At 43.4% G+C, this 72,089-nt stretch overlaps 1 long non-coding RNA gene across 1 annotated transcript; it reads left to right on the top strand.

Moving 5' to 3' along the window:
- Window positions 1–51,086: 51,086 nt before the first annotated feature.
- On the top strand, window positions 51,087–62,144 carry LOC129629974 (uncharacterized). Its single transcript, XR_008703441.1, has 3 exons — window positions 51,087–51,332; window positions 55,589–55,739; window positions 60,854–62,144. It is a non-coding gene; the product is annotated as an uncharacterized LOC129629974 (long non-coding RNA).
- The last annotated feature ends 9,945 nt before the right edge of the window (window positions 62,145–72,089 follow it).

The following is a 72,089-nucleotide window of genomic DNA, read 5'->3' as shown; positions in this document are numbered from 1 at the left end:
ATACAATGCAAGGAATACAGCCAATATTTTACAATAATTATAAATGGAATATAACTTAAAAAAATTTGAATCACCCTGTTGTACACCTGAAACTTCTGTGATAACTGTTATACTTCAATCAAAAATATAAAAGAGGAGAATTGGAGTACCTAAAGGGAGATAGTTAGAACTGGACATGGAACAACAGACTGGTTCCAAATAGGAAAAGGAGTACGTCAAGGCTGTATATTGTGACCCTGCTTATTTAACTTCTATACAGAGTACATCATGAGAAATGCTGGACTGGAAGAAGCACAAGCTGGAATCAAGATTGCTGGGAGAAATATCAATAACCTCAGATATGCAGATGACACCACCCTTATGGCAGGAAGTGAAGAGGAACTCAAAAGCCTCTTGATGAAAGTGAAAGTGGAGAGTGAAAAAGTTGGCTTAAAGCTCAACATTCAGAAAATGAAGATCATGGCATCTGGTCCCATCACTTCATGGCAAATAGATGGGGAAACAGTGGAAACAGTGTCAGACTTTATTTTTCTGGGCTCCAAAGTCACTGCAGATGGTGACTGCAGCCATGAAATTAAAAGAGGCTTACTCCTTGGAAGGAAAGTTATGACCAACCTAGGTAGCATATTCAAAAGCAGAGACATTACTTTGCCAACAAAGGTCCATCTAGTCAAGGCTATGGTTTTTCCTGTGGTCATGTATGGATGTGAGAATTGGACTGTGAAGAAGGCTGAGAACCGAAGAATTGATGCTTTTGAACTGTGGTGTTGGAGAAGACTCTTGAGAGTCCCTTGGACTGCAAGGAGATCCAACCAGTCCATTCTGAAGATCAGCCCTGGGATTTCTTTGGAGGGAATGATGATCTGAAACTCCAGTACTTTGGCCACCTCATGCGAAGAGTTGACTCATTGGAAAAGACTCTGATGCTGGGAGGGATTGGGGGCAGGAGGAGAAGGGGATGACAGAGGATGAGATGGCTGGATGGCATCACTGAGTCGATGGACATCAGTCTGAGTGAACTCCGGGAGCTGGCGATGGACAGGGAGGCCTGGTGTGCTGCGATTCATGGGGTCGCAAAGAGTCAGACAGGACTGCGTGACTGATCCGATCTGATCTGATCTGAAAGGGAGATGAATCAAGAAATTTTCACTGTCAGCAAATTTCAGCATGTAGGAAACTTTTAGTTTTACTTGAGCTGTATTTTTGTGACCTTCATGGGTCAGTAGTTGAGACTTTAAGGCTCACAGCTTATAGACATAGATGTCCACTTGTATTAATTTATTGAACATCTTATAACTGAAATAAAGCAAAACTTTTTCTCCACTGCCTTCTGACAAATGGATTTTAGTCCTATTGATGACCAGGTCACACATCATAGATTCTTATTGAATTGACCAGGAGTGGGGTCCAGGCGTAAGAGAGTTCTTCAAGTTCCATAGATAATTCTAACATATACTCAGGGCTGAAAGCACTTACAAAGGATGGAAGATGTCTTTTTATTCCCCTTTCAAGGAAAACGCTCACACTGTAGATTTCTCTCCTAGAAATACACATTTTCCATATGTCAGAGGATAGAGAAAGCTTGGATTTCAAAAGTCTGAAGGCTAGGTAGCTGAATTTTCCTGAGAAGAGATAGTTCTAGGTGCGCTATTGATGTGGAGGGGAGCAGGTAGCCCAACTAGAGGGTTACTAAGCCAACTGACCCAGTTTGGAGGAGGATAAAAAGGTATGATTTAGGGGAGCAGCTGTTCTGGGTTAGCCAGGACTGAGGGGTTCCCAGGAAGTGAGACCTTCTGTGCTAAAATAGAGTCCTCACAAACTAGGATGTTTGGTTAGGGTTGTGTATCTTGTTACTCAAGGACATCATCCTGAAAAGCTGGAGGCAACTGGGGACCTCACCAGGCTGGGTGGATACAATATGTCTGGCCCCAGCTTGGCATAAAGGGAGGAAGCTGATACCTCTGAGTGGATGTAGGTTGGGGACACCTGGAAACAGCAGCCATGATGGTCTGAGGGTCAGAGAATTTCCTTTTATTCTGGATTGAGCAAGCTCCAGGAATCTAGTTTGGTCTTCTGATATTGATAAACAAGGAAGTCCTTCTCTGCTTAAAAGTCTTTAAATGCTGGAAATGACACAGATACCAGCCCAGAGACACTTTGAAAGGACACAGTTAATAGTTATCCCAGGTGGCACAGTGGTAAGGAATTCACCTGCCAATGCAAGTGATGCAAGAGACTCAGGTTCGATCCCTGAGTTGGGAAGATCCCCTGGGGTAGGAAATGGCAATCCATTCCAGTATTCTTGCCTGGACAATTTCATAGACAGAGAAGCCTGGCAGGACTACAGTCCATGAGATTGCAAAGAGTTGGCCATGATTGAACGCACACACACATACACAAGTTATTCTAAAGGAGGGAGCCGAATTGGGTGGACTGGTTGCTGTGCTGTCTGGATTTCCAAAACCATGAATGTGGAAATCTATGACTCCAGGTGAAAGCAGTCAAACCAAGTGATGGGAAATGATCATCACACATGTTCTTTTCATGTGGCTGAAACTTGGGGGAAAAATGAATTCTGTGTGGTTTCATTGCATCATGCCATTGATGTGTCTTGGAAGCCCTTGTTTCACTTTTGTTTCAAAAGGAATTTCAGCAATTAACTTCCATTTAAAAATAACACGACAAGGACATTTGTAATAGCAGATTTACCAGGAATGATTAAATTGTTGAAATCATTTTCTTCTTGTAGTTGGGATCTGAGTTATTACCTATTTATATGCAAATATCAGATTCCCAAGCCTATTTCTTGAAATGTTGAAATAGTATTTATTTCCTAAAAGTTTACATGACCAGAGTCCTGATAGGATAGTGAAACCATTCTGATATCAGGTTAAGAAAATGCATTCCTGACTCCAAACAGATGTAAAGCCAACATTGCTCATTTATGTATTCAAATATGAGAAATTATTCTATTTTTTCTCAAGAGTATAACCACCTATTGATTTTTAAAATTGGAGTTGAATTTTAAAAAGACGCATTCACCTCTTGGTAGCATAGATGATAGGCGACACACCAACTTTGTCTTTTAATTATGCAAACTTCTCTCTGTATACAATAGTGACTTTGGGGTGAGCGTCCTTTCTCAGCTCTTTTGTCTTTCCGTGGTAATCCTCCAGTCTGATTGCTTCCATTTTAACTGTATTTTAAGTCCTTACTGGGGGAGCAGCTTATAATGAAAATGATGGCTAATTGCTGGTTGCTAATTAGTGGCTGCCTAATGAAAAATTACAAAACAATTTGGTCCCTGCAGGGAGATGAGTGACCAGAGAACAATTGCTCTTTAGGGACAGTGTGTTTTTGTTTAACTTTCTTCCTGCAGACAAGAGCTCCAAAGATTATAGCCTATTTAGAATGTGGCGGAGTATAAACAAAAGAGAAAACAAGGCGGTGGGTTGTTCTAGTCATTCACATTCATGAAAGGCCAGGAAAATCAAAGAGCAGTCTGAGACTTCTGTTTGTGTGTGTATGTATGTGCTCGATTGTGTTGGAGTTTGCAAGTCCATGGACTACAGCCGACCAGGCTCCTCTGTCCATGGGATTCTCCAGGCAAGAATACTCAAGCGGGTTGCCATTTTCTACTCCAGGGGAATCTTCCCTACCCAGGGATTGAACTTGCATCTCTTGCATCTCCTGCATTGGCGGGTGGAGTTTTCACCACTGTGCCACACCTGGGAAGCCCAGACTTCTGTTTAGGACCAACCCAAATTCAACACAGCCAGTCAACAGCATCCAGAAATTCTTTGGAAGGAGCGCCTCCGTGGATGCCCCAGGATGCTGTCCACAACTCAAGACTCGGCGGAAAGAGCACATTGAAAGGCAATCTTTCACCCTGTTGGTTTTCAAGTCTGTTAGTAACACTGCGAAAACATCTGCTCTGTTCTCCTTCATCTTCTCTTCCCACCCAGCTCCAGCCCTCATTAGCCAGGGCCCTTTTTACCAGATGATAAATGAGAAGAGAATTCATTTGAAATAAATGAACATGATCAGGACATGTGTGGTTAGTGACTTACCTGCAAATGCCATGTCTGTGTGTGCGAGGAATTCATTATAGCACTCCTTTTAATTTAGTGTGCTCAAGGCAAGGGTTCACCCCTTATATACACAAGCAGGAGATGCCAGCTGAAAACAACAGCGCATCTGAGATCAACAGGGTACAGGATTCCCCAGAGGTTGCTGCCTTCTTTGAACTTGTTTATAGATGCTTCTGTAGAGGAATAGCCCATAAGATGCTTGCTATTATGCTGTTATTTTAATGATTCATTGATGACGATATTACAGGTTAATTGTTAGCAATATCAGAATCACCTAGAAGGGACTTCCCTGATGGTCCAGTGGTTAAGACTTCACCTTCCAACTCAGGAGGTATGGGTTTGAGCCCTGGTTGGGGAGCTAAGATCCTACATACCTCAGGGCCAAAAAACCAAAACATAAACCAGAAGCAATATTATAACAGATTCAATAATGACTTTAAATATGGTCTGCATAAAAAAATCTTTTTAAAAAAGTGAAAAAAGAATCAACTGGAAGTCTTGTAAAAGCAAAGATTCCAGAGTTTCTGATGTGGTGGGTCTAGGACCTGAGAATTTGTACTTTAGACAAGATGCTGCTGGCCCAAAGACCATTGCTGTATGTTATGAAAGGCATTTCTGGAAATGGAATAACTTCATTGGAAGATATGGGAAGTTGATGTTAAAATTTTTTTCCCTGTTGCTGTCATCACCATCCTGATATAAGAGGGATCTTCGCATACCCAGTGAATATATCTGTTTGTGTGTGATATAAGCAAAGGGAGAGAAGGATCAACAAACCTGCTGTTTGTCATAGGAACTCAAATTTAGAAATGGCAGCGACAATGGAGGAAAAGGTACTGAAGGCAACAGAAGGGAAGAGACTAAGAGGCACTGATTATGGAACTCACACTCACCCCTTTGATAGATGATTGGAAAAATCAATAGGCAGAATGTTTAGCACATCAGCCCAGCCTTTGGGGTCACATTGTCTCAGGATCCTGACTCCATGACTTGGCTGATCTTGTTTGTGAACTTGGTTCAGGTCCTTAAAAAATGTAAGGCTTTTTGAGTTATGGTTTCCTCAGGGTTTATGGGCTTCGCTGGTGGCAGCTCCGTGGTAAAGAATCCACCAGCAATGCAGGAGCCGCAGGAGACAGGGATTTGATCCTTGGATCGGGAAAATCCCTTGGAGGAGGGAATGGCAACCCACTCCAATAGTCTTGCCTGGAGAATCCCATGGACAGAGCAGCCTGGTGGGCTACAGTCTATAGGATTGCAAAGAGTCAGACAGGATTCAAGTGACTCAACCCACATGTAGGTACACAGGGTTTATGCCCAGGGTGGGATTGCTGGGTTATAGAGAGAAGTTACGGAGAGAAGTCAATTCTGACACCATGTTGGAAGTGTTTTTTTGACTTGCTTTCCACTGCTTTTGTTATAATCAAGCATAATTGCTTGACTCAGAGAATCCTGCCGCTCTGCCTGTTAAACTAAAATGCTTCTGTTCAGAACTGTGTCCACCTGTAGATTGCCGAAAGGAAGAAACGAACACCACCCCCACCCCCACCCCTGCTGCCTGAGGCTTGCCATTCTAGGAGATATGTGGAAAATTAATAGCCTTTTAACTTTGTTTCCTTACCTCCCCCCATCTATGATCTATAAAAGAACCTGGTATCCAAACCCAGACAAAATGGTGATTTGGAGACAGTCTGCAAACTTCTGGATGAGCCATTTTTTCAAAGAAAAACACCTCATCCCTCTTGAATTGGCCTATCCTGTGGTGAGCTGAGTGAGCTTAGACTCGGTAACAATATGGTAGTTCTATTTTTAGTTTTTGAAAGGATATTCATACCGTTCTCCATAGTGGTTGTATCAAGTTACATTCCCATCAGCCAGCAGTGTTCTTTGCAGTACTATTTACAATAGCCAGGACGTAGAAGCAACCTAAATGGTCATTAACAGAGGAATGAATAAAGATGTGGTACATATACACAAGGAAATATTACTCAGCCATAAAAAGGAATGAAATTGGGCCATCTGTAAAGATTTGGATGGACCTAGAGTCTATCACACAGAGTGAAGTAAGTCAGAAAGAGAAGACAAATATCGTATAATAATGCCTATGTGTAAAATCTAGAAACATGGTACAGTTGAACCCATTTGCACAGCAGGAAGAGCTGCAGATGTAGAGAATGAACATGTGGACGCAGAGGGGGAAGGGGGGTGGGATGAATTGGGAGATTAGGATTGATATATACACTGTGTGATATATATACCATGTGTAAAATAGATAGCTAGTGGGAACCTGCTGTATAGCACAGGGAGCTCAGCTCAGTGCTGTCTGATGACATAGAGGGGTGGGATGGGGTGGGTGGCAGGGAGGTTCCAGAGAGAGGGGATATATGTATGCATATGGCTGATTTATTTCATTGTACAGAAGAAACTCACACAACATTGTAAAGCAATTATACTCTCAAAAACTGTAAACCTTAGTTCATGCTCTATAAAATGGATATAATACTACCTGTATTGCAGAGGTATTATAGAAATTGAATGGACCATGTGGCTTAGCTTATAGTAAGAGCTCAATAAATATTAGAGCTCAATAAATAAATGCTCAATAAATAATCATCTTCATCATCATCATCTTCAAACTATTAGGAGGAAATATAGGGGCTTCCCTGGTGGCTCAGATGGTAAAGAATCTGCCTGCAATGCAGGAGACCTGGGTTCGATCCCTGGGTTAGGAAGATCCCCTGCAGAAGGGAAAGACTACCCACTCCAATATTTTTGCCTGGAGAATTCCCATTGACAGAGGAGCCTGGCAGGCTACAGTCCATGGGATCCCAAAGAGTTGGACATGACAGAAAGACTAACACTTTCACTTTCATAGGTGAATTTAGGTATAAGCTTGTGAGTTAGGAAGTCTTTCTAATATTTGTGAGGGAAAACATTGCTATTAAGAAGCAGAAGTCTATTCTAGGGTGGAAAGAAGGTTATTTTTAAAATAAGGTTTTACTTAGTTGAGCAATAAGCTATTTATTTACTTATTTAACAATTCTTTATTAATCCAACATCATGCTAATGAGCGAATATGTATCAAAAGAGATGTGTTTCCTGGAAAAAAAAAGAAATGAGGTTGTTTGAGCAGATAAAACTTGGCCCACACAGAGGGTTGGATTTTCTAGAGATAAAGTACACAGGAGATGGGATTTTAGGCTTGGCATTGAAGAGAAGTCTCAACATTTGATGGCAAAGTACAGGACGGTAAACCTATAAGTAAGACTGATATTTTATGACCTGAAAATTAGGTTATGAAATCCAGGAGAGAAAAATCAGAAGAGTAAAAAATAAATCTATGACTAACCTAAACAGCATATTAAAAAGCAAAGACATCACTTTGCTGACAAAGGTCCATCCAGTTAAATCTATGGTTTTTCCAGTAGTCATGTATGGATGTGAGAGTTGGATTATAAAGAAAGCTGAGGGCCAAAGAATTGATGCTTTTGAACTGTGGTGCTGGAGAAAACTCTTGAGAGTCCTTTGGACTACAAGGAGATCCAAGCAGTCCATCCTAAAGGAAATCAGTCCTGAATATTCATTGGAAGGACTGATGCTGAAGCTAAAGCTTCAATACTTTGGCCACCTGATGTGAAGAACTGACTCTTCGTAAAAGACCCTGTTGCTGGGAAAGATTGAAGGCAGGAGGAAAAGGGGAGGACAAAGGATGAGATGGTTGGATGCATCACGGACTTGATGGACATGAGTTTGAGCAAGCTCTGGGAGCTGGTGAAGGTCAGGGAAGCCTGGTGTGCTTCAGTCCATGGGGCTGCAAAGAGTCAGACATGACTGAGCGACTGAACTGAACTGACTGGAAAAATAAATCACCACCTCATTCATTATTCAAGGCTCCCAATGCATGACCTTCAATATTCTTCTCATCACTACATACTTCCAATTTACCTGGATTAAAAATAATTGTTCATCAAAATATTCTGACTTTTGCACCTTGTTTTGTTCCAACTCTTCCTCATATCTTGAACATCCTTCCTTATCCCTCAATTCACTCATCTGTAAAATGGAGATAAAAATAAAGTTGGTGAATAAAGTATTTAGATGCCTGGTCTGCAGTAAATGTGGTATAAGTGCTTGCTGCTATTTTTATTATTACTACATTTTCCATTATTTATCTCTAATGTCAACTTCCTCATAAAGCTGGCAGCCTCAGATGTGGGATCATTTCCTCCCTTGATATAAAGGGGAGTATTGACCAGAAGGTCAATCTAATCAGACTGAAGCTGAGGAAGTGTATTGTTGTGTAGAATGAGCCTATAAAGGGGGTTTGGTGGTTATTTTTGTAGAAGTATAGCTCTATAGAAGATATTTTGAGTTTTCTTTTAAAATAAGAAGTGTTGCATCAGGGAATGAGGGGCTGGGGGCAGGAAACTATGTATCATTCAGGAAAATATTGGGAGAATCTGTGGCAGAAAGCAGGGGGGCTAAGATTTGTATGTTATCTTAACCACAGAGCAGAGAGTCTGCACTGAGACAGACGCTGAAGCATCACAAAGGGTTGCCCTAGCAACAGGCATCTCCTGTTCTCACAGTAAGGATACTATAATGAGAAAAAAAATATTTTCAGAAGAAGTGACAGCAAATGGTGAGCCAGAGCAACACGTGGTCTGTCAGCTCCTCTTTAGGGACAGTTTGAGAGGGAATTTCAGAGAAGTTTTCAGAGATGATGAAAATGAAAGAGTCTGATGAACAATGAAATTGCTTGATGGCATCCCTGGGCTGCCACACACTCATCAATTTTCTAGAACACTGAGGGTGACCCCACACTGCTCCCCATATCCTGCCTGCATTCATATGGGTAGATGCTTTTAGCTCCAAGCAATGACATTTGCAGAGGGCATTTGAATTACGAAAGCCCAACCCTCTCTTGGTGGGCAAAAACCTAATGGAAAAGGTTTTCATTATTCCACTGATTGCCTAATTGTTTAATTCTTTGGTTTCCTAATGGAGCCAGTATAGAATTTTATTGCCTGCACTTCTGTATTAGATAATAAAGAGAGAGGAGCATTTGATGAACACATTAGGTTAAGTTAAAACAGATTGATTTCTCCATATATATTAGCTTTTGTTAATGAAAGACAGAATGCCTACCCTCAACAGGTGATGGCTGGTCCGCAGCTCAGTTGCAGGAACTCAGAATATGCTTGTATGGATTCGGCCACTGATCAGTAAACTGTAGTCTGAAGGCCCAATCCAATCTTCCACCTATATCTGTATGACCCAGAACCTAAGAGTGAATTTTTCTTTACATTGTGAATTTAAATCAAAAGAAGATAGTATTTTATGATGTTTGAAAGTAATATGACACTGACATTTCAGTGTTTATAAATAAAGTTTTATTGAGACACAGCCAGGCTCCATCATTTATGGATGGTCTATGGCTATTTTGTGCTGTTAATCCTCTGTAACACTACACTGCTCACACAGAAGTGTTGGAACTGTGCATGTGACTGCTTGACTAAGTTGCCCCTTGAGGCCAGTTTTATCCAAGTATCTCCCAGAGAGGAGAAAGTGATAAAACTAAGGGCACATGGGTGCAGACTGTTGAAATGATGGATGGATGGATGGATGGAAGGATGGATAACTGGATGCATGGATGGATAAATATTTAGATGAGAGAAGGAATGAAAAACAAAAACTCATGGTACATGCTACAAAGAATTTTCCTATTTAAATTTCAGTCCTAAGTAGGTTGACATTTAGCAAAAGACAAGGGACCTGATAATGTTTAAGTGACAAAGTTTTAGCAGGAGCACAAACTGATGAGTAATATCAGTGGTACTCTTAAATGTCAAATGGATCATTTAATGCAATCCAGCCACTGGACCCTTTCAATCCAATGGTGATTGGTGGTCACTCCCTTGTCTGGTTCCAGACAACCGAGGAAGACTTGAAAGATTGTTACCTACAAAACATCCAGCTAGCTGACTGAATAGCAGTTAAGAAAGGACCAAAATACCTCTAAAATAAAATAAAGGAAATGCTAACAGCCCTTTTGACTGGCAGCAATTGGCTCCTGTCATTTTTCTTCCTGAGCTAATGGGAAGGGGATCTAACTTTGTACCATCTTCTTGACTGCTCTTGCCCTTATCCACCTGGACAGGTATTAAAGCTCTGGCCATGCCGAATTTCTAAAGGCCAGGATGTACGTTTGACTTAATGGTGTGACACCAACCAGAAGAAACAAGACCATAAAAACAGACATTGCTCTCCTAACTCATGTCTGCAACAGCCGGAAGGAAGAAATGGGTTGGAAAAGAGGAGAGACCAACTAGGATTATATGGACCCCCAACTCAGCCTTTCTCATCTTTTTTTTTTTTTAAAAAACTTTTTATTTTATATTGGGGTATAGCTGATTAACAAACAATGCTGTGTTGTTTCAGGTGGACAGCAAAGGGACTCAGCCATACGTATACATGCATCCGTTCTTCCCCAACTCCCCTCCCTTCAACACTACCACATAACACTGAGTGGAGTCCCACGTGCCATACAGGAGTTTCTTGTTGGTTATCCATTTTAAATAGAGCACTGTGTACATGTCCATCCCAAACTCCCTAGCTATCCCTTCCCCACTCCTTCCCAACCAGAAGTTCATTCTCTATGTCTGTGAGTCTGTTTCTGTTTTCTAAGTTTATTTGTATCATTTCTTTTTAGATTCCACATCTAAGGGATGTCATACAATATTTCTCCTTCTCTGTCTGACTTACTTCACTCAGTATGCCAGTCTCAAGGTCCATCCATGATGCTGTAAATGGCATTCTTTTATTCTTTTTAATGCAGTGTTGCCCCTCTTGATGAGATTGTGGGCAACAAACCAGGCATGTGCGTGAATAATAATAGTGGTAATAATAATAATGATAATAGACACAAAATTGGCATTTTCTAGATGCCTAATTTTGTCACAGAGGTTGATTCCCATTTGCTAATTATGTAATCCTCACAATGGCTCAACTTGGTAGAAAATACTGTGATTGTCCTCATTTTACAGATGGAGAAACTCAAATCCCAGTAGGCTAAGCAACCTGCCCAAGGTGGCCTGGCTAATTGGCACTCAGAATCACCTCCCTAGATTACCTGCTGAGGCAGCTCTTGCCTTAGAGCCAGAGAAGCAGACCTCTGTCTACAGGGCAACATCTAACTGCCAACATGATTGTCCTCTCTGTCTAATCCATGTGTCCACATGAAAAGGTGGTATAGGTTCCTGTCAGCCTTCCTAGATGATGCTAGTAGTAAAGAACCTGCCTGCCAGTGCAGGAGATGTATGAGACGTTGGTTTGATCCCTGGAGGAGGGCATTGCAACCCACTCCAGTGTTCTTGCCTGGAGAATCCCATGCACAGAGGAGCCTGGTGGGCTACAGTCCATAGGGTAGCAAAGAGTTGGACACGACTGAAACGACTTGGCATGCACAGGTTCCTATTAAACATACTCGACTATTTGTATTGCTTCACTTCACTTTCTTTGGAAATACCATTAACATTACAGTCATTTTGAAAAGACAGTAGGAGGTGACATAAGCCCATGAGGAAAAAGCAAAGTAAAAGTGTGGCAATAGCAAAATTTGAAAGCTGAAAAACTGATAGGCAAGAGGTATTACCCACCAGGGTTCTTGGACACAATAGAAATTGATGAAGTGTCAGATGAGAAATTCGGGCAAGGCTTTACCAGGACTCGGGCTGCAGATCAAGAGAGTGAGAACAAGTAACAGGTTCCCTTGCTTGCTCCCAGAAGCAGGGAAGGGTGTGGCGGGGAATAGTTTCTTAAATGGTTTAAGGGTAGTGACATCATGGTGAGTTGGGCCAGAGGAGTGGCTTAGGTGGTCTGCCCACTCCTTTGGTGATGCTGTGTGCAGGGGGCATGCCCAGGGTCATGCTTTTGCTCCTGGAGCCTCAGAAGTGGAGGCTGGGTTTTGACCTTTTTGTATCTTGTTGTTAATTTGCCCCAAATGTGCGTGCAATGCAGTTAGTTTTAGTCTCTTATAGTTAGGACAGAGGAACCTGGTGGGTGACATTCCATGGGGTCACAAAGAGTCAGACACCACTTAATGACTGAGCACACACACTTTGTATCTGTCGCTCTAAGATAACATTCGTTCAGGGTTTCAGGTCCCAGCCAGAGGCAGCTGAAACTGAACTCAACAGTGGGGCAATCCAGAAGAAATGAAGTTTATCCAGCAGAGTCCCCCAAAGTCTCAGGTTTTCGGGCAATTAAAAATGGAGACATGTGTGCATCTGAAAACAGGAGAATTCCATTAGAGTCTCTAGAATCTTAAGATAATATTCCCTCCCCTCCCCAGCAACTAGGAAGCTGCCTCTCCCACCCATGAGAAAGAGGCTTGGAATCACTTTATGGAAAGAGGAAACTAATGGTAAATTTAAACCGCAGGCCATCTTATGCAGGGAAACTTGGAGTCAAAATAGGAAGTAGAGAAAAGTCAACTTCCCCTCCAGTGAGGACACCCCAGTGCCTTCCTGGAGCTCAGATCCAGAAAGCAGGCAGTCAGGCTCCCCGCCTCTCTCCTTGCCTCCCTCCAGGCTAGGTGTGTCTCCAGGGAGACTGACAAGCCTTAACCAACAAACTGAAAATTACAAATACTGACCTTGATCCTGAAATGAGCCAGCCCAGTCTGGAAAGCCACCCAATTGGCAAGTTCTGACCACAGACCCAGAGCTTCTGGGTGGCTATTCCATTCCCCATCTTTTTAAGATGAACAGGCATCAGTGAACCCACGTACTGAAATGAAGCCTCCAACAGGAAAGACAGATGGGAAGGAAACAATACAACAAAGAAGGGACAACCTGGAGTCAGTGAGAGCAGGCAGGGGCAAGGATAGTCAGGAAAACCTTTCATGTTGTAGTAAGAGGACGCTGAGCAGAGGGCAGAGATGGGAGGCGTGGCAAGCTCTCATTCAGGTGTCAACCCTCACCTGGAGGACAGACGGGAGGGAAGGTGGACTGGAAGCAGGTGGACGAGTGGGAGGCCACCACCGAGATCTGGGGACGTGGTGACACCACTCTACACCCCAGCACATGGTGGAGAAGAAAGGATGGTTTCACATTTCTGGGTGTGGTAATTCACTAGGTGAGGGATGCTCGAGGAGAAAGAATTTCTGAGCAGGAGTCACATCAGGTCTGGCCGAGTCCAGCATCTCTGAGTCTGTGCCGCCAAGTCCAGAAAAACAGGGATGACCCAACTACTTGGAGGGAAGTGTGTGAACTGGATGGGATTTTGTGGCAGCTCTTCTTATATGACCAGACAACTATGCACAAGGGAGGGTTTAGGATTGACAATAATAAACCAGTGGGGGGACTTCTCTGGTGGTACAGTGGCTAAGATTCCATGCTCCCAATGCAGGGGGCTGAGTTTGACCCTTGGTCAGGCAACTAGATCCCACATACTACAACTAAGACCTGGCACACGCAAATAAATAAATAAATGTTAAAAAAAAATAAGACACTGAGAACATGACAGATGAATTAACGCAATGTCTCAGTCCACAAGAAACAAAAAGCACATTTTAGTTAGCTTTATTTTTTCTCATTTGACTAATTTTATCCAGTCACACCATGATTTTGACAGGATTCATTCACTTAATCAGCAGGTTTTCTATTATTACAACTGCTGGTTTCTCTGCTTGACACAAAGGTACCAAACTGAATCAGAAATGACTCTCGACCTTAAGAAGTCCTTGACCCCTTGGGTGCTAGTCAGAGAAGGGGGATAAGGGAGACTGTTTTTTTCATTGCCCCATTTCGTACAGTGAGGGCGGAAGGTGGGATTTGGAGTGTTAGCGGCCATGTTTATAGACCCTGGTAGAATGATGTGTGGAGTAAGGATGTGGAACAGAGAGGTTTCTTGGAAAGGCCAATAAACAGTTGGGGCACATCCCCAGTCCTTGCTTCATACATCCCCCAGTCTCAGCCCCACCCAGTCCCCTTTTGACATATGGTATCATGAACCTATAAACTCCCTCTTTGGTCTGAGACTTTTCTATTGGGTTTCTGACACTTGCAACCAAAGAAGTTGGACTATTACATATAATTTCCTGGAAGGGGTTACTTAAACTGTGCCTTAAGAATACACTATTTACAATAGCCAGGGTATGGAAGCAACCTAAATGGCCATTGACAGATGAATGGATAAGGAAAATGTGATATATATATACACAATGGAATAGTACTCAGCCATAAAAAGGGATGAAATTGGATCATCTGTAGAGATATGGATGGACCTAGAGTTTGTCATACGGAGTGAAGTAAGTCAGAAAGAAAGAAACAAATACTGTATACTAACACATATATATGGAATCTAGAAAAATGGTACAGATGAAGCTATAACTGTTGCAGGTATACCTAAACCTATACCTAAACTAAACCTATTGCAGGGCAGGAATAGAGATGCAGATGTAGAGAATCGACACGTGGGCCTGGGTGGAGGTGATGGGGAGAGTGGGATGAACTGGGAGACTAGGATTGACATGTATACACTGCCATGTGTAAAACAGATAGCTAGTGAGAACCTGCTACACAGCATAGGAAGCTCAGCTCGTTGCTCTGTGATGACCTCGGCAGGTAAGGTGGGGAGGGAGGGAAGTTCAAGAGGGAGGGGATACATGTGTGCATGTAGCTGATTCGCTTTGTTGTAAAACATTGTGAAGCAACTATACCCTCCTCCAAAAAGAATGATAAGAAAGTTGCTAGTAAAAGAATGGAAGTGTCATTTCAGATGGAAGGAAGAATATGGACAAAGAGCCCAGTACACTGGTGGAAAGGAATGTAAGGGTGGTTTTGGTGGAGATAACATGAATGTCAGGGGTGCAGAACCCATATAGGAAAGAGACTCTGACTTCAGAGTCTTGGCTGCTGGATGAAGAACCCTGTGTCTTGTCATCTCCAGGCTCCATGTGGACAAACATTCACCATTGTATCCTCTAGAAAGTTCCATGAGAAGGTTCATGCTTATCTCTATGGAAGGGATGTGAAACAGGAGCAGAGAAAGACACTATTTCTCTGGTCCCGTGGCTGAAACTCAAGGGTGAACGACCTGAACATGACATTTTTAATCCTGAACGTATCCACTAAGTGGGTCTCAGGAAGTTAAAATGTACAACGAGAGAGAAAATGATCATTTTGCTAATGATCATAAGTCAGTCAGACACAACCTTTCATCTTTCCAGCTATTTTTGAGGAAAATGCGCTTAGTTGTAGTTAAAGAGGAAGAAGTTCCAAAAAAGGAAAAAGAAACAGGCACTGCCTGCCACACACATGCCTATGTGCACGCGCGCGCACACACACACACACACACACACACACGAACAGTACTGGCTCTGGAAGCCTTAGGAATCACACTGTTTTCTCAAAGACAAACAAAGGGTATCATGATCTAAGGACATCTCTGCCAAAAATACTGATCGTTCTGTGAGATTAAATCTCATTAAGCACAGCGAGCTTGATTTGAATGTGCCTCCTGCCTTCTTTCCTGGCAAAGAAAAAGACCAGGGCACGGGCAGGAGAAGAATATTAGTGTCAATGAAACAGTTGATTCCACTGCTCTCTGCTGGCGTCAAGAAAGGGAGCCGTCTAAGGGCAATTACCTCCCTTGGTTGGACAGAGAAGGAATGAGGACGACTGGTCATGGAGAGGACTTCAGAGGCATGTGTTTCCTGCTTTCTTGCCAAAACACTCTTTTCAGCCCAATGAGCTGTATTTTCAGCAGAAGGGTGGGTTGGCATGGCTTATATCTGTTCTCCATGCCTGCTTGGCCCATTAACCCTTCCTCTGCCACATCCTTCCCACCCAGCTTTCCCAAAAGGAGGGTCAGGGATTATAACTCTTACTGAAAGATGTGGACTCTGGCTCCTTGCTGCCCAAAAGCCAATATACAGATCAGGTTGGCAGAAAGGAAAGTTTGCTTTATCTCAGATGCCAGTAACTGGGGGCAGGGCTGGAAGTCTGTCTAAGGTCTGTTTCCCCCACCACTGACAAACAGGAGCTGAGAGATTTTACCAGCTGAGAGAGTGGGCTACATGAAGAAACAGCACAATCAACTCTGACTGTCATCTTCAGATGGGTCGTCTTGGTGGTTTCATAGGTAATCTTCAGTTTCAGGGTTGTTTCCATTTCTTTGTGGCCAGTTCTTAGAAGTGGCAGCTTGTATCATGGCTACAGTCTGGTCATCATGTAGTTAACTTCTCCCACCTGATGGGAGTTTCAGTATGGACAAGACAGTTCACAGGAGATGGTTCAGAATATTATCTACAGCCCTTGAGGAGGAACTAAATGTCCTTGACTGAGTACATAAGCATGATTTGGTCTCCTTTTTGGCTGTTTTCGTTTCTGCGTGTTCTCATTTCTCTGATTAAACTTATTTTTTGATTAAAGCTTTTCCCCAGACAAAAGGCAGGCAGAAGACACATGGGGAAGGACCCCAGGGTCCTGTTCACAAGGTCTCCTCTTCACAAGGAGAAAGAAAATGTGTGTCCCACCCAAAGAGCACAGCTGCTACTCAGTGGGCATAAGGTCTCAATGTTGCACAGCCCTGATTTTCCAAAGTAGAGATCCTGAAATTGAAGCCAGTACATTTGGAGAACAGAGCCAGGAGTTCACGAGAAAGAGAGATTCCAATTCTTATTTGATCAAGCAGCACCTAAACCAGTACTCAGAATGTTCCAGTTAATGACCCAGGTGATAGCTCTATTCTTTTCTTTTTGATTAAGCTGGTTTGAGTTGGGTTTCTGTCTCTAGCAAAATGAAAGGGACCTCAGTATTTCAAGAGGCCAAGTGTTAGGCAAATTGAAGATTGAGACATCCCTGGACTGGAGTCAACCAAGGACAGGAAGTCTTCATGGAAGAGGGGGCTTTTGGCCTGGGCTGGATCAAAGAGGAGGGACATCCAAGGGCAGTGAACAGTAAGAGTTAAAGCAGGGGGGTTGGGAAAGGCTACTTAGCAGAATGTCTATACACCTTGTTTTGCCCTGGGTGATGGTTTCCCTGGTAGCTCAGATGGTAAAGAATCTGCCTGCAGTTCAGGATATGTGGGCTTGATCCCTGGGTCAGGAAGATCCCTTGGAGAAGGGAATGGCAACCACTCCAGTATTCTTGCCTGGAGAATTCCATAGACAGAGGAAACTGGAGGACCATAGTCCATGGGGTCACAAAGAGTCAGACACAACTGAGTGACTAACACTTTCACTTTGCCCTGGGCAGTCCTGATGCAGGCCTGCTCTCCTAAGATGGTATTACTAGCACTCCCGCCCATAACTTAGAGTACCTGAAAGGACCCAGTCCTGACGCTCTGATTCCCAACTGTCCCACAGTTGGGAATATAGAGTTTGGCTTTCTCCGTGCTGTGATCCTCAGCTCCATCCAGGAAATCCTGAGTTAGAGGGAGAGAAAGAGAGATGGAGAAAGAGAGATGGAGAAAGAGAGAGAGGTCTTTAAAGTGGTCCAGGGATGAGCTCATTTTGGAACAAGAAGAGAGAAATTTGCCTTCCTGAAAATGGTGGTGCTGGGAGGGCAGGCTGTTGATGGAGAGGATGACTCAGTTGTGAGCTGCATGCTTGTCAGCAGACTGCCTCTTTGAGCTAATTATTGTCTACCAATAAATGACAAGCTTAAAACAATGAAAATAAACTCAGTTCAAGGACACACGTCAAAAATGGAGCAATTAACATTCTGAAAGGTCCATTAGTGCAGGGATCTTAGGAGAAATCTTTTCTTGTAAACTGCTAATCATATTCGGCATTTCAGAGCTAAGGTTATGAGTCATGTGCTGCCTAATAGCTAACATTACTTATTGAGTGCAGTGTGTCCCAAGAGACCAGGGTCGGAGCTTAAAAGGGTGTCTGGTTTTGCAAAGTGTATGCTTTCTCAAGCTGCTTGTGTGTGTGTGTGTGTGTGTGTGAGAGAGAGAGAGAGAGAGAGAAAACCATTATTTGACTCTGGGTGTGAATCATCATTTTGTGCAAATGTGGTTTCCTTCCTAAAGAACTGTCATACTGTGCAGGATAAATGTGTAAGAATCATTTTTAATCCAATGATAAATATTATTATATTGTAGTCCAGTGTGTATTGAAAACATCCAGGAACTTCTAAGGATTGGGAAGTGTTTCTGAGAATTCAGAAATATTTGCAAGTAATGTCACTCCTGTGTAATTGAAATGAATTATTTTTTCCTTCCTTGGATTCCAATCCCCTGATTCTCAAAATAGCTCCCTGATTTCCTATGGGCCAGACCACTCTCATGACACAGCGGCTCCAAATGCCCTCCAGGGTGGGAATAAAACCCTGGAAGAGTCAATCCGTGTAGTCCATCAAATTGGCAACTGTGATTGGCTCAAGGTGGTCATGTGACCCAGTAGAGTCCCAGTTGCTCTGGGACCAGTTGCCAAGGGATGAAAGACACATGGGTAGGAAAGCTATCCGTACACCCACAGACCCTACAGGAGCCCATTGCTGAATGGGAATTTCAACTTGCCTTTGGCATTTGCTGGTTTCCCAAGTGGCTCAGTGGTAAAGAATCCACCTGCCAATATATGTGACCCGGGTTCAATCCCTGGGTGGGGAAGATCCCTTGGAGGAGGAAATGGCAACCCACTTCAGTATTCTTGCTGGGATAACCTCATGGACAGAGGAGCCTGACGTGCTACAGTCCATGGGGTCACAAAGAGTGGGACACGACTGAGTGACTGAGTGTGCAACTTTGGCATTTGCCACTGCTGCTGCTGCTAAGTCACTTCAGTCGTGTCCCACTCTGTGCAACCCCATAGACGGCAGCCCACCAGGCTCCCCTGTCCCTGGGATTCTCCAGGCAAGAACACTGCAGTGGGTTGCCATTTCCTTCTCCAATGCAGGAAAGTGAAAAGTAAAAGTGAAGTCGCTCAGTCGTGTCCAACTCTTAGCGACCCCATGGACTGCAGCCTACCAGGCTCCTCCATCCATGGAATTTTCCAGGCAAGAGTACTGGAGTGGGGTGCCATTGCCTTCTCCAGGCATTTGCCACAACCCAACCATAAAGTGCTTAGCCTGCCTCAGGCTCATCTGATTTGCGTCAGAAGCCAGTTCCTGACGTAATAGGCAATGAAGGTTCAAATACTGATAATGTGCAGCCTTGTTTTCCCATGAAGGCTTAATTAATTGGGCCAACATTTCCAGCATCGATTTTTCCCGTTTAGTTTCAGTTCGTGAATTAGCAGTTCCTTTCCAGGCACAACTTAGAAGGCCCTGTCTTGAGCAATCACATTATAGAATCAAGCAGTTCGCTCCAGCCCTTTCTGGTCTGAGGTGATGTCCCCAAGGTGTTCCTGTCAGACTGATGGCCATTAAATCTGGAAGAGAGAGGAAGTGCAATCTTTCTGGGAAAAGCTTCAGGTTGAGTGCTCTCTGAGACTGGAGACCAGCCTAGGGGCTGGAAGCATGGATTCGATCCCTGGGTCAGGAAGATACACTGGAGTAGAACATGGCAACCCACTGCAGTATTCTTGCCTGGAAAATTCCATGGACAGAGGAACCTGAGGGGCCACACATATTCCCCCAGCTGCCCGAGGCAGCTGGCATCCCTTACAATGACCTTGAATGGGACCTCCCATCCAAGGAGATCCTGAGGCTATTTCTCCCTGAGGGCAAGGCAAAGAGCTCCTCCCACCTTGCATCAGCCAAACCAGAGAACGATTGGCCCTTCCTTGGACAACCTGAGACAGGAAATGCCTTCTGCCCATGGGAAGTCCACATCTTGGAGAGATTTCATGAACTGACTGGAAAAATCAGAGACACCAAAAAATGAGTCCTTCAAAATTGAGGGGGTTTTTTTGCCAACAAAGGTCCGTCTAGTCCAGGCTATGGTTTTTTCCAGTGGTCGTGTATGGATGTGAGAGTTGGACTGTGAAGAAAGCTGAACACTGAAAAATTGATGCTTTTGAACTGTGGTGTTGGAGAAGACTCTTGAGAGTTCCTTGGACTGCAAGGAGATCCAACCAGTCCATTCTGAAAGAGATGAGCCCTGGGATTTCTTTGGAGGGAATGATGCTAAAGCTGAAACTCCAGTACTTTGGCCACCTCATGGGAAGAGTTGACTCATTGGAAAAGACTCTGACGCTGGGAGGGATTGGGGGCAGGAGGAGAAGGGGACGACAGAGGATGAGATGGCTGGATGGCATCACTGACTCGATGGATGTGAGTCTGAGTGAACTCCAGGAGTTGGTGATGGACAGGGAGGCCTGGCGTGCTGCAATTCATGGGGTCACAAATAGTCGGACACAACTGAGCGACTGAACTGAACTGATCTGATACCACTGTGGGTCCTCCTCTCTGGGCAGTAGTAACTCAGAATAGGGGGAAGGAGAAAATGGGGAGAGCTATAATGTATCTAAATTGTAGAATGTTCAGTTCCAGGTACCAACTCAGTGGATATTCCATTTCCTAGACCTAAATCATGGGTCATCTCTTAGTGAACTCTGACGTCAATTTAAGAGACTTCATCTATCATTTTTCAGACACACAGAATAAAATTTTTAAAAATCAGAATATATTCTTGGAACAAAGGTACATATTCTTTTAAATAAAATTTTCCTTTAAATGATATATTTCATTGTTGTTCAGTTACTCAGTCATGTCCAATTCTTTGCCACCCCATGGACTGCAGCATGCCAGGCTTCCCTGGCCTTCACCACCTCCTGGAGCTTGCTCAGACTCCCATCCATTGAGTCCATGATGCCATCCAACCTTCTCACCTCATCTTCTGTCATTCCCTTCTCCTCCTGCCCTCAGTCTTGACCAGAACCAGGGTCTTTTCCAAGATAATGATACATTAAATTATAAATATATAAATGTATATATGTCTTTGTCGGGGTGAGGTATGGTGATCCCTAGTGTGGCATGCATTTTGATAAAGAAATTGGAATTAACACAAGACTGATCGGTTTTTCCTAACATTGGTCTTCCTTCAGGACCTAGATGGTCTCATATTTCCAACACACTCCCTTTCCCCTCCAGCTCAGATTGTCTCCTCCCATCTCTGAATATTCTGAATCTGTCAGTCTAAGGCCCAGTTGTCTATGTCCCTGTCTGGATCTTTATTACTCAGCACCAAAAGCCTTCCATCAATCGTTCAATCAACAAGTATTTCATCTCCCACTTGACTGTTCCTCCTTCTAGCAGCTCCTCTTAGCACCGGATAGCAGGGGCCCAAGCAGAAGTAACCTTAAGCCAGGCTGCGAGGTCAGTGAGAGGATCAGAATACACACTCGTGGCACAGACATGATTTACCTAGGGGACATGAAAGAGGACGAGTCATTGCCACAGAAAAATCTGCTCCCTTCCATTTTGCTTGAAACACATGGAGGATTCCATTTTTTAATTTTCTCACTTGGATAGGGACACTGACACATGAAGTATTTCATGCTTCTCTTAGTTCTCCTGTAAGGAAATGACAGCCCAAGTGAAATGATTAATGGCACAGATGCTCAGCTTCTATGGCAGGGAACAACAGGGAGAGAAAGGGGCTGCAAAAAGGCAGAGAACACACGACAATTCGTACTCAGCGGGCATGTAGGAACAGTGTGCCAGCCATCAGCTTTCCCAAGGAAAACCCCAAACATCTCATATGTGCCCCGAGGGAACCCACCCCTGCAGCAGACATGCATGATGGTAACTGATGGATGGGACCCGACTTACTCAGAGACAGCCCTGGGCTGAAGACAACCTTCAGATTTTTTGCCTGGGATCAAGTGTCCTGTTACAGGAACATAAGTGTGTGCACACACTCATGTTTTGCTATAAGCTCTCTTGCTTCTTAAAGAAAACCAGACAAATGAAGCAGACTTCTATTGCCCAGGGACTATGGACGCTTGTTAGCATCTATTTATCTAGAACATATAATTATCTGCATATTTATGCTCATCAAGGACACTGCTTATGGTATGCTGTCAGGTGTGGTTTCCCAATCTCCTTCTTCCCCACATAAGTAAGCTCCTTTTATGGTTAAAAGAACAGTGACTTCTCCCTCTTGCCCAGCTCTATTTTAAGCCAGTTCTGTAGGTACTTCAGCTCCCTTATCTGGCGACATAGGCTTGGAGCCCACCCGCCACCCTGCCTGCAGTGACGGACACTGGTAAATCCAGCCACTTAACATCCAAGTTTCTCAGGCTTTGTCATTGTCACAGGCTTCTCAAAAACCAGTCCGTCATCCCTCTGGGGTGGAAATGTGTCCACTTAACATGGTGTGCTGTGCTTGGCTCTCCAGTCCCTCCTCTGGTGCCCAGTGGGTGAGAGTGTCACAGAGAACATACTTGACACTGTTGGATCTATTCCTTTAGCTCTGACCCTTGTGCTGTTTCCTGGATGAGTCAGGGCTCCGCATCTTTTGTGAAAGAATCTTACCTAGAGCCTGAAATATACAGTAGAGCCCCTTTGCTAGGCTCTGATCATTAAAGATATAACACTTTTCCATTCATAGAGAGAGAAAAAGTTGCAGAACATAAAATAAAAATTATCTTGTTGGAGGTTTATAGGAACATGGTGACCAGACCAACTGTGGACAGCTGCAAGAACAAAGGATTCCTGCACCCAAAAGTTTGCAACAACCAGCCATACCACCTCCCCTTTTAGTACAAAAGAAGCTGGAATGGTTCTTTGGGACACCATTCCACTATCTTATTGGTTCACTGACTTTCCAAGTAAAGTCACTATTCCTCACCCTGGCACCTCATCTCTTGATTTATTGGCCTGTCATGTGGAGAGCGGTATGAACTTGGATTTGATAACAGAGGCATCCTTCTTCCCAGAGGTTGCCTTTCTTTCTCACCCCTGGTGGCCTCTGTCATGACACACCTGGCCCTGGAGTATAACATAAGTCAGAGGTGAGACACTATTTTGGACAAAATTACAGAGAAAAGAACTATCATTTTGGTGAGGGTGATCTAAGCTCATCGGGGCTTTCTCTTGGAAAAAAAATCGGAGTGCCCAAGTTCCCTTCATGTAGCAGCTAGCAGGAACACTTACGTGGGAGGCTGGCTGGGGTCATAACTGTGAAATATGGCCCAAGAGAAGGGAAGTTATGAAACTGATCAGATGCTGAAACCATATGCTGATGCTTTTCTCTATTAGAACAGCTCCTGGACATACATTACCCAAGAAACAATGATGCAATTTGTTCCATCTTTCTTACTCTTACCTGTTTTTGGGGATCCCAAGCTTAATCAAGCTTGGGAACTGAGGTGTGAAAATGACTTCAGGGCCAAAGCTGGTGACTTGAGGATCAATATCCCGTCTGGTTATGGTTCATTTGTCACTTAGTTTGCTGGTGTCTTCTCTTACTAATTCGATGGGCATTATTTTGGTTTTTTTTTAGAAAGTGTAATTTCTTCATAATCTATTGCTGGTATCGTATTAAGAAACCCGATTTTATTTCTATTAGAAAAAGAGAGACGTGTGGGATGCTAGTTCCCTAACCAGGGATCAAACCCATGTCCCTTGCAGTTGAAGTGTGGAGTCTTAACCACTGGGCCACCAGAGAAGTCCCCCAAATCACATACATGCTTTGGGAAAAAATAAAACCTAAAAAAACACACCAGAAAATAGACTACTTAACGATTGTGTGTGTGTGACCTAAGTTGCTTCAGTCGAGTCTGGTGTCTGACTCTTAGTGACCTTATAGACTGTAGCCCACCAGGCTCCTCGGTCCATGGGGAGTCTCCAGGCAAGAACTGGAGTGGGTTACCATGCCTTCCTCCAGAGGATCTTCCTGACCCAGGTGTCGAATGCATGTCTCTTACGTCTCCTGCATTGACAGGCAGGTTCTTTACCACTAGCACCACCTGGAAAGCCCAAAGCTGGCAGAGACGTATTTTAATTAGACACACTTCATCCACTTTCTTCACAGGTGGAGGCATATATACTCATACCCACACACATACACACACACATCAGCTACAGTCAATTTGACTTTTAATATTCAGCTAATTAACGAAACTTTTTATTCCATATCTATAAGCAAGTTCATTATCTTCACTCTGAATTTGCATGCTTGCTAAAGGAATTAAATTTCATCTTGTTTGCTCACTCCGTGATGCCTTTGGGGTGCCTTATCTGAGCCAGGTTCTATTCCAGGCCCTGAGGTCTTCACAGCAGGCAGATGAGCCTCTGACTCATGGGTCTTTCACAGCAGAGGAGATTTGCCGGGGATTTCCAACTCTGTGTCCAACTAGATTCTAGTCTGTCTTCTAACTCTACTCCTGCTTCCTGCTCCACTGCTGGTCTCAGGGGACCCAGCCACTCTCACCTGACTTCTGCACCAATTATGATGTTATTGCTGCCAGTTCTAAATTCACCCTTTTTGCTTGGATTGTGTGATGGTTAATGTTGTGTTTCAACTTGACTGTGCTAAGGGACGCCCAGAGAGCTGGTAAAGCATTATTTCTGGCATGTCTGTCTGGCAGGGTGTTTCTGACAGCGATTCAGCATCTGATTCAGGAGACTAAGAGCGTCGCTGTCAGAAACGTCACGGTACATTGTCAGCTGCAGCTTCTCAATCTACTTCCTCCCCAGATACGTGGGCTCCTTTTATGGTTAAAAGCACAGTGATTTCCCCCTCTTGCCCAGCTCTATTTTAAGCAAGTTCTAAAGGTACTTCAGAACTTACCAGCTCCCTTACCAGGTAACATAGGCTTGGATCCCATCCACCACCCTCCCTGCAGTGTTGGATCCTGGTAAATCTAGCCATTTATATCCAAACTTCTCAGGCTTTGTAATTGCCACAGGATTCTCAAAAACCAGTCCATCTACTTCCCTTTGAGGGTGAAGGCACCTCCCAGAGGAAGGTGAAGTTTAGGGATAGAAAAATGATGTGTTGAAAAGTGGTGTGATAGAAAAATGGTCATCCTACATGATGTGTTATCCCAGGTTCTCCAATTGCTTCTCTGACACCCAACAGGTGGGGTTGGAAGAGAGATCTGAGTAGTTATCATCCACTCCTCCAAAGGCCCAAAGAGAACAAAAATCAAAGGAAGGCCAAGTTTTCTTTTCTAGACCTGGGATGTCCACCTTCTCCTACTCTTGGTCATTGGAGCTCCTGGTTCTCAGGCCTTTAGACTTGGATTGAATTAGGCCACCAGCCTTCCTGGTTCTCCAGCTTGCAGATGACAGACTGTGGGACTTCTTAGCCTCTGGAAACAAGGTCCATGCATGCTAAGTGGCTTCCATCCCACCAGACTCCTCTGTCCATAGGATTCTCCAGACAAGAACACTGGAGTGGATTGCCATGTCCTTCTGCAGTGAATCTTCCTGACCCAAGGATCAAATCTGTGTCTCTTATGTTTCCTGCATTGGCAGATGGGGTCTTTACCACTAGCGCCACCTGGAAACCAGATGAGCCACCTCCTACACTAAATCCCCTCCTGTATACTTCTATCCAGATATCCAACTGGTTCTCTGGAGAACCTTGTGTAGCACAGTCTGCAAAAATGGATCTGAGCCCTTCATTTTTTCTCCCTTTACCCACTGACACTGAAGCTTTGTCAGTAGAGGGTGCTGGAGAGACAGTACAGAAGACAGTTATACTGCTCCTAGTTCCAGAATTAGAGAAAGGCACAGCAAGGTTAGTTCATGGATCACAAAACAGTCACACAATGTAACAACAACAAACAACTGGAAGGTGGGAGTGGAGCTGGGAGGATGATTCAAGTTAGGGCTCTCAGGGTCAGAAGGGCTTCTGAGAAGCTTTTAGGAGCAATAATGTGGGGACATAGAGCAATTGCAATTGACCTTTACTGTTGCCTTCTGCAAAATGAAAATGAACATTCTCAAGTTGTCTAAATTCAATGTAATTAGCTCTCAGGGTGATGGGTTACAAGATTAAATCTCTAAAAATATTGCCTCCTGGATCATCCAGAAACTGCCCAATGTTACTGTTCAATATTCCACTGTCTAACTGGGCAGCGCTCTTACGGGCTTTGGGTCACATAAGAAAAGGGGGAGGAGGATTTTGTTCAGTCTTTTTTGTCCTGGTTGAATTCACTAGAGCTAGCAGCAGCAGATTTGTGAGATCAGAGTCAGTGGTTTAATAATCCTAAGTTCTTGAATAAAATCAGCTCCCTTTGGCAAACTTGGGTGTGTGTTCTGTTGCCAAGTTGTATCTGACTCTTTGTGACCCCATGGACTGCAGCATGCCAGGTGTCCCTGTCCCTCACCATCTCCCAGAGTTTGCCCAAGTTCATGTCCATTGAATTGGTGATGCCATTCCAACCATTTCATCCTCTGTTGCCCTCTTCTCCTTCTACCTTCAATCCTTCCCAGCATCAGGGTCTTTTCAAGTGAGTCAACTCTTTGCATCAGGTGGCCAAAGTATTGGAGCTTCAGCTTCAGCATCAGTCCTTCCAATGAATACTCAGGGTTGATTTCCTTTAGGATTGACTGGTTGGATCTCCTTGCAGTTCCAAGGGACTCTCAAGAGTCTTCTCCAGCACCAGAGTTCAAAAGCATCAATTCCCTGGCTCTCTGCTTTCTTTATGGTCCAACTCCCACATCTGTACATGACTACTGGAAAGACCATAGCCTTAACTATATGGACCTTTGTCAGCAAAGTGATGTCTTTGCTTTTTAATACACTGTCTAGGTTTGTCATCGCTTTCCTGCCAAGAAGCAATCATCTTCTAATTTCATGGCTGCAGTCACCATCTGCAAGGATTTTAGAGCCCAAGAAACAGGTTATCTGTCACTTCTTCCACCTTAGTTTATACCATTAAAGTCAACTCACCTGTTTGTTTTCCAAACATTGTCTAGTGAATATAATTTTCAATAACAGCATTCAGTCTCATGAATAAAAATCAAATCTTTTTAATCATTGAATAAATCTGTCAATATTACAAGAACATCATTTGCTTTTTTTCTAGAAATAGACTCAAATTTATGATGACATGGTAGAGAATAAGAAAATAAATCTGATTTAAATGTTAAGATTCATGTATGGATGTGAGAGTTGGACTATGAAAAAAGCTAAGCACCAAAGAATTGATGCTTTTGAACTGTGGTGTTGGAGAAGACTCTTTAGAGTCCCTTGGACTGCAAGGAAATCCAACTAGTCCATCCTAAAGGAGATCAGTCCTGGATGTTCATTGGAAGGACTGATGTTAAAGCTGAAACTCCAATACTTTGGCCACCTTATGCGAAGAGCTGACTCATTTGAAAAGACCCTGATGCTGGGAAAGATTGATGGCAGGAGGAGAAGGGGATGACAGAGGATGAGATGGTTGGATGACATTGCCGACTCAATGGACATGAGTTTGGGTAGGCTCCGGGAGTTGGTGTTGGACAGGGAGGCCTGGCGTGCTGTGGTTCTTGGGGTCACAGAGAGTCGGACACGACTGAGCTACTGAACTGTCTCACTGACTAAAATGTTAAGATAAAAGTGGAATGTAAATGCTGGCTAGATTTCCTTTTATTTATCTTTTTTTTTTTTTTTTGGCTAAGCCATACAGCATGTGAGATCTTAATTCCCCAACCAGGAATCAAACCTGTGCCCCCTACATTGGGAGCTCAGCATTCCAATCACTGGACCACCAGGGAAGCCCCTCCTTTTATTTATCTAACCATCATGTTAATAGCTTCTTACTATGTCTCTCAAAGTTGTTAGAAAATTCTGTGGTTTTGTCTTTCCTTTTAATCAGGTCTGAATTTAGAAATTTATAGCTGACATGTAATTATTGTTGTTTATGTTTTATTGCTGATCAACCTCTAATCAAAATTTTCACTTTCCACTTCATTAAAATTGTGACATGTTTCCTAGCTTTTCCCAAAAGCATCTCATCTAATAATTACCATATAGGGACTTCCCTGTGGTCCGGTGGCTAAGATTCCAGGCTCCTGGTGCAGGGTGCCTGGGTTCTATCCCTGGTCAGGGAACTAGATCCCACATGCCACAACCAAGAGTTTGTATGCCACAACTAAAGATCCCATGTGCTGCAACTGAGACCTGGCACAGCCAATAAATAAAAATAATAAATACTAAAAAATGACTGTATGTCCCAGCAACCCATGTTATAAAGTGAAAGCCAGTATTTGCCTCCCACCTCTGATATGAGCTGGATAGTGGATTTCAAGACAGCAGCCATGTTGTTAGTTCCCAGTGGCCAAGAGTGTAAACCCAAAACCTCAAAGACAGCAACCCCATATCTTAGGATGATTTACTTTGCATAAATAATAAGACATGGGATACCCAGACAATTACAGGTAGCATTTGGGTGACTTCCTGTCTGTATTTAGTTTATATTTATTGCTGCTGCAAGGTATGTCTCAAACAGTAATAGAAATTCTTGCAAGTCCATGATCAAGCTAGCTTTCCCAAGATTTCATTTAATGATCTCCTATGGCCTGTTCTACTCTAATTGGAAAATATACATATTTTTCTGCATGCATGAGCAATGCCTTGGGATTTCATCAAGTTGGGTTTTCCCCCATCTGTATTTTCTACTGAAATAATAGTTTTGTCTACATTAATCTGACAACCTGGGTGTGAATTCACTCTAAATTTATATTTTTGTTGCTTTTGTTGCTTGATTTACCCTGTCTCTAAGTATAATATAGGAATTCATGCTAATGTTGCTTATTTTATAGTGTGCTTTGATTTTTAGTCACCAATATTCTATGAGCTATCATACTGGCATTTGTCTTCATAATGATACATATAAGGAATAGATTCAATTTACTAGCATATCTGTGGTATTTCTTCTTCTGCACTCCACTATTATTCACTGATGTGATGTATATTTTTTGACTATATGATTTTATAATTTTTCAACACTGGTTGTCTATTATTTCAACTCTAGAACTGTTTCCTCATTTATAATGTACGCATATTATATTTACATGAGCAACATTATTTATTTTTCCTATAAAACAATTTTTAAATCATTTCCCATCCATGGATGATGTAAAGTATTTGGATTTTCCCCCATAAATATTTGTCTAAAAGAAATAGGATTGTGTTTTATACTCAGTTATGTCTTATAGGCTAGAAAATAAACACTTTTGCAAGGCACACTAAATGAATAACAGGGAACTAGCACTTACTAAGCACAGAATTTTTGCAAACTATTTAGTTAATTTTAAATAAGATTGCAACATAAAATATGTAGGGCATCTAGTTAAATTTGAATTTCATAAAAACAATTTTGTGTTCTGTTTATTTGTTTTAGGATAAGTATATCTCAAATAGTACAGGGGATATACTTATGCTAAAATAATTTGTAGGTTATCCAAAATTCAAAAAAGGAACCAAGTGCCCTCTATTTTCTTTGCTAAATCTAGGGACTCTGTCCTCAAACAACCCTGTCTGGAACCAACTTATACTTATTTTTTCCCTTTCCTCCCCGTCTATATTTCTTTCCTCCTACTAAAGAAGAGATTTCTTTGGGGAGTATGGGAAACTTGAAATAGCTTCCAAAATAGAGATTTGGAAGCTTAAAATTTTAAATGAAGTTATTCATAGCTTGTCCCTTATGTCTGAAAACATAGCAAAATAAAGACTATCCTCACTTTTTAGCACATCGAGTTATGGATTTTAAATTAGAATAATAGAACACTCATGCCCGAAGCAACCTTGATAGTTGCCTTGTGAACAGTTTTGCTTCATAGATGTAAGGCACATGCCCCAGATGCCTCTAACAACAGGCTACCTCCAGTTAGGGGGATATGTCTAACAGAACTGATTTTTGCCAAAATATGTATGTGACACACCAACAAAGGAGAAAGTTGAGGCCATACCAGGTGTGGGGTTGTAGGAAGGAAGGGGAAGAGGGGGCAGGATGAAGTGGGGAAGTTGGGTTGAAGAACATCTTGTATTTTCTTGGCAGCTCCTGGACCCTTGTGGAAGGTTTCCCAGTCTCTCCACCCATTCCTTCACTTTTCTTGGGACCACCACCAACAATATCAGTAGAACACAAGGTTTCTGTTTTGCACAGTAAGGAAACCATCAGCTCAGTTCAGTCACTCAGTCGTGTCCAACTGTTTGCAACCCATGGACTGCAGCACACCAGGCCTCCCTGTCCATCACTAACTTCTGGAATTTGCTCAAGGTCATGTACATCAAGTCAGTGATGCCACCCAACCATCTCATCCTCTGTCCTCCCCTTCTCCTCCTGCCTTCAATCTTTCCCATCTGGGTTTTTTCCAGTGAGTCAGTTTTCCACCTCAGGTGGCCAAAGTATTGGAGCTTCAGCTTCAACATCAGTCCTTCCAATGAATATTCAGCACTGATTTCCTTCAGGATTGACTGGTTGAATCTCCTTGTAGTCCAAGGGACTCTTAACAGTCTTCTCCAACACCACAGTTCAAAAGCATCAATTCTTTGGCACTAAGCTTTCTTTATAGTACAACTCTCACATCCATACATGACTCCTGGAAAAACCATCTTTTGACTAGATGGAACTTTGTTGGCAAATTAATGTCTCTGTTTTTTTAATATGCTGTCTACATTAGTCATAGCTTTTCTTCCAATGAGCAAGCGTCTTAATTTCATAGCTGCAGTCACCATCTGCAGTGATTTTGGAGCCCAAGAAAATAAAGTCTGTCATTGTTTCCATTGTTTTCCCATCTATTTGCCATGAAGTGATGAAACTGGATGCCATGATCTTAGTTTTCTGAATGTTGAGTTTTAAGTCAACTTTTTCACTCTTCTCTTTAACGTTCATCAAGAGGTTCTTCAGTTCCTCTTTGCTTTCTGCCATAAGGGTGGTGTCATCTGCATAACTCAGGTTATTGATATTTCTCCCAGCAATCTTGATTCCAGGTTGTGCTTCATCCAGCCTGGCATTTTGCATGATGTACTCTGCATATAAGTTAAATAAGCAGGGTGACAATATACAACCTTGACGGACTTCTTTCCAATTTGGAACCAGTTCATTGCTCCGTGTCTGGTTCTAACTGTTGCTTCTTGACCTGCATACAGATCTCTCAGGAGGCAGGTAAGGTGGTCTGGTATTCCCATCTCTTGAGGAATTTTCCATAGTTTACTGTGATCCACATAGTCAAAGTCCTGAGCGTAGCCAATGAAACAGAGTAGATGTTTTTCTGGAATTCACTTGCTTTTTCTATGATCCAACAGATGTTGGCAATTTAATCTCTGGTTCCTCTGCCTTTTCTAAATCCAGCTTAAACAATAAACAAAATGTAAAGATAATCTATGGACTAGGACAAGATATTTTCAAATGATGTTACAGACAAGTGGTTAATTTTCAAGATATACAAAAAACAGCTTAAACAATTTCAATATAAAAAACCCAAACAACCCAATCAAAAAATGGCAGAAGACCTAGATAGACATTTCTCCAAAAAAAAACATACAGAAAGCCTACAGGCCCATGAAAAGATGCTCAGTATTGTTACTTAGAGAAATGCAGATCAAAAGTAAAATGAGGTTATCACCCCAAACCAATCACAATGACCATCATTAAAATGTTTACAAATAATAAATGCTGGAGAGAGTGTTGAGAAAAGGGAACCCTCTTACATTGTTGGTGGGAATGTAAGTTGGTACAGCCACTATGGAGAACAGTATGGAGGTTCCTTAAAAGGCTAACTAAAATACAGTTTTCATATTATCCCTCAGTCCCACTACTGGGCATATATCTGGATAAAACTCTAATTCAAAAAGACATATGCACCCCAATATTCATAGCAGTACTACCTACAATAACTAAGACATGGAAGCCACCTAAGTGTCCATCGGCAAATGAATGAGTAAAGAAGATGTGGTGTATATACACAATACAATATTATTCAGCCACAAAGATAAAAGAATGCCATTTGCAGCAACATTAATGGACCTAGAGATTATCATACTAAGCGAAGTAAGGCAAAGACAACTATCATATGATATCACTTATATGTGGAATCTTTAGAATGATATATTAATACATGAATTTATTTAGATAACATGAATGGTCTCCCAGACATAGAAAGGAAACGTGGTTACCAAAGAGGGTAGCAGGCTAGGGTGCTGCATGCGTGCTCAGTTGCTTCATTTGTGTCTGACTCTTTGTGACTCTATGGACTGTAGCCTGCCAGGCTCCTCTGTCCATGGGATTCTCCAGGCAAGAATACTGGAATGGTTTGCCACACCCTTCTCCAGGGAATCTTCCCAGCCTAGGAATGGAACCCACATCTCTTATGTCTCATGCATTGGCAGGCAGGTTCTTTACCACTAGCGCCACCTGGGAAACCCAGTGGGGTGGGGTGAGGGAGATAAATTAGGAGTTTGGGATTGACATAGACACACGGTGCTGTGCTGTGCTGTGCTTAGTTACTCAGTCATGTCTGATTCTTCACGACCCTATGGGCTGTAGCCCTCCAGGCTCCTCTGTCCATGGGATTCTCCAGGTAAGAATACTGGAGTGGGTTGCCATGCCCTCCTCCAGGGGATCTTCCCAACCCAGGGATTGAACCTAGGCTTCTGCATTGCAGGTGGATTCTTTACCCCCTGAGCTACCTGGGAAGGCCCATATACACACTGCTGCTGCTGCTGCTAAGTCACTTCAGTCGTGTTTGACTCTGTGCGACCCCAGAGACAGCAGACCACCAGGCTTCCCCGTTGCTGGGATTCTCCAGGCAAGAACACTGGAGTGGGTTGCCATTTCCTTCTCCAATGCATGGAAATGAAAAGTGAAAGTGAAGCTGCTCAGTCATGTCCAACTTCTCGACCTCATGGACTGCAGCCTACCAGGCTCCTCCATCAATGGGATTTCCCAGACAAGAGTAGTGGAGTGGGTTGCCATTGCCTTCTCCACATATAGACACTACTATATATAAAATAAACAAGCAACAAGGACCTATTGTGTTATATAGTATATATGTGTATATACAGTATATATCTGAATGACTTTGCTGTATACCTGAAACTAACACAACATTGTAAAGTAACTGCACTTCAATTTTAAAAATGGTAATAAAAATAATAATAATAAAGTCCAGAGCAAAGGAAAAAAAAAGTGTTTGGCAAAATTTACCTGTTTTTTGTTTTTTTGGGGGGCGGGGGAGGGTAGGGGACGAGATCCCTGGGGACAGGCCTTTTTTTTGTTTTTTTTCCTTTTTAGCTAAGCTAGGTCTTTGTTTAGGCCTGCAGACTTCTCAGAGTTGTGGCATGCAGGCTTATTTGCCCTGTGGCATGTGGGATCTCAGTTTCCAGATCAGGGATTGAACCTGAATTCCTTCTGCACTGGAAGGTGGATTCTTACAATTGGACCACCAGGGGAGTCCCCTCAAGCTTCATTTTAATATCTGTGTTCCTTTTGAAGAGAAGTTAAAAGGCATTTCAAGTCACAGACACCTCCTTCAGTCACTGGGGTATGATTCTGGTAAATCGTATTCCTCTTTTAAAAATTAACAGAAAATATCACCTCTGACTCGGAATCTCCAACCCCAAACTGACACCTCCTCTTGACATTGCTCATGCTTGCACAAGTCAGCTTTTAAATCCCATTCAGCTCCACCTGAAGTGTCAGTTTTGGGCTAGACTTTTATAGCTTGTGATCTGTAAGCAAATATAACGCTGTGGACCAGGAGAGTTAACATTCGAAGAAAGAAAGGGAATCTCTTTTGGAATGTGAATAAGCATCACAGTATTTATTAATTCTCCAAATGTCAGCTTTCACACATAAAGGCTTGTCAAAGTTGGGTTCAGCTAGGGAAATGATTCATGCTACGGTACATCTGCTCCCCCCAGACTAAAATGGTATCTCTAATTCAAGGATAGTTAGAATAGTTACAATTGGAAAGTGAAAGTGTTAGTCACTCAGTCCTGACTGACTCTTTTTGACCCCATGGACTGCAGCCCATCAGGCTCCTCTGTGCATAGGAGTTTCCCAGGCAAGAATATTGAAGTGGGTGGCCTTTTTCTTCTCCAAGGGATCTTCCTGACCCAGGGATTGAATCCAGGTCTCCTGCATTGCAGGCAGATGCTTTACCATCTGAGCCACCGGGGACATGGTACCAAGTAGCTTGCAAGAGTGCAGAATCGGATACAGGAAGCACACTTTCAGAGCCTCCAGGGCTTTCTGAATTGGTGGAATGATTTTTCTCTGAAATATATTAAAACCAGGGAGAATGTTGGTGACCCAGAGTCCGATCCCTGCATCTGTGAAAGCTTTGGGAGATTTCAAACTAATTTCACAGCACATCCCCTGCTGATGTTTTCATCACAAGCATCTCTTCTTATTGATCTCAAAAGAGGACTCAATTCCCCAGGGACACGTGGACCCAATTATCAGTGTTTCTGTTACAGATGTCTCCTCTTCTTAAAAAAGTTCTGGATAGAAAAAATGCTTTTTTAAAAAATCCACGACTTTGCTTTAGTCTGTTGAAATGAAACTAAAAACCCCAGAATATCCTGTGAAGAAGCAATATACACCATAAAGAAGCAGACGTGTTATTGGCTTGTCCTTCTAGAATCTACACAGAAATTTCAACCCATTAAAAAAAAACCTAACTCCTGTCACTACTGCCTGATTTCAGAAGCAGTCACCGAGCTGCTGACAAAAACATCTTTCACACGTTAATCTCAAATGTCTTCGTGAGTCGTTGTTAAAAGTTGATGTGAATGCTTGGCTTTTGTCAATATATCCAAGTTTCCATTTGAGATACATTCTAAAGACAGTGCTAATGGAGGAAATGGGATTTGTGTGTACTTTTCTAAAGTGGCCAATGGCTATTTCAAAATCCAAATAGTTTTTTTAAAAAAAATAAAACAAATGAGTCAAATAATCTGACATAGAAAGATAACCAAAAATCTTTTTGGAATCGTTTGATTATTTTTAATTGAATTTTTATTTTCTATTAGAGTATAGTTGCTTTTTACCATTGTGTTAGTTTCTGGAGGTACAGCAAAGTGAATTAGTGGCATATATATCCACTCTTTTTTAGATTCTCTTCCCTTGTATGTTATTACAGATTGTTGGGTAGAGTTCCCTGTGCTATACAGTATGTCATTTGACTTTTACTCTGGGGGTTTGTTTGGTGCTGGAGAGTAAGGGTGAGTTAAAAGGAAGTCAAGGTGTACGGCTTCCATGGTAGTTCAGACCGTAAAGAATTTGCCTGTAACACAGGAGACCTAAGTTCAATCAGTGGGTAGGAAGATCCCCTGGAGGAGGGCATGGCACCCCACTCCAGTATTCCTGCCTGGGAAATCCCATGGACTGAGGAGCCTGGCTGGCTACAATCCATGGAGTCGCAAGGAGTGGGACAAAACTGAGAGACTAAGACTTTAACTTTCAGGGTGCAGGAATGCCGCCTGCCCCTGGAGCACTTGGACTGACATCAGGAAGACGCAACGCACGTGATTTCCTCCTGGCCATGCCTTAGGGGCACAGCCTGGCACACCCTTTGGAACAACCTGAGGTGAGGCTCCTGCCCTCTGCCCAAGGTGCCCCTGTCGCCAGAGATGAAGGAGGTTGGAGGAGTGAGGACCACTCAGCACCCTGCTACACATCAGAAGAGCAAGGGGTTCACGCACATGGGGTGGGGCTATGACCAATGGAAGGTGGGATCAGGGGTCAATTCGACTTCCTTCCTCCCTCTCAGTGGGCTGTTTAGACCCCCTCCTTTCCACTCCCTCTCAGAAGCCAGGCCCACGCGTGGAGCAGTTAGTCCTGCTGGATGCTAGGTAGTGGCCAGCTTGGCAAAGACTCTCCTCCCTCCTGCCTCCCCTGGTTCGCACAGGCTAGTAAAGTCAGCCTGCTGAGACATCACAGTGGTCTCACCCCCGGATGTACTCACTGGCGGGCCTGTGACCCAGAGTCTAGTGAAACATCTGCTGGTGGGGACATCCCTTCCTAAAAACCCCAAGCTCCATAGGCAGGCTTGCTGCCCTCTGCCCTCCTCCCCTCCACCTGCCTAGAAAATAGACAAGATACCTGGAGGTACAACAGCTATTTCACCACGAAGACATAAGCCAACCTGCTGATGATGGGGGCAGAAAAATGCCACGATCTTAGGTTCTTGTTTTTAGTATTTAAAATTTTTATTTTAAATTAATTTTTATTGAAGTATAGAAGCATAACAATGTTGGGTTAGTTTCTACTATACAGCACAGTGAATCAGCTATGCATATGCATATATCTCCTCTTTTTTGTGTTTCCAACCCTTTCAGGTCACTATGTAGCACTGACTAGAGTTCCCTGCACTATACTAGGTTCTCATTTGTTATCTATCTTATACATATATCAGTAATGTACATACTTCAATCCCAATCTCCCAATTCATCCCACCCCTTTCTGTCTCCTCCTGGGGCCCTTATGTTTGTTCTCTACAGCTGCATCTCTATTTCTGTTTTCCAAATAAGATCATCTGTATCATTTTTCTAGATTCCATATATATGCATTAATGTATAATATTTGTTTTTTTCTTTCTGACTTACTTCACTCGGTATGGTGGTCTCTAGGTCCATCCACATCTCCACAAATGATTCATTTTCATTCCTTTTTATGGCTGAATCATTTCTTATGACAGAATTGAGCCACTGTATGAATCCTGTTCTCCCTAACTCCATACTCCTTGTTATGTGAGTCAAACAAACCCTTGTTTGTTTAAGCTAACTCTAATAAGTGGTTTTGCTAATTATTCCCAATCCTACCTGGTACCCTGGCCCTGTGCATTTTTTAAAAAATTTAATTAGTTACTTAATTTATTTTTTGGATCTGTGGTCCTCATTTCGGTGCTGGCTTTCTCTAGTTGCAGGGAGCAGGGGCCATTCTCTCATTGCGGAGTACAGGCTTCTCCTTGCAGGGGCTTCTCTCGTTGCGGAGTACAGGTTCTAGGCATTCAGGCTTCAGTAGGTGTGTCATGTGGGCTCAGTAGTTGTGACTCCTGGGCTCTAGAATGCTGGCTCAATAATTTTGGCACTCAGGCTTAGTTGCTCCAAGGCATGTGGGAGCTACCCAGATCAGGGATCGATTCCATGTCCCCTGCTTTGGCAGGCGGATTCTTTACCACTGAGCCACCAGGGAAGTCCCCCTGTGTATCTTTATGATCTCCATGAATGTTCTAATCCATCCCGTAGGCACACTTGCTGGCTTGATCAGAGATGGAGAAGTCAGCGAGAGGCAATCTCTCCTGGGCTTCTGAGTTCTCAGCATCCAGAGGCACATCTAGGGGAGGTGAAAATGAAAATCCTTTTCCCTGCCATGTCAGGGGTTCCAACTGCATCACATGGCTCCTTTAGCCCACATGAATGACTCATCTTCCTGTCTCCTCCTCCAACCTCTACAGCACATCTGAATTCAGAGCTCCAGTCCCCACATCTTTCCTGGTAGCTCCGCTGGTAAAGAATCTGCCTGCAATGCAGGAGACCCTGGTTCAACTCCTGGATCAGGAAGATCTGCTGGAGAGGTGGCTCAGATGGTAAAGAATCCGCCTGCAATGCGGGAGACCTGGGTTTGATCTCTGAGTTGGGAAGATCCCTTGAAGAAGGGAAAGGCTACCCACTCCAGTATTCTGGCCTGGAAAACTCCATGTAGTATATAGTATATGGGAACACAAAGAGTCGGACATGACTGAGTGACTTTCACATCCCCTCAGCAAATTGCATTATCTTGTTCTATCCATTTGCCAGGTGAGAAGCCTAACATGGTCACAGAGATAATATCATTAGCTCATCCTCCCAAGCTGGTTGAGTGAGTTCAGTTTGATCTGGTTCTTATTTCATAAATCAGGCTCAGTAGTATAACCCCCAGGAAAGAATTTGCCTTTTTGTTTGAGGAAGGGTTTTCACATTTGGATTTGGTTGTTATAATTATTAAAGAGGCACTCTGGTGCTTTTGATATTTCTGGTGCTGGAAAAGACTCTTGAGAGTCCCTTGGACAGCAAAGAGATCAAACCAGTCAATCTTAAAGGAAGTCAACCCGAATATTCATTGGAAGGACTGTGGCTGAAGCTGAAATTCCAATACTTTGGCCACTGATGTGAAGAGCTGACTCACTGGAAAAGACCCTGATGCTGGGAAAGTTTGAAAGCAATAAGAGAAGGGGGTGGCAGAGGATGAGATGGTAAGATAGCATCACCGACTCAATGAACATGAATTTGAGCAAACTCTGGGAGGTAGCAGAGGACAGAGGAGCCTGGTATGCTAGAGTCCGTGCGGTTGCAAAGAGTTGGACATGACTTAGCGACTAAAAAATAACTGATCTTTTTAGTAGGGCCTGGGACCTCTAACTTTGAAGTTTTTTCTCCATTTTGCAGGGCTGGAGAGAATACCTTCGAAGTGGCCGCAGTTCGGAGTTCCTATTTCATGTCTATGGAATTAGAAGCTGTCAAGTATTCTGAATTCCCCAAACCAGACCCAATGGAGAGGACAACATCCCGGGAGCAAGATACACAATTGGTCTAAGTTTACGAGAGACTTCCCTGGTGGTCCACTGGCTAAGACTCCACACTCCCAGTGCAGGGGGGCTTGGGTTTGATCCCTGGTCAGGGAACTAGATCCCACAACAAAGATCAAAGATCCCATGTGCCACAGCTAAGACCCAGCACTGCCAAATAAATGAATATTTTAAAAAATAAATTTAAAAGTCATCTCATAGAGGTATTGATTTTCCTCATGACCCTGTTCATGTATGTGGTAAGACTGATGGTAAATATGTATGTGAATGGAAGAAATACTGGAGGATTGAATTTATGGCTCAGAAATTCAAACACTCATTTAAAATTGCTTGGACATTTCCTCCAGAACATTATATATACCTCTTTTTATTATAGGAAAACCAAACACAATGGATCTCATTTACAAAGGTGCCAATAAAGTATAATTTATTCACCCAATTAAATCAGTCAAGTCTTGAGTCACATCTTCAGGGCTTATGAATTGCATCATCTGGTCATATTGATCAAACAGCTGAATGACCTGATTAGATTGAGTGCTAATGAGAATTATTATATTGAGTCCTACCTCTGGCACTGAATTTTCTAATAATGACTCAGTCTACCTGCAAGAGAATGAATGTGACCTGGGGACCGAGAGCCCTGCCACACGCCAAAGACTCAGCTGGTGTTTTCCCCATCATTCCAAGCATTTTGGTTTTATGATGATATCTAGATGTGCGAATATTTTGCAAATTATGGTGAAATCTGAAAATATATATGGTGTGTCAAATTACCTCTCACGAATGTCTTCTAGAAAGGTGATTCTTCTCTCAGATTGGGAAGTAAATAAATCACAGGTGTTGGGATTCAGACAGACCTGGCTTCCAAATTCTGCTCTGTCAATATTCAGCTGTGTGCTTTTGGGCAAGTGACTAAACCTCTCTCGGCCTTGGCTATATTATCAGTAAAATGGAGCAATAGTATCTGGTAGAGTTACTGTGCTAGATTAAGGAAGCTGGTTTTTTGAAAGGCCCAGGGTATGCCAGCTGCTCCCTCCAAGTTATTGTCACCAAATTAAGTCTGCTGCTAGGAAAATCTAGTGCTTTAATTCTTTTTAAATAAAACTTGTATTTTCCTTATTCTTTTTAAATGAATTAATTTATTTTACTCTTTGTGTTTTAGTTGCAGTGTACAGACTCTCTAGTTGCACACAAGACCCAGAGCATGTGCGCTCTGTTGTGGCAGCATGTGGGATCTTATCAATAGTTCCCTGACCAGGGATCAAGCCTATGTCCCATGCATTGCAAGGCAGATTCTTAACCACTAGACAAACCAAGAAGTTCCTAGTGCTTCAGTTCTTGAAGACTAGCTGAATTAAACTTCAAGAGATTAAAATGTTAGAACTCACAAGTGCTTTGAGATTGTCTGGAGTTAGATACTTAGTTTACAGACACGAGAAAAAGAGAGCCAATGAGGGCAAGTGGACTGCTTCAAGTCACATGGCCAGTAAACAGCAGAACCTGACTGAGTGTGCAGGTCTAAATAGTCCTATGCTAGTATTTAGCTCAATCACTAATATCTCACCGACATGACCTAAATGAAATTTAATATTTAGTATCTCAAGTAATAAGGGGCCAGTTCCTAGGCTGATTAATTACATAGCTCAGTGATATCATCAAAACTCAGACTTTCCCCCCATCTTTGGGTGTTACCATCTCATATATCAACACTTTCATGAGACCCACTCCTTCACAGTGACAATTTCAAGGAGCCGCATACATTCTGGTAAATCCAGGAATTGTCAGGCCTAAAATTGAGCAGAGTAGCTATTCTTGGGGGGCTTCCCAGGTGGCACTACTGGTAAAGAACCCACCTGCCAATCCAGGAGACTTAAGAGATTGGGGGTTTGATCCCTGGATTGGGAAGATCCCCTGGAGGAGGGCATAGGAACCCACTCCAGTATGCCTGGAGAATCCCATGGTCAGAGGACCCTGGCTGGCTACAGTTCATAGGGTCACATACAGTCAGACACAACTGAAGTGACTTAGCACACACAAACACTGTTCTTGAGGCACGAAGGAGACTGGAGGGTTTGGAATGTCCTGTGTGCATGCATGTGTGCTAAGTCACTCCAGTCGTGTCCCATTCTTTGCAACCCTATGGACTGTAGCCCATCAGGCTCCTCTGTTCTACAAGAGGCTTCAGGGATCAATGAATAAGGTGTTGGTTATTTCTGTTTCTAGTATACTTTACCTATAAAGTCATATCTTTACAGCAATTAAAAAAACATTTATGCTATATCGGACTCATGTTAAACAAAAGAAGAAAGTAAATATCTATATTAATATCATGCTAGACTGTGGAATCCCAGGGACGGGGGAGCCTGGTGGGCTGCCATCTATGGGGTGGCACAGAGTCGGACATGACTGAAGAGACTTAGCAGCAGCAGCAGACTGTGGAAAATTCTTAAAGAGATGGGAATACCAGACCACCTTACCTGTCTCCTGAGAAATCTGTATGTAGGTCAAGAAGCAACAGTTAGAACTGGATGTGGAACAATGGACTTCTTCCAAATTGGGAAAGGAGTATGTCAAGGCTGTATATTGTCACTCTGCTTATGTAACTTATATGCAGAGTACATCATGCAAAATGCCGGGCTGGATGAAGCACAAGCTGGAATCTAGATTTCTGGGAGAAATACTAATAATCTCAGATATGCAGATGACACCACCCTTATGGCTGAAAGCAAAGAGGAACTAAAAAGCCTTTTGATGAAGGTGAAAAAGGTGAAAATGCTGGCTTAAAAACTCAACATTCAAAAAATGAAGATCATGACATCTGGTCCCATCACTTCATGGCAAATAGATGGGGAAACCATGGAAACAATGAGAGACTTTATTTTCTTGGGCTCCAAAATCACTGCAGATGGTGACTGCAGCCATGAAATTAAAAGAAGCTTGCTCCTTGGAAGAAAAGCTATGACAAACCTAGACAACATATTAAAAAGCAGAGACACTACTTTGCCGACAAAGGTCTGTATAGTCAAAGCGATGGTTTTTCCAGTAGTCATGTGTGGATGTGAGAGTTGGACTATAAAGAAGGCTAAGCCCTGAAGAACAGATGCTTTTGAACTGTGGTGTTGGAGAAGACTCTTTAGAGTCCCTTAGATTGCAAAGAGATACGGCCAATCAATCCTAAAGGAAATCAATCCTGAATATTCATTGGAAGACTGTTGCTAAAGCTGAAACTCCAATGCTTTGGCCACCTGATGCAAAGAATTGATTCACTAGAAAAGCCCTTGATGCTGGGAAAGATTGAAGGCAGGAGGAGAAGGGGATGACAGAGGACAAGATGTTTGGATGGCATCACCGACTCAGTGGACATGAGTTTGAGTAAGCTCCTGGAGATGGAAAAGGACAGAGAAGCCTTGGATGCTGCAGTCCATGGGGTTGCAAAGAGTCAGACAAGACTGAATGAAGGAACAACAAGTAGACTTCACAACAAGAGACATTATTGAGATAAGGAGGGATGTGACAGTAAAAGGGTCAATTCTGCAAGAAGACACAATAATCCTAAGCAGTTTGCATTCGACTCCCAGATTTTTACTTCCTGGGTCTTCCTAATGCTGACTCCCATTTAACTTAAAAACTCAGCTTGAAATGCTTTATCCAAGACAGTGCCTATTATTTCTACCAAAACAGTGATGCAGGAAGGATAATTACAGATGGGATAAGAAAATATGTTTTCACTTTCCTCTTGTTATGCAACAAATGCGGAGTGAAATTAATAGTCTATATTCTCTGAATTTAAGAAAAACAGCTCACTTCAATATTGAAAAAGCAAATCAGAATGTGCCCCCTTAGTATGTGTGCAGCATCACCAAAGATTATTATCTGGGGATAAATATCCAAAACTCTCCACGTATCACTCCCATCTGGACTCTGCCTTCATCTAAAGCTGACAAAGAGAAGGGAGGCATGATTGGGGCTCTTCTCAACTACGGTGACTCTCTCTTTTTTAGAGTTGGACACGACTTAGTGACTGAACAACAACAGTAACATTTAAAGAACTTCCACCAAGTTTAGTGTATGTGCATGCTCAGTCACTCAGTCATGTGTGACTCTTTGGGGCCCAATGGAGCCTCCAGGTTCCTCTGTTCATGCAAGTTCCATGCAAGAATACTGGAGTGGGTTGCCATTTCCTACTCCAGGGGATCTTACAGATCCAGGGATCAAACCTGCATCTCTTGTGGCTCCTGCATTGACAGTCAGATTCTTTACACTAGCGCCACCTGGGAAGCCTTCTCTTTCTCTCTTTTTAAGCACTCTCCAGTCCTTTTGTATTTAGGCATGGTCATATAACTGGAGCAGGTCAAAGGAATATAAGTGGAAATGACACGTATCCCTTCTGCATGGAAGTTTCTAATGACCGGTATATACTCTGTCATATTCTCTCTGTCATATTCAGCCCATTCACAGCTGCTCTGTCAGCCTGGGTTCCTGCAGGATGTCAGTGCCACAGAGCAGTGCACTCAGATGACATGCTCTGGACACGTGGCGTGAGTAAAAGACAGGATTCCCCTGAGGTTATGGGACCATTTCCTATCACAGCCTGATGTAGCCTGTGCTGGGTAATAAAGATGTCATCTTGTGACTTCCCAGGTGGCCCAGTGGCTAAGACTTGACTCCCCGCTCCCAGTGCTAGGGTCCCAGGTTCTATCCCTGTTCAGGGAACTAGATCTCACTTGCTGCAACTGAAGACCCCACACACTGCAGTGAAGATCACAGAGCCTGTGTGCCACAACTAACACTCAGCACAGCCAAAATAAAATAAAATAAAATAAAAGACAGCATCTTGTGAGGGAGGGTTTTTGCTCTCTGATGTTGCTGTCACAAACCCTTGTAAATGTACGTACTTAAAGCTACATGGATTTACTACTGCACGGCTTTGTAAAGTCAGGAGTCTGGTAGGCTTGGCTGGTTCCTCCACTCAGTCTCACAGGGTTGAAACTGAAGTCTCTGCAGGACTGTGTCTTTTTCTGGGCGCTCTGGGAAAAATGCGCTTACAATATCCTTTTATAAAAACTGGTAGTTTGATAAGTGAACTTTTTTCTTGAGTTCTATCATTCACACTAGAAAACTACTGAATCTATGGAGGGGGTTGTGGGAATCTCTGTTTTATAGCTGGTTGGTCAGAAACACAGGTGACAATCTGGACTGGTGATTGGCATCTTGAAGTTGGGGTGGTTTCGTGGACTGAGCCCTTTCCACCTGGGTTATGATTCTACTTCCAGGTAAGTAGTGTCTGAGTTGAACTGAATCCTAGATGTGGGTGAAAATTGTCACCTGCCATATCAGTAAATAAAGAATCCTGTGACTACCACAGCCTCAGACTGAGCACCCTAAGGGGATTCCAGACAGAGAAAAGCAGGATACTGGCCCTAGATAACTCAGTTGCATATCAAAGGAATGATTCCAGCAAGCTCAGACTCTTGCATTTTCCCATATATAGAAAAGTGCTAAATTCATTAACTTGAATTATCTGCTTTTCCTCTAATTAGCAGTAATCTTTTGATAGTCATCATGTTTTTTATTGCAGAAATTCCTATATATCCTCGCGCCTCCCTTACCTCTTCAGAGCAGTCCCTCAGAGCTATCAGAGAGGACATCTCCTTAGCTTAAGTCCTCAGTTTTGTCGGCCAAATAAAACGTAATTCTCAACTTCCAGGTTGTGCATTTTTTTTCCCAGTTGACTACGACATCTGCTTGGTGTTCCCAGAGAACTAGAAAGTTGCTTGGTGGGGAAAACCCATACATCTTGTGGCCAGAAGAATTCAGTGAATGTGAGAATAAAGGAAAATGCGGAAGAGAGTTTTTCCCAACTCAGATGCCATATTTTTAAGGAAGTACAGTAAGTTCCCTACATACTGACGTGTTCCATTCCAAGACTTCGTTCATAAGTCCAACTTGTTTGTACGTCCAACAAAGTTAGCCTAGTTACCCAACTAACACAATTGGCTATATAGTATTGAATGAATAGGGTGTTATAATGATAAAGTACTATAAGGTGGTATAATAATAAGTATTATAAATAGGTTTATAATTCTTTTCACACAAATAATACACACAAAACAAATGCAAGAAATAAAACACTTAATTTTACAGTATAAGACCTTGAAGAGTACAGTATTACAGTACAACAGCTAGCCTCAGGGGTTGGCATCCAGTGAACAGTCAAGAAGAGTTACTCCCTGGAAGAGGGAGAGAGGGTGGGAGATGGTAGAGCTGAAGGATCATCAGCAATAGGAGATGGAGGGCAAGCTGTGATTTCACTCACGCCTGATGTTGATGTCACAGGTTCTGATCCCTTGCTGGGTTCAATCCTATCTATATAGATTCTATACTACTGTCCTCTATAGATTACTGTAAAGTACACAAAAGCACAACCTCTCATAGAAGATGCACACACAGAACAATGTGTACCAGACACATGAGCTAACTTAAAGTGATTGGACAAGCCAATGCACACTCACATTTTTGAAAGTTTGCAACTTGAAGGTTCGTATGAGGGGACTTACTGTTACAGAGAGGGGCAAACTAGTGATATGTTTTGAAATGTGGAGTCTACAGCCCACTTGCCTGAGTTTGAATCCCAAGTGTTCTAACAACTGGTTTTTATAAACTAAACATCTGTGTCTACATCCCTTCACTTTCAAAAAGAATTAGAAATTATAGTAACCTGATAGTGTTGTGGGGAGAATTAAATGGATTAATACGTGTAAAACCAGCTCAGAAGAGGGAGAATTTGAGTATTAGCTCTGATTGTAATGTGTGCAAACTGGATAAAAAGACTGACAGGGTGATGAATTAACTAATTCCATTCGTAAGCAAATCTGAACCCTATTATGCACATTTGGACACTAAATGGCTAAATGGGTGGTTTTCTGCTGTTGAACTCAGAGTGGAAGGATCTGAGCAGACCATCCAGGCTGCTGATAACCTGCCAAGAGCTATGCTTCAAAACAGAGATCAAGAGGGAACAGGCTAATGACCAGGCATGGGCGACTGGGCATCAATCACAAAAGTTGACTGAACAGGCAAAAGCTGCCCACATCTTATCCTGGGAAGCTGGGTGAGCTGCCCCCCTGGGGATGGTGATGTCCACTGAGGCTGACTTCAGAGTAGATTTCAATTCCAGCTAACTTTGGGGTGCTTTCCTGCACTGATCAGTAGGAGTGATAAATCAATGCGTCTCTTTCTGTTCAAGGTAGAAAAAATCAAGTTGGCAACACCAGACACAGAAGGGTTGACCTGGGAAGGGGAGCGTCAACACAGACTAGTGTAATCAAGATGCGTAGTGTAATGAACAAGTATGATTTCCAGACACTTCTTAGCACATGTAAGTCTTTGAGGGGGTTATGAATGTGGTCTCTGGAGGCAGCCTACTACTTCAGTCTGATTGCCAGCTCCACCAGGCATTATCAGTGTGATTCAGGGTAACTTACTCAACCATCTTAAATCTTAGTTGCTGGCCTGTAATTGGTGTAATAAGAGCATATGCACCTGGGTGTTTATGAGCTCTATCTGGCTTAACTCAAGTACTATATTTAGAATAGTACCTTAAGCAAGCACTGAATAAGTATTATCATTACTTTTATAACCAGTAGGTGATTTTTTGCTTGTCACTTCTCAATCTAGCTTCCCTCATTGGTAAAATGAGTCAAAGTGAAGGTGTTAGTTGCTCAGTCATGTCCAGCTCTTTGCGACCCCATGGACTATAGTCCTCCAGGTTCCTCTGTCCATGAAATTCTCCAGGCAAGAAAACTGGAGTGAGTTGACATGTCCTTCTCCAGGCAATTCTCCCCACCTAGAGATCAAACCCGGGTCTTGTGAATTGCAGCCTGATTCTTTACTGTCTGAGCCACCAGGGAAGCCCATTTGACTCCGGTGTAAGCGCTGTTTCAGTTGTTGATAATTCAGGGGTGAGGAGATAGAATGCCATCCACTGGGAGCTTACATTTTCAATGGGAGGCAAGGAAGAGATTAGTTGAAAATAGAACAAAAGCAAATAACCAAAAACATAAATAAGGTATAGATGGTAAATTGCCTGTTAGAAAATACTCAGTAAAAGCCATTACATTGTATCTAAATTCTTCAACTTTAAGAAGAGACCATACAAATAGCAATCCCATAAGGTTGTTGTAAGGATTAAATGAATTATAATGGCTCATAAGAAGGACAGATAGACTGGGGGGACAGAAGCCTTTATCCACACATGAGGGAGTGTCACTATGTGACACTCGACAGAATGAGACCTCCCTGATTATAAGTTCAATGCATTAAAAAAATTTTTTTTTTTAGTTAATTACTTTTGGCTGCATTGGGTCTTCGTTGCCGTGTGCCAGCATTCTCTAGCTGTGGCCAGCAGGGCCTATTCTCTAGTTGTGGCCAGCAAGGGCTACTCTCTAGTTGAGACTGCTGTAGACCGTGGACTCCAGGGCTCACAGGCTCAGTAGTTGTGGCGCATGGGCTTAGTTGCCCTGTGGCACATGGGATCATCCCACACCAGGGACTGAACCTGTGTTCCCTGCATTGGCATGCAGATTCTTAACCACTGGACCATCAGTGAAGTCCAAGCTCATTGCATTTTAATCCAGAATCTGAATTTGCCTTCCAGTTGGGAGGGTGACATTCAACGTATAAAGGAAAGAAATAACAAATATAGAGAGTAGTAAATCATGAACCTGCAAAACGAAAGTAGATCAGGGAGTAAGAGAGAGAGGCACATTTTTTCTGGCTTCTTAAAAATTGTATTTCCTGACAGGAGGGAAAGCCAATCCCTCAGTCTGCAATAATGGAATACATTTTATTTCCCATTTCCCAGTGATTTTGAGGGGCTTAAATAGACTTTATGATTTTAAACATGTTCCAAAGACTATAATTCAAACAAATATATGCACTCCTATGTTCACAGCAGCACTATTACAATAGCTGAGCCGAGGAAACTACCTAACTGTCCATCAGCAGAGGAAAGATAAAGAAAATGTGGCATATATAATATATATACACACAATGGACTATTATTCAGCCACAAAAAGAATGAAATAATGCCATTTGCAGTAACATGGATGCACCTAGAGATGATCATACAAAGGGAAGTAAATCAGACAAATATCACATAATATCCCTTATATATGGAATCTAAAATATGACACAAAGGAACATATCTGAAAAAGAGGCAGACTCAAAGATGGACAATAGACTTGTGGTTGCCAGGGAGGGGGGCAGGTGTTGGGAAAGGGATGCATTGGGAATTAGCAGTATGAAGTGGGAAACTGGAGAATCACCATAATGTATTTAAAAGTTAATTCTCTGCTCACATCTAGGACTATAAGAATCAGTATTTTACAGTTAACCTTTTTGGTTGAAAAGCCTCTCTTCTCCAGGCCAAGCAGACTCCTTTCTCTCCAATCTCAACCGTCCAGCCCCCTTCCTGAGGAAGCCACAATTTCTCAGTGCTGCGTCAGTTCAGTTCAGTTCAGTCACTCAGTCGTGTCCAACTCATTACCACCCCATGAATCGCAGCATGCCAGGCCTCCCTGTCCATCACCAACTCTCGGAGTTCACTAAAACTCACATCCATCGAGTCAGTGATGCCATCCAACCATCTCATCCTCTGTTGTCCCCTTCTCCTCTTGCCCCCAATCCCTGCCAGGATCAGGGTCTTTTCCAATGGGTCAACTCTTCACATGAGATGGCTAAAGTATTGGAGTTTCAGCTTCAGCATCAGTCCTTCCAAAGAACATCCAGGACTGACCTCCTTTAGAATGGACTGGATGGATCTCCTTGCAGTCCAAGGGACTCTCAAGAGTCTTCTCCAACTCCACAGTTCAAAAGCATCAATTCTTCGGCACTCAACTTTCTTCACAGTCCAACTCTCACATCCACAAATGACCACTGGAAAAACCATAGCCTTGCCTAGACAGACCTTTGTTGGCAAAGTAATGTCTCTGCTTTTGAATATGCTATCTGGTCATAACTTTTCTTCCCAGGAGTAAGCGTCTTTTAATTTCATGGCTGCAATCACGATCTGCTGTGATTTTGGAGCCCCACAAAATAAAGTCTGACACTGTTTCCACTGTTTTCCCATCTATTTCCCATCAAGTGATGGGACCGGATGCCATGATCTTCGTTTTCTGAATGTTGAGCTTTAAGCCAAGTTTTCACTCTCCACTTTCACTTTCATCAAGAGGCTTTTTAGTTCCTCTTCACTTTCTGCCATAAGGGTGGTGTCATCTGCATATTTGAGGTGATTGATATTTCTCCCAGCAATCTTGATTCCAGCTTGTGTTTCTTCCAGTCCAGCATTTCTCATGATGTACTCTGCATATAAGTTAAATAAACAGGGTGACAATATACAGCCTTGATGAACTCCTTTTCCTATTTGAAACCAGTCTGTTGTTCCATGTCCAGTTCTAACTGTTGCTTCCTGACCTGCATACAGATTTCTCAAGAGGCAGGTCAGGTGGTCTGGTATTCCCCTCTCTTTCAGAATTTTCCACAGTTTATTGTGATCCACACAGTCAAAGGCTTTGGCACAGTCATTAAAGCAGAAATAGATGCTTTTCTGGAACTCTCTTGCTTTTTCCATGATCCAGTGGATGTTGGCAATTTGATCTCTGGTTCCTCTGCCTTTTCTAAAACCAGCTTGAACATTAGGAAGTTCACGGTTCACATATTGCTGAAGCCTGGCTTGGAGAATTTTGAGCATTACTTTACTGGCATGTGAGATGAGTGCAATTGTGTGGTAGTTTGAGCATTCTTTGGCATTGCCTTTCTTTGGGATTGGAATGAAAACTGACTTTTTCCAGTCCTGTGGCCACTGCTGAGTTTTCCAAATTTGCTGGCATAGTGAGTGCAGCACTTTCACAGCATCATCTTTCAGGATTTGGAATAGCTCAACTGGAATTCCATCACCTCCACTAGCTTTGTTCATAATGATGCTTTCTAAGGCCCACTTGACTTCACATTCCAGGATGTCTGGCTCTAGGTGAGTGATCACACCATCGTGATTATCTGGGTCATGAAGATCTTTTTTGTACAGTTCTTCTGTGTATTCTTGCCATCTCTTCTTAATATCTTCTGCTTCTGTTAGGTCCATACCATTTCTGTCCTTTATCGAGCCCATCTTTGCATGAAATGTTCCTTTGGTATCTCTGATTTTCTTGAAGAAATCTCTAGTCTTTCCCATTCTATTGTTTTCCTCTATTTCTTTGCATTGATTGCTGAAGAAGGCTTTCTTATCTCTTCTTGCTATTCTTTGGAACTCTGCATTCAGATGTTTATATCTTTCCTTTTCTCCTTTGCTTTTCGCTTCTCTTCTTTTCACAGCTACTTGTAAGGCCTCCTCAGACAGACATTTTGCTTTTTTGCATTTCTTTTCCATGGGGATGGTCTTGATCCCTGTCTCCTGTACAATGTCACGAACCTCAGTCCATAGTTCATCAGGCACTCTATCTATCAGATCTAGGCCCTTAAGTCTATTTCTCACTTCCACTGTATAATCATAAGGGATTTGATTTAGGTCATACCTGAATGGTCTAGTGGTTTTCCCTACTTTTTTCAATTTCAGTCTGAATTTGGCAATAAGGAGTTCATGGTCTGAGCCACAGTCAGCTCCTGGTCTTGCTTTTGTTGACTGTATAGAGCTTCTCCATCTTTGGCTGCAAAGAATATAATCAATCTGATTTCGGTGTTGACCATCTGGTGATGTCCATGTATAGAGTCTTCTCTTGTGTTGTTGGAAGAGGGTATTTGTTATGACCAGTGCATTTTCTTGGCAAAACTCTATTAGTCTTTGCCCTGCTTCATTCCGTATTCCAAGGCCAAATTTGCCTGTTACTCCAGGTGTTTCTTGACTTCCTACTTTTGCATTCCAGTCCCCTATAATGAAAAGGACATCTTTTTTGGGTGTTAGTTCTAAAAGGTCTTGTAGGTCTTCATAGAACCGTTCAATTTCAGCTTCTTCAGCGTTACTGGTTGGGGCATAGACTTGGATTACTGTGATATTGAATGGTTTGCCTTGGAAACGAACAGAGATCATTCTGTCGTTTTTGAAATTGCATCCAAGTACTGCCTTTTGGACTCTTTTGTTGAACATTTTGGCTACTCCATTTCTTCTGAGGGATTCCTGCCCGCAATAGTAGATATTACCCCATTCTAATTCCAGACATCTGAACATCTCGAGGCCAGTGTCCACCATCCTCCCCACTTTCCCTCTCCCGCAGTGACTTGGAGAACCGGATCAGAACTTATCAGGGCTATCTATGCCTCAGAAACGTAAGACAAAGGGATGAATAAAGTAGGGTTTAGCAGCAGAAAAGAGAACTGAACGTCCTCTCTCTCCTTCACGTTGTCTCCCAAAGCGCCCTAGAGGGAAGCTCTCCTTCGGGTGGGCACACTTTCAACTTGCACCTCGGATGAAGTGGGTCCAGGACCGTTCATTCGTGGGCGTGGCCGGGGCATGGCCATAGAGGGGCGGGACCGGGTCGGGGGCGTGGTGGGGCGGAGCTGAAACTCTGACGGATCTCAGACAGCGTGAGGCCACAGAAGGTGGAGAAAAGTTGTGGGTTCCCGGCGCCGACAGCCTCCAGGGCCAAAGCCGCCGGGACTAGGACCACTCAGCAGGGATCCGGCTTGACCTTCGGAGAACCAGCCGGACCCGCCCAATTCGGCTGCCCATGTCGATTCGGGGTCAGGGGAAGCCTCTGGCCGGCGGCATGAACCCGAGGGCTGCAGGATGCGCTCCAAACACAGGGCCCCGGGGCTGTGCGGGGTGCACTGCAGGACAGAGGTAAGGAGGCGGCGGCGGCGTCTGTTTCCAGAATTTGGAATTTGTTGAGGAAACCTAGAGGGCGCTGACGCCACCAGCAGCGCCTCCGCCTCTGTGGGGCCAGTTCCCTGGGTGGGCAGACCCTGGGGCAGGCAGGTGGGGAATGGGGGCAAATTTGGTCCTTCTAGGATCTGTAACATGAAACCATCTGATGCACCTGGAATCGGACCATGTTCTGTTCCCTGAAGTGAGGAGGGGGCGTGGCCGAGGGAGCGCATTTAACTGTATCCTGCTCGGGTTTCCCCGGGGTCTACCTCCACCCCACATTGAACACATTTTAGCACTTAGGATCCGGGAAGTGGGGTCCGATTATGTGAAATCCTTTTCCGCAAAGCTTGGGGTCTCATCTAGCGCCCCTACCCCCTATCTGCACCCTTAGCTTGTCAAACTGGGAGTTCGGAGCACAGGGGGAGAGCCTGGCTTTTTGCACCCCTTGCGTCCAACCCCAGGTCCTAGAGCAGCTCTTGGATCACTGAGGAAGGCGCGCTCACAACTCAGCTACTTCAAACCCGAGCTTGGCAGAATTCGGGGACTCCTCCTGACACCCCAGATTTGGTCCGATGTAATTTAGGAGTTGCAGGTAGGAGCTGGTTGGGCCCAAAGACGCTGGTGGCTGCTGCAACAGAACAGGGCTTCCCAGGGGTCCCATACCTGAAACCTTTCACCCCAGTTCTCTGTCCACAAGGGGAATGCACTGCCTCTTGGAGTAGAATCATGGGACCTCTGACACAGCCCAAAGCCTGGAGCATTGGCTAGCCGACCAGTTGGAAATACACCATTGTTATTTTCATACCGCACCTTGGGGCTGAGGTCACCGTGCAGATTAGGCAGGTGGGGCGGGGAGAGTGATCTTCAAACTTCAGGTACAGCTGGCATCAAGCGCCCTTTCTTGCTCAGCACTGGCTTCGGTGGCTCTAGGGACCAGCTAGGAGCCAGGCCTTAGCCCCTCTGGGTCGGGCACACTTCTGCCAGGGTCCTGGGGTGCAGGAGTTCAAAAAGCGAAAATGTGTTTTTCTTGCCTCCTGCCCTGGAGTGCAGAGAAGGCAATGGCACCCCACTCCAGTACTCTTGCCTGGAAAATCCCATGGATGGAGGAGCCTGGTAGGCTGCAGTCCATGGGGTCGCTAAGAGTCAGACACGGCTGAGCGACTTCACTTTCACTTTTCACTTTGATACATTGGAGAAGGAAATGGCAACCCACTCCAGTGTTCTTGCCTGGAGAATCCCAGGGATCAGGGAGCCTGGTGGGCTGCTGTCTATGGGGTCGCACAGTGTTGGACACGACTGAAGCGACTTAGCAGCAACAGCAGCAGCCCTGGAGTGCAGGGTCTTCGGGGCCACATGAGTGAAACTGTCTGTGGGTCCAGGGCATCTCTGAGTCTTGCTTCCGGGCCCAGGTTCCACTCTAGCCCGTGTGCAACCTGATGGTCAAAAAGCCAAATTCAACTTAATGGGAATCTTTTTTTCTCTCTTTCCTGAGACTCTTTAAGCTGGGCTTGAAGCACTAGGACAGAAACATAGACACACTGCCAACTGATGTTAAAAAGTTTCATTTGCTTTTCAGAAGTTCTTATGCACAATTGAAATTCAAGAGAAATCCATTCTCTTTGAAACTTGAAATTCTCCTTCTGTCAGTCTAGTCTTGAAACGGGTTTCAATCTATGAGTGTTGTGCACGTGTTATGTGTGTGTGTATGTATATCATTTTTGTTTTGTTTTTAATGTGCTGAAACTCGGGTTCATATACAGATGGGCCAAAGAAACAACAGTCTGACCCAACACTTGAGAAAAAACTGGCTATTTTGAATCTACTAAGAGGTGAAATCATTCTGTTTTTTATGGGCAATGTAGGGTACTTTTCAGGAGTAATTCTGACTCCATACTTGCAGACTCTAGAAACTGACATCCTCATATGAAAAGAATGGATTTTTGTAAGCTGTTTAAACAAAATGGACCGTGTAGTGTCCCTGAAATTTATCCTCAATAAAGCAGGCCCTTACATGAAAAAAATAAAATAAAATAAGGTGCCAACGTCAGGTAAAACAGTCTTCTAAGATCTGCTATTTGAAAGAGTCACTCCACAACCGGGCCAGCCAACACTCTGTGACAAGAGTCCTCATCTTGAGAAAGTTATTTCTTCATCACTATTCTAATGCTACTGCCCCCCGCCCCCAACGCACACATTTCCACTGCAGATAGATATTTTTATTCAAGGAGACAGTATAGAAAAAAAGAAACACTTTGAGAAATTCTATTTCAAGTCAACCAGGAGTCCAGATCAGAGAAAATTACTGGGTAACTAGAACAAATATGTCAAGTGTAATTATCAAACGGGGGCAAGAGGGAGGAAACTGCATGTTGAAACTGCACATTGAATGGAAGTATTGCTAAGTTCTCTCAGCTCATGGGACTACATGAGATTTATTTAGCGTCAAACATCAATTATCCAGAAAGGCATATAATGAAAAGCAAAATTGTTCTCCGTTTCTCCCTGCTGCTAACGGGGAGCCATTTTAAACTAGTAAGGCTCCTAGATTACCTCCTAGTAGGGTTGTTTGTTAATTTCCCAGAATATTTTCCCAAGAATACTGGAGTGGGTTGCCATTTTCTTCTCCAGGGAATCTTCCTCACCGGGGATTGAACCCTCCTCTCCTGCATTGCAGGTGGTCTCCTGCTTTATAGGCAGATTCTTTACTGCTGAGCCACCAGGAAGGCCCAACAGTTACTTTACCTGTAACCATCTTCCTCTCTTCTTTACTTATAGCATCCACATAGTGTTTGCCTATCAGTACACCCAGCTTCCCAGGTAGCAGCTAGTGGTAAAGAATCTGCCTTCTAATGGAGGAGACGCAAGAGACTCAGATTCAATCCCTGGGTGGGGAAGATGCCCTGGAGAAGGCAATGACAACCCAGTCCAGTATTCTTGCCTGAGCAATCCCGTGGACAGAGGAGCCTCGTGGGCTACATAGAGTCCCAAAGAATGGGACACGACTGAGTGCAACCCCCACTCTGCCCCCTGCCGCGCGCGCATGTGCGCGCTTACACACACACACACACACACACACACACACACACACACCCAGCTTAGAAGAAAATACTGCATTTCCCAGACACCCTTGCAGAAAGGAATGGTCACATGACGGCAATCTGCCCAATGAGATGCGAGTGTTGGTTTCAGGGCAAGGCTTCAGGGGAATCTCTGGGCCCCAGATCTAAGACTGCGGGACAGGAGACCTTCAGCCTTGGGGAGGTCTCCTCTCAACTTGTGAGCAGGCTGCGTGAACTGGATGGGTTTCTCTCCCTTCTCGTGTGGGCTCGTGTGGATAGCTCAGGCAGCCCCTGGGTACTGGTCTCCCAGCTTCTTGCATTAGCATCAGATTTTCTCCTTGGAGCGAGTTTCCCTTTGCTGTGTGTCTCAGGAGGGTCCTTGAGTTAATTTCTGTGACTGACTTTGACCAAACCCTTTTACTAGCTGGACTTTAACGAATCCCAGCTCTGAGGTTCAGGGGCTGAGCGTCTAAGTCGGCAGAGACTTGGACCCCAAGGCTGCTGCTACTGCTGCTAAGTCGCTTCAGTCGTGTCCAACTCTGTGCGACCCCATAGACGGCAACCCACCAGGCCCCCCCGTCTCTGGGATTTTCCAGGCAAGAACACTGGAGTGGGGTGCCATTTCCTTCTCCAATGCATCAAAGTGAAAAGGGAAAGTGAAGTCGCTCAGTTGTGTCCGGCTCTTAGCGACCCCACGGACTGCAGCCTACCAGGCTCCTCCATCCATGGGATTTTCCAGGCAAGAGTACTGGAGTGGGGTGCCATCGCCTTCTCCGGGACCCCATGGCAGATTTACCCAAAGATGAAGGGGCATGAGATTTAAAAAGAAGTGATGTGTGTGTCCAGGGTCCTGGTTGTTCTCAGATAACGAACTCTGAGAGAGAGAGAAGAGGATAGAATAGGCCATGCGAATACATTTTAGACATATGCAAATTATACACTCATGCAAATTCCACCTTACACTCTGTAGTATGCAGGCTTTCTCCAAGGTTGCAGCTGTGTTACTCATGTACCAGGGAGAATCATGTGCTTGCAAGTGACAGAACAAATTATTTTCACATATATATGACATCTAATGAAAAGTAGCTTAGATTTCTCAGCTTCATTTGTAAGCTGCTTTTTGATATAGCACAGCATCTTTCTTTTTCCTTCCTTCATCCTCCCACTTAGCTGTCAAAGACCGTGGAGGTCACTGACATCTTACAAAGATTGTTCTCACCATGAATTCTCTTCCTGTGATGTGTCTCATCCTCAGAGCAGAGATTGCCTTCCTGGAAGAAGCCACAGTGTTTTCTGAGAAGCTCAAGTTCACAATCCACAGGTGAGTTGTTACGCGTCATTATTTATATTCAAGTGCTTCCTTGGTGGCTCAATGGTAAAGAATCCGCCTGCCAATGCAAGAGATGACCCAGAGATGCAATCCATCCCTGGGTTAAGAAGATCCCCAGAGGAGGAAATGGTAACCCATTCCAGTATTCTTGCCTGGGAAATCCCATGGACAGAGGAACCTAGGGGGCTACAGTCCATGGGGTTGCAAAGAGTCGGACGTGGCTGAGCAACTAAACAACAGCAACAACAATTTATATTCAAAGCTTATTGGCTGCTGATTGTACATACTAGCCTTCATTATGGGCTACTATTTTTCTTTTGGAAGAAAGTTGTATTTCTGAGCTGAATGTCAGTTTTAAATCTTTTAAAGCAAATGCATAAGTTTAATTTTAGTTGAAAGTCAAAAGCCCACGTGAGGTATATAATTTGCCTGAGCTGATCTAAAGAACAGATTTTTCTCTGTGTTGTAGAAATAGATTAGGAAGACCAAGCATCGTGGGCAAATTGTCCTGCTTTTCTAATATGTCAGACTGTGTCATTGGATTAGAACTCCTGTCCAAATGAGGATACCAGCTCCTGTCCAGAAGGTTCAGTTTTCTTCTCTCACGAATGCTGGTAGGAATATAAAATGGTGCAGCCAATCTGGAAAATAGTTGAGCACTTTGAAATTCAAGCACACAGTTACCATGCAAGCCAGTAATGGCACTCCTGGGCATTTATTTGTCCCAAGTAGGTGAAAACTTGTATCCACACTAAAACCTGTACATGAATGTTGATAGCAGCTTTATTCGTAATAACCCCAACCTGGAAACTATCCACATGTTCTTTAACAAGTTCATAGTTAACATGTAGAGCATCCATAGGAATGGACTGTTATACAACAACTTGAATTGATCTCAAGTGTTTTCTGTTAAGTGAATGCCCTCCCCCGACCCACCCAAAAGACCATATGTCCTGTGTTTCCATGCATTTAACAGTTCTTGAAATGACAGATTTATAGAGCTGGAGAGGAGACTATTGGTCATCAAGAATTCATGGTGCTGGTGAATCACTGGATTCCGGATGATCATGAGTGTCGCCCTTGAAGCTCTCTCTGGGCCTCCCACAGAGCCAGCGTTGTTGGCACTGCCTGGTTGGGAGATTATCACCCAGAAGCTTCTCTCTGGTGCACACCGTGGTCTCTGGCTCTCTTTCCAAAACTCTTCACTTAGTTCTCTCCTGGGTTCCTAGTCAGAGTAGTGACAAGTGTGAAAGCGATCTTAGGAAATATGGGGCCAAATAGAGCTTCATTTCTCATTCAGTACATGGACAGCGGTTGTAACACCCACTGATGGAAAGAAGACTGATGCTACTGCACTGAATTTTGAGATTAAACAGAGGGAGGATAGCTTGTCCAGGCATGAGGCATTTATCAATACACGTCCCTGTGGCTTCATAACGTGTTTCTCAATTCTGATATAGCATTTTGTGGTCAGCTGGCTCTGTGACAAAAGGAGGATCTGCCAGCTGATGTTTATGACTTTCCACAGAAGCTTTCAGATGAAATTTGTCTTACGTTTTGCTTGAGGAATGAAGGGCCAGAAGTCTAAACCTCCTAGAATTCCCAGAGGGATGTGCCATGTGATTCAAGAGAGAGAGGACACAGTCTTAAATTTCTTGTAAATCAGTCTTTAGGAGATGGCATAAACCTATCCATAATCAAAGCTTATTTAAGATTTATGTCACATTTACTTGTCTTTTCTGTATTTGACATGCAAGGAGAATTTAAAGGTTTACTTTGAAGGTTCAGTCTGAATGTTTTAGTCTGAAGTCTGGCTGGCTGTGTGTCTGCTCAGTTTAAATGGAAAATATTCTTGTCCTATACCAGGAGTTTTAAGGATGCCTAGCCCTACACTACTACTCAGCTTACCCTGCTGTTAACATCCCACTACCATTCAGATTTATTTATTGTTGCACTGGATCTTCACTGCTGTGTGCAGGCCTTCTCCAGTTGTGATGAGCAGGGGCTACTCTCTGGTTGCAGTGCTCAGGTTTCTTGTTGCAGTGGAATCTCTTGTTGCAAGTGGAACGCAGGCTCTAGGCACGTGGGCTTCAGTTGTTGCAGCTTGTGGGCTCAGTAGTTGTGGTACACAGGCTTAGTTTCCTCATGGCATGTGGGATCTTCCCGGACCAGGGATCAAACCCATGTCCCTTGCATTGGCAGGTGGATTCTATACCACTGAGCCATTAGAGAAGCCCCCTTCCCGATTCTTTTTTTATAGCTGTATAATGCTTCGTTTATAGATGTGCCACTACCAGCTATTCAATCCTTCCCCTATATTAGGATTTTTTTTTATTTCCAATATTTTGTAGCTACAAACCATGCTATAAGGAGTTAACTCGTGTGCATGGATTTTGTGTATATTTGGAGGAATATCTTCAGGGTGGCTTCCTAGAAGTGGAATTTCTGGGTCAAAATATAAGTGCATGTGAAGTTTTCTTAAGTATTACCAATTTCCCTCCAGAAGGATGGTGCCAACTGGGACTCTCGCCATCCACACACGAGAATGCCCGTTTCCCTGCAGCCTTGCCAACAGAATGTGTTGGCGTGCTTTTTAATTTTTGCCAGTCTGTTAGGTGAGAAATCGTATCTTGATGTTGTTTTAAACTTCGTCTAATTATAAGTTCGTCTGAACCCTTTTTCATATGTTTGTGAGCCATTTTTCTATCTCGTGAATTTTCTGCTCACATGTTAGTTACATCACTGTTTCAGTCTGAATTTCAGAACTGCCCATTTCAAGGGGAATTTAATTTCTTCTTCCAAAACATGTAATTGGTGGAACTTCCCTGGTGGTCCAGTGACTAAGACCATGGGCTGTTGATGCAGTGTGTGTTTGATCCCTAGTCAGGGAATGCCCACATACCGCAGCTAAGAGTTCGCATGCCCCAACTAAAGATCTGGAGCAGCCAAATAAATAAATATTAAAAACCACCACTGCCAGCAACAAAAAAACCCCATGTAATTGGTTTCAGGTTAAGTATCAGTACCTGAATCTGACAGTGTCCTGAGAAGCCTTCAGCACTGGCCATAACATGTGGTTTGGAGGGTGTGTGGTGCTGGTGGGGGCTGGGCAATGTTGCATTGAGACTGGATTGGTCTTGTTACCAATAAAGTTTGAAAGAGATCCTGGGGAAGTTCATTCCTGACTTCTAATCACAGTTCTTCCTCCCATCACAGAGGGACCCTTCAGATCTGAGGAATCTCACAGGACAGTGGGGCAGAGAGGTTAGGAGTGAGTGAGGACCAAATTCTGGCTACAAAGATGTGAATGCCAATCACCCCTAAACTACCTGTGTAGCTCTGGGCTTGCACATGTCCTCTCAGTGGTCAATACATATTTATTGCATGAACAGTTGAATTTAGTAGTGTAAGACTCTGACCCAAAAATAAAGCATGTGGGATTGTCAAAACCAGAATGAATGGGGACACAGCAAATAAAACTGTAATGAGTATGGGGCCTTTAGAGTGTTTGTCTAATTCTGGGAAAGGTTTCTTCCTCCTGTCTGTCCTTAGAGCTGAGTTATCATTTCAGATATACCGATGTGCTTTGTCTTGTGTTTCTTTTCTTCTTTTTTAAGATTTTTTTTTTTTGGATGTGGACCATTTTAAAAGTCTTTATTGAATTTGTTACAGTATTTCTTCTTTTTTTTAATGTTTTGGTTTTTTTGCCCTGAGGCCTGTGGGATCTTAGCTCCCCAATCAGGGGGTTGAAACCACACCCCCTACTTTGGAAGGCCAAGTCTTACCCCCTGGACCATCAGGGAGGTCTCCATATGTTTCCATATGGCAGCCATCCACCATTCTGATGGTCTTGTTTTCTTGCTGTATCAAGGATGGGCCATCTTCTTAACCATGATATGCACTCCATGTATAATCAGTGACTTACCATTTGTCTTTAAGTCAGCTCCCTTGAAAAAAACATATAAATTCATCTGAAAAGGAAACTTGACATTCACCACCATAAACAGAAAACTGGCTTGTGATAAAAAAGAGATAATTGTAAATATAAATACCACATATGCAAAGAAAGAATGTTGGATTCCACCTAGGTACCATTGCTTACAAAAGGGCCTGGGCTGGAGGCCCGCTGTCTCTCTATTTCAAAGGAGAAGAGCTGCTGTTAGAGAAGGGTTAGACTTTCTCCTTGATGTCTCAGTACAGAGGGTTGAAGGAGAACTTGAAGGAGACAGCTGTCTCACTTGGTGACTTGGTGTTATTTAAGATCTGGTCTGTGCATCACCAGAACTATATCTAGAACCAGGAGAACCAGCTGCCCTTGGACCAACTGGCCCCCAACTTCTTCATCATCAGAAATTAGGATAAATGAGGCTTGCTAAGCTGCTAAGTCACTTCAGTCATGTCCGACTCTGCAACCCCATAGACGGCAGCCCACCAGGCTCCCCCATCCCTGGGATTCTCAAGGCAAGAACACTGGAGTGGGTTGCCATTTCCTTCTCCAATGCATGAAAGTGAAAAGTGAAAGTGAAGTCGCTCAGTCATATCCGACTCTTAGCGACCCTATGGACTGCAGCCCACCAGGCTCCTCCATCCATGGGATTTTCCAGGCAAGAGTACTGGAGTGGGGTGCCATTGCCTTCTCAAAATGAGGCTTAGATGTACCCAAGTCAGATCCTTGATGGTCAGCCCCAGTGGTCCAAGATACCTGATTCAGACTCAAGGAATCTGTTAATCGCTGACTCCTTTGGGGGTTGTCTACCCAGCTGTGTAGTTCCTAGAGATGGTTAGAGTGCGATTTTCATTTTACAGATATTTTTCTGACCATCTCTTATGTGCAAATTCTGGTTAATTTCCCCCCTCCCTTCTCTTAACTCCTTCTTTCTTTCCTTCCCTTCCTCCCTTTTGTTTACTGTCTCTCTACTCTCTCTCTCTCTTTATTTTTTCTCTGATAAATAATCCTTGCCCTCATGAAACGCACAGATTCCTTAGAGGTAGAGAGAGGGCAAATGTGTAAATTAACAAATAGTCTTCCCTTGGCAAAAATGTGGTTTTTGAATAAATGAATCCAAAAATAGATATGATAGCAGAATTTAACATTCTATTTTCAGAGTTATAGAATGAGATGAAGCAGTACTAATGAGCTTCCATAGAAGGCATCAGAATTTTCTTCTGAACCAAAGAAGACTTGTCTGTCAGCATAAGTCAGCAGAGGACCTCCATGGCAGCTGCAATCGAGATGGAAATTCTGAACTGGGAGTTCTCTGACCCTCCAAGCTACTGTCTAAGCTCCTGAGGAAGTGATGTGGACAGCAAGTGACCTGAGAAAGAGAAGAGAGAGGACAGTGCAGTCCATGTGGAAAACCAGAGGAGCCTTCCTGGAGGAGGAGGCTTGGGGTGATAAGCGAGGATTGGCTTGATGAATATAAGCTGGTGAAGGTCCATTTCTCTTCTTGAGGCATTAGTAAGACAGGATTAGAAATTCCAGTTCCTGGAATTTTAATTTTGCCTATTTCAGCATCTCGAAAATTCCTAAAAACTTTTCATCCTTGTGGGGTTCTGGGCTGGATGGTTTCTGAGAACAGGATACCAGGAGCCTGGGCTCACAGGAGACATATTGGGCTCCCTTCTCTGGGGTGCTTTCTTTTGATGTTATGGTTAATTATACACAAGCCTGGGCTTCCTTGGTGGTTCAACCAGTAAAGAATCTGCCTGCAGTACAGGAGACCTGGGTTCAATCCCTGGGTTGGGAAGATCCCCTGGAGGAGGAAATGGCAACCCACTCTAGTACTCTTGCCTGGAGAATTCCACAGACTGAGGAGCCTAGCAGGCTACAGTCCATGGGATTCCAAAGAGTTGGACATGACTGAGCGAGTAACTTTCACTTTCATACACAAGCCTGTGCCCGGGATGTCTCCAAGGCAGGGTGGCCCATCTGCGGCAGTGCCCTCAGAGGAGAAGGGGTTCAGTGCACTGTCTGTTTTTAATGTTCCCGACCTACTAAACATGTTGCAGCTCATTGATGAACATATCTGATGCAGCCCCTGCTGTTCTTACAGAGATACATGTAGTAACTCATGAGTCTCCCAAAGCTTGACCAGCCCTGTCCTCTAGGCAAAACAGTATTTTCTCTGTAAATCTCCATTAGTCATTTGTTCCTGCCGTAACACCTGAACACAGCACACGCTCACTGCCTCATAGTTCTGCAGGTCAGAAATCCAACTTGAGACTTCCCTCGTGGTCCAGTGGTTAAGACTCCGCCTTCCACTGCAAGGGACACAGGTTCCATCCCTGGTCGGGGAAATAAGATCCCATATGCTATGGAGCAACTAAGCCCGCTTGCCACAACTACTGAGTCCACATGTCACAATGAAAGATCCCGCATGACGCAACAAAGATGTGTGCTGCAACTGAGACCCGACACAGCCAGATAAATAAATAAATATTTTTTTAAAGTATTATAAAAAAAAAAAGAGGTCTAATCTGAGTCTCATTCAGGTGTCAACAGCACTGCTTTCCTTCCGGAGTAAAGCTTTTGCTCATTCGGGTTGTTTCTTGTGGGCTGTGGTCTCGGTCTCCTAGCTGGCTGTTCACTGTCCTCAGCTTCCAAAGGATGCTCTCATGATTTGTGTCAGAGTCCCTTTCCTCCATCTTCAAAGCCGATCATGGTGAGTTGGGTTCCTCCCATGCTTCCAGTCTTTCCCTCCTCTTCACCTGCTACTGTGTCTCTCTACCTGACTCTTTCGCCTTCCTCTTCCACTTTTAATCATCCATGAAATTTTATCATGCCCTCGGGGATAATCGAGAATAAATCTCCCTGTTTTGAGGTCTCTAACATCAATTCCATCTACAAAGATCCCTTTGCCATAGGATATAACATATTCACAGGTTTCAGGGGTTAATAGATGGGCATCTTTTGGGGGACATTGTCTACCACAAAAGTGAATCAAAATGCTAAAATATCATGGATGGTCATGGAGTCCACCTTCTGTTGTGATTGAGCGTCCTCACTCCTGATCTTTCCCATATATACTAGGAGCCTGATGCTAAGAGAGCAGGTGTATTTCTGGTGGCTGAGACAGTAAAGAATCTGCCTGCAATGCTGGAGACCCAGGTTTGATCCCTGGGTCAGGAAGATCCCCTGGAGAAGGGAATGGCAAGCAAGTCCAGTATTCTTGCCTGGAGAATCCCCTGGACAGAGGAGCCTGGTGGGCTACAGTCCATGGGGTTGCAAAGAGTTGGAACGTGATTGAGCAACTAACACTAATACTCCCATAGGTCATAGAAAGAGCCCAGCTTGGCCCAGCAAGACTGGCACCCTCCCTCCTCTGTGAGTGCCTTCCCACTTGGGCATGAGTGGGGGGCAGTGCAGCCTCCTGGTTAGGACCACCTGGGAAGGAATCCTAGTGCCATCCTCTCCAAGTCTGTGACTCTGAACAAGCCACATCACTCCTCTGCCTCAGTTTCTCTTCTGCAGTGTGGGGAGCCTGGAGGGCTTTCTCTGTTTAAGGCTCAGTTCTAGACCATGTGGATATCGCACTAACCAAGGCCGACCAGGTCCCACTCTCAAGGTATTTACACTGCAGCGGGAAGGTCAGCCTCTAAACAAAACTGTAGAGAAATCTGTGGGCTAATTTCAAATGGTAGAAAGTGATTTAAGAGTAAGCCCCATTATTAAGTGATAGCCATTAGCAGGGAGGAGAATGTATCCAGAAAGCATCCTCTAGGAAGGACAGCTCTGTTAAGAGATGAAGCAGGACTTCCCTGGTGGTCCAGTGGTTAAGCATCCGTCTGCCAGTGCCAGGGTTTGATCCCAGGTTGGTGGAGATTTCACATGCCTTGGGGCAACTGAACCCCTTTTGCCACAACTCCTGAGCCCAAGCCCTAGAGCCTGGGCTCTGAAATAAGGGAAGCCACAGCAATGTGAATCCCGCTCACTGCAACAGCGAGTAGCCTGTGTGCACAACAATTAAGGCCCAGTGCAGGCAAAAATAATAAATAAATAAAATTTAAAAGAGGAAAGAGATGAAGCAGAGGCCTGAACAATAGGAAGATGCCAGCTATGGAGAGGTCCAGGGAAAGGATTACAGGTGAAGCCATGAAGCCCTAAAGTGTCAAGGCCCTGTGGCAGGAGCATTTCCTGGGAGTCCCTGTGTGGGGAGGGAGATGAGAGAGGCTCAGAGCACAGAAGGAGCAAATCTACTCCCTCCACCTCCCGCTCATGAGATGAAGTAGAAAGAAACCAAATATTGAATTTGGATCTTGTTTTCTGTTTCAGGGGCTTCCCTGATAGCTCAGTTGGTTAAGAATCCACCTGCAATGCAGGAAACCCCGGTTCAATTCCTGGGTCAGGAAGATCCGCTGGAGAAGGGATAGGCTCCAGTATTCTTGGGCTTCCCTTGGGACTCAGCTACTAAAGAATCTGCCCGCAATGCGGGAGACCTGGATTCGATCCCTGGGTTGGGAAGATCCCCTGGAGAAAGGAAAGGCTACCCACTTCAGTATTCTGGCCTGTATAGTCCATGGGGATGCAGAGTCCAACATGACTGAGTGACTTTCACTTTCACTTTTCTGTTTCATGATTGCTGAAACAAACTCACATCTGGGTAGAGGCAGAAGTGAGGCTCTGAATTCCAGAGTCGGAGATAAAGACAGAGCTTCTTCCTGAGGACCTCTAAAGGATTTCTGTTTTCTATGTGGATTTTCAGGAAACTCTCTTTTGCTTGCCTGAGAGTTTTTTACTTAAAAAAACTACAGCGAAAGCCGGTTGTCTGCTTAGTTGACGTGCTACACTTTTGCATTTAGTTCGTGTGCAGGTAGCTGGATTTATTTGTTTCTCCCCCTTTTGGTAGTTTCTTGGTTGCTTAGCAATATTTTGTGCAGTGAATATGCTAAAAAAATTTCAAAGGGACGGCGCTACTCAGGCATATAAGGCACATATTGTGATTTTAATCCTGATTAGAGGGGTATTGTTTGGTGACAATTGGGTTTCTTCTATAAATAGAATATAACTTTATCTCTATTAATTTCATTAAAAAGCCCCTCTGCTTTTGTTGTGTTCTGTTTAGTGTGGTAGCCCCACTGACTGTTATTCAGTGTCATTTAGACAGAGGACTGCAAAGACCACTTAATGAGCAAAAAGAAGATGGGGTATTACATACTGTTATAATTTAAATCCCTAATTATGAAATTAGATATTTTAATTATATTTTAATTATGCTAGTTGGCACCAGTTTTTAAGCCATGCAGTCTAAATCCACAAAGCTTTGAAAATAATTGTTCACACTCCCTTCTTCCTTCCCTTTATATTTTATTCAAAACACTAGAACTTATCACTTAAATTTGTGTCATCCTTTGATTATGTGCTCCTTGCAGACAGTTGCTGACTGGTTGCTTCTCCATCCCTGGCTCAAGATTGGCAGCTTGTTAGAGCTCATTAAATATTTGCTGAATTGAATTAAATTTGAAATACCATATTAAAAATCTTGCATGAGCCTCCAGGGTCCTTAGCAGTGATTTTGTTCTCAATGTAGCAATATGCTTGCATTTCAGGCTTAATAAAAACATTGGAGCTTTCTCTCTAAATGGAAATCAAAACTTTTATGGCGTACTTGTATTCTGTGGGGTTGGCTGAAGATTTTTTTCCCACTTGCCCTTGGAGTTGGGATGTCGGGATCAATCTTGGGAGCTGTTTCTCTGGAGGAAAGAAATTTTAAGGAGTCAGCAGAGTGATCATTTTGAATTGCTTGGGATCTGACTTAATTTTTTAAATAATTGTATTTATTTATTTTGGTCTGTACTGGATTTCATTGCTGCTCTGGCTTTTCTCTAGTTGCGGCGAGCCAGGGCTACTCTCTGTGCGTGGACTTCTCATTGCAGTGGTTTCTCTTGTTGAGGTGCACAGGCTCTAGAGCGCACAGACTTCCATAGATGCATCACACAGTCTCAGGAGATGTGGCTTCCAGGCTCTGCAGCACAGACTCAGTGGTTCTGGCGCACGGGCTTAGTTGCTCCATGGCATGGGGGATCTTTCCGGACCAGGGTTCAAACTTGTGTCTCCTGTCTTGGCAGGCAGATTCTTTACCACTGGGCCACCAGGAAAGCCCCCAGCTTCATTTTTTGAATAGTAGAAATTGTGAATGTCAGAAATTTTGCTCAGGTGTCAAATTGAGAAACCAATGTTTTCTTGCTAATTTGAGAAGGATTTGATTGCGAATAGATGAGTAGTGGCAGAACATGAAGAAAATTCAAACCCAGATCCTTCTCCAAACACTGTTAACCTCCCTCACTTGGTCTCGTGACACCCCATCCCCTTGCTCCCGTGTTCCAGCCATGAGGGCCTTCTGTGGGTTTTGTGGATCACCACGCTGGTTCCTATTTCAAGACATTTTGCTTTTCTTCTCTTGGTCTAGGATGTTATTTTCTTCTGTCTTTGCACGACTAGTTTCTCCTCATCAGTGAGTTTAATCATCTCTTTCTAAAGAGTTTTCCAAGGAAATCCCACCCCAGTCATTCTCATTACCCAGCTTTATTTTCTTCATAGCATTCATCACTCCCTGAAATAATCCTATTTTTTATTTATTTAGTATCATTGGCCCTCCCTAGAATGTCGGCTTCATCCAGACAGAGAGGATGCCTGAATTACTTGAGTTTTCCCCAGGGCTAAGAACATTGCGTGACCTGTAAATATTTGGCAAATATTTTGTGGGATTTTTCTTCAGCTTCTGGATCTACAGTCAACTCATATGCTGTGGTACCTGATGATAGGAAGGAATAAAATATGATTTGATAAAGCTTATTAAGTTCAAGTTTCTCCAAGTCAGAGTCCCCTGGTCTTGTCCTATCTCTGAATTTTTTCATAATCATTTCCCACTGGTTTGAAGATTTCAGGAGGGCAGATTTTAGTTGTGAGATGGATCAATTTGTTGGTGCCTCTGCCCGGCAGAGGGATGATGCATAGGATCCTGGTCTAGACTTTGAATTTTCTTGTTAGGGAGTTCCAGTTAGGATAGATGTGGAAGAAAGTGTTAGCAAGAAAAAAAAGGACCCTCTCACTTCCTGAAATTCATCTCTCTGCAATATCTTTTTCCTTAAAATCTGGAATACCTGGTTTTCTCCCTCCATTAGGGAAGATGAAGAGAATTAATATGTGAACCACAGACATAATTCAGCCAAACCATCAGGAAGGCACTTGAGGGGTGGAGGCTAGTCTATAATTATCTTCTGTGACTGTATAACCTGTATTCTGCTTTCGCTTACCAGCAGTTACATCTTGGATGTAACACAATTTCTTCAAGCCTTGGTTTTGACACTTTCCTATACCAAGTTTTGGTGGAACCAGTTTAGAGGCATTAAAAACAGGCCATTTGCTTCTTCTGGCAAAGTTGCCACAGGATTGAATGAAACATACAAGGCAGAAAGTGTTAAGTGAACCTGAACTAAGCAGAGCCTCCTAGGAAAGGCTTTCCCACATCATGAGCATGAGACCACTGACAACTGGCCTTTTATACCCAGAGGATGCTGCTAATCAATGGAATGATGTGGATCTAAGGCAGTGGTTCTCCAAACTAGTGGTTTCCAGTGGAGAGAGGGAATGAGGGGGCAAGATTGGGGTAGGGGATGAAGACCTACAAAATATTGTATGTAAAATAAACTACTAGGATATATTGTATAATACAGGGAATATAGCCAATATTTTATAATAACTATAAATGGAGAATAACCTTTAAAATTGTGAATGGTTTTTCCAGTAGTCATGTATTGATGTGAGAGTTGGACTATAAAGAAAGCTGAGCGCCAAAGAATTGGTACTTTTGAACTGTGGTGTTGGAGAAGACTCTTGAGAGTTCCTTGGACAGGAAGGAGATCAAACCGGTCAATCCTAAAGGAAATCAGTCCTGAATATTCATTGGAAGGACTGATGCTGAAGCGCCAATACTTTGGCCACCTGATGCGAAGAACTGACTCATTGGAAGAGACCCTGATGCTGGGAAAGATTGAAAGAAGGAGGAGAAGGGGACAACAGAGGATTAGATGGTTGGATGGCATCACCAACTCAACGGACATGAGTTTGAGCAAGCTTTGGAAGTTGGTGATGGACAGGGAAGCCTGGCATGCTACAGTCCATGGGATCACAATGAGTAGGCCACAACCAAGAGACTGAACTGAACTGAACTAAACCTATGGTTCAGAGGTTAAAGCATCTGCCCACAATGAGGGAGACTGGGGTTTGATCCCTGCATCAGGAAGATCCCCTGGAGAAGGAAATGGCAACCCACTCCAGTATGCTTCTCTGGAGAATCCCATGGACGGAGGAGCCTGGTGGGCTACAGTCCATGGGGTCACAAAGAGTTGGACATGACTGAGCGACTTCACTTCACTTCAATAGGAGCTTCAGAGACTCTTGGAGTCCATAAGATTCTTTCATCATCATTGTCAGTAGCAGCAGCAAAAATGTTATTTGCTTTTTCCGTTTTGTTCTTTCCTGGTGTACTGTGGAATTTTCCAGAAGTTGTATGATATTGGAACAGATTGAATGCAGAAACTGATATGAGAATCCAGCTATCTTCTATTAAGCCAGATGTGAGATTGGCAAAAATGCACAACTATACCACTCTTATCACCTTGTTTGTTTTGAAAAGTAGTCATTTTTAATTATATGAACACAAGGATTTATTGGGCTTTCCTAGTGACTCAGACAGTAAAGAATCTGCGTGCAATGAGGGAGACCCAGGTTTAGTCCCTGGTTCAGGAAGATCCCCTGGAGAAAAGAATGGCAACCCACTCCAGTATTCTTGCTTAGAGAATCCCAAGGACAGAGGAGCCTGGTGGGCTACAGTCCATGGGGTTGCAAAGAGTTGAATAAGACTGAGCAACTAACACACACACACACACACACACACACACACACACGGGTTGATTGCTACTTTTTAAATTGAGTTAATAAATTTTTTTAATTTCTCAAAAAAATCTGAAATAACTTTTGAAACTTGAATTCCACTGAGGCACAAGGAAATTCAGCAGTATTTGAACTGGGCTTGTATGGTACGCACCTCAGTTCAGCTCACCTTCATGAAGGATGCTTTTCCTATCTGGAAATAGAAGGCAGCTGGTCTTAAAGGTGATGGGGACTTGGCAGTGCCTGTCAATCATCAGTTCTGTGAGTCTGTGAGATTGCCAGGGTTCATCCTGAAATTGAGAGACAGGAGGGAAGATTATCTCATGAAGGAAGTTTCTGGGCTTTTCATCCAGAGCTTCTTAATGCAGCTTCTACTGTAGAGTCATCCCCACTTTCCCCTCCTCTATCCCTTTAAAAAAAGTATCTATTTCTTTTTATTTATTTCTGGCTACACTGGGTCATCATTGCTGCGTGCGGGCTTTCTCTAGTTGCAGAAAGCAGGGGCTACTCCCTAGTTGTGGTTTGCAGCTTCTCATTGTGGTGCCTTCTGTTGTTGCGGAACATGGGCTCTAGGGCTCACGGGCTCTGTAGTTGTGGTGCGTGGGCTTACTTGCTCTGTGGCATGTGGGATCTTTCCAGACCAGGGATCAAACCTATGTCGCCTACATTGGCAGGTGGATTCTTAACTACTGGACTACCAGAGAAGTATCTCCACCCACCTCCCATCCCTTTTTTTCTGGCCTAGACTTACACCTGTTGGCCAGTATTTTGACATTTTCATTGGTCAACTTGCACCCTTTTGGACTTCTAGCTAGTAAGGTACCAAGATGAAAGGGAAAAGTACATTTGTGGCTTGATGAAAATTGATACTGGGTGGATATTTCCAATGCTTCTTACAGCATAAATTCAATAACTTAATTTTGGCAATTTCCTGTTGTGGTGGCGGGCGGGGGAGGTGGGGGGTGGGAAGCCATGAAGAGTCAGATTCTATTTTGCAGCAGGGCTAGACTGCAGGGCTAAAATCCATAGACTCAGATACAGCATTTCTATCACTGAGAATGTTAATAAACCCCTAAGAGGATTTGCTGACCACGAGATCCACAGACCAAGGGGTAACAGCAGTTGTACACCATTTGTATGTAAATTTCACATATAATGGATATTGTGTCAGAAATTTTATTGCAATTAGAGTACAAAGCACTATAATGTTTGAGCTCAGATCCAAAGAAAAAGGACAGCCTACATGTATATGTGCACAAGAAAAACCCAGCTCATTCTTGTTTTCTGTAAGAAACTCAATCTCAAATCTCTGATCACAGTGGTTGAGCTTGGTTAAAAATACAACCGTCACTCACAGGCTGAGGAATGAACTTTAAATGGAGAGAAAACATCTAAGCCTTGCCTTATTAAGAGTGCTTAGAATGCAGCGCCAATGTGGACTTTATCAGTGATGCCCCCAATGACTGTAAAAAGTGCTGTATGTGACTGAAGGACAGATATTTGGGGAGTTAATTATAGCTAGTCATAGAATAGGAAACATTGTTCTTTGCTTTTTTTTTTTTATTCTATAAAAAGTGGACTGACATGAGGAAATCAAAAGATCAGGATTCAAGAATGTGGGTGTCATTTAGTTATATAATTAATTAGTTCCTAAATTAGGTGCATAATTAGTGTCACTTGAGGAAGGAGCCAATAGTGGCTGCCTCCTCTTTTTAAGAAGTTTAGATCACACTCCAAACTACATCATTAGTAGGATTTCCTTGCCTTGGCTGAACTATTTTTTTAGTAATGTTGAAAGATTACATTTCATAGTACTGTGATGGAAGAAGAGAATGTGATAGACTGGCTTTTAGATACTGTCACCAGCATCTAAATCAAAGCACCTCCACTGTGACTGTGGGTTTTAATCTTCTCTTCCTCCTCCTTCTCCAAGTTGCCAGATTGGGAATTGCCTTAGAATCAGTTTCAGTGCTACTGGATATAAGAGATATCTGATATTCTTTTTAATTTTAGATGATCAAATCTCAGAGTGTCGAGATAATCTTAAATCCAGTACACACTGCTGATGTCTATTCGAAATGCTTTCACTCCAAGTAGAGAAAACTCAAGTGGCTTGACCTACTTGAGATCATGTTTGATTTTGCCCTCTTAGCAAGATGTCTGGATCTAGGCAACTTCTGGTGTCAGTGTTCCAAAATATTAGGCTTGCAATCTACCTGATGGGCTCTGACTTTCCCTCATGGTCACAGAATGGTTGCTGAAATTCCTAGCATCACAGCCATATTTAAGGCAAGAAGTTATACAGAAGGAGCCAACCCCTGATGTTTGTCTGATTTATCAGGAAAGGAAAGCAGTGCCAGCAGCCCTGCAGGTATCTGGTTCGGTCTCATAATGTGGTCAGCACAGCCCACCTCCCTCTTTGGTCCCCCGGACTGTGCCATCTCCTGGGTTTGCAGGGCCCCTGTGGCCTCTCACAGCTTCCCAGTTCTTGGGGACCCATCTCCATCCTCAGGGGAAGAACCAACCCCACAGATCCCATCCATGCCTGCCAGACATATTTGTCTCATCACCATCATTTTTCTGAAGCAGAAAGTGATTTGGTTCTTAACACAGCAGTTAAACAGAAAATTAACACATGTAGCAAAATGCTAGAGCTCCTACTTCAGGGTGTTAGTAAACAAAATGATGTTTTCAAAGACAAAACCATTTTTGGTCAGCCTGCCCGTAACTCCAGAGGAAAAGGGGAAACATAAGATTGTCTTTCCCCAGGGACCAGCTCTTAACTCGTAGTTCACCATCTGTTTAGAACCAAAGGGATGTTTGGATACATTTTCCTATGAGCCTACTGAAGAGAGTGCAGAAACAAGGACCTGACTGAAAGTCAGAGACAAAGACCAATGGAAAATCCTGGGAGACAGAAACAAGCTGTATTTAAGAGAGCTTCCACCTGTGTGGTGGCAGCCCAGACACTCAGAACAGCGGGAACCCTTGAGGGGGTGGCAGATGTCTACAAGACTTGATGACAAAACAGTGAATCATTGTGCTTGTGTAGACTGATGCTCCTCAATGTAATAGGTGATGTGCTCTATTTATTAATAGTTAGTCAGCACAGCTCAGTCTTATAGCTTCTTCTTTGTTTTTGATACTATACTTTTTTAATCCAAAATAATCACTGGAAATAAGTTATGATGATAAGGAAAAGAAAATTTATCAAAGGTTTTGAAATGAACAAAAGAGATTACTAGTGCCCTTTCAGTATGCTTCTGGTATTCCAAAGAATGTTCTCGGTACCATCAGATTGTATAAAAATGTACACCGTAATTGCTCCTGTGTTGACTATGCTAATTTGCATCTCTACTATTTTATTTAATTCAAATTCCAATTTTTTACTGCTGACATATAAGAAAATAATTGAATTTTATATCTTGACCCACTATCCTACAACTTAG

Source organism: Bubalus kerabau, chromosome 16 (genome assembly GCF_029407905.1).
Source record: "Bubalus kerabau isolate K-KA32 ecotype Philippines breed swamp buffalo chromosome 16, PCC_UOA_SB_1v2, whole genome shotgun sequence".
NCBI lineage: Eukaryota > Metazoa > Chordata > Mammalia > Artiodactyla > Bovidae > Bubalus > Bubalus kerabau.
The sequence above is the reverse complement of the archived record's forward strand: the minus strand, read 5'-3'. Positions and strand labels throughout refer to the sequence as shown.